This window comes from Sorghum bicolor, chromosome 5 (genome assembly GCF_000003195.3).
Source record: "Sorghum bicolor cultivar BTx623 chromosome 5, Sorghum_bicolor_NCBIv3, whole genome shotgun sequence".
Classification (NCBI taxonomy): domain Eukaryota; kingdom Viridiplantae; phylum Streptophyta; class Magnoliopsida; order Poales; family Poaceae; genus Sorghum; species Sorghum bicolor.
In genome coordinates, this window is record NC_012874.2 from 11,019,176 (window position 1) to 11,091,264 (window position 72,089).

At 44.5% G+C, this 72,089-nt stretch overlaps 4 protein-coding genes, 1 long non-coding RNA gene and 1 pseudogene across 6 annotated transcripts; 4 read left to right on the forward strand and 2 right to left on the reverse strand.

Moving 5' to 3' along the window:
* LOC8076803 lies at positions 19,614-20,814 on the forward strand. Its single transcript, XR_002452845.1, has 3 exons — positions 19,614-19,731; positions 19,880-20,083; positions 20,593-20,814. It is a non-coding gene; the product is annotated as an uncharacterized LOC8076803 (long non-coding RNA).
* LOC110435874 (homeobox-leucine zipper protein ROC6-like) lies at positions 21,973-22,715 on the forward strand. Its single transcript, XM_021461960.1, has 3 exons — positions 21,973-22,221; positions 22,337-22,517; positions 22,666-22,715. The coding sequence occupies exons 1-3, from the start codon at positions 21,973-21,975 to the stop codon at positions 22,707-22,709; spliced, it is 474 nt and encodes a 157-aa protein (XP_021317635.1). The 3' UTR covers positions 22,710-22,715.
* LOC110436046 (homeobox-leucine zipper protein ROC6-like) lies at positions 23,736-25,648 on the forward strand. The gene is made up of 5 exons (XM_021462214.1): positions 23,736-23,896; positions 24,045-24,248; positions 24,758-25,006; positions 25,122-25,302; positions 25,451-25,648. Exons 3-5 carry the CDS (start codon positions 24,758-24,760, stop codon positions 25,492-25,494), a joined length of 474 nt encoding a protein of 157 aa, XP_021317889.1. The 5' UTR covers positions 23,736-23,896; positions 24,045-24,248; the 3' UTR covers positions 25,495-25,648.
* Positions 25,811-29,047, forward strand: LOC8076804 (homeobox-leucine zipper protein ROC6). 2 transcript variants are annotated; one of them, XM_021461885.1, is made up of 6 exons: positions 25,811-26,411; positions 26,527-26,693; positions 26,842-27,045; positions 27,555-27,803; positions 27,919-28,099; positions 28,248-29,047. In XM_021461885.1, exons 4-6 carry the CDS (start codon positions 27,555-27,557, stop codon positions 28,289-28,291), a joined length of 474 nt encoding a protein of 157 aa, XP_021317560.1. In that variant the 5' UTR covers positions 25,811-26,411; positions 26,527-26,693; positions 26,842-27,045; the 3' UTR covers positions 28,292-29,047. The 2 variants fall into 2 exon arrangements, with proteins under 2 accessions (XP_021317560.1, XP_021317561.1); XM_021461886.1 differs by lacking the exons at positions 26,842-27,045; positions 27,555-27,803; positions 27,919-28,099 and having other exon boundaries at positions 28,248-28,320.
* LOC8076805 (probable histone H2A variant 1) lies at positions 41,244-42,609 on the reverse strand. The gene is made up of 2 exons (XM_002450487.2): positions 42,589-42,609; positions 41,244-41,579 (listed from the first exon to the last, which is right to left on the reverse strand). The coding sequence occupies exons 1-2, from the start codon at positions 42,607-42,609 to the stop codon at positions 41,244-41,246; spliced, it is 357 nt and encodes a 118-aa protein (XP_002450532.2).
* On the reverse strand, positions 43,341-44,339 carry LOC8057123 (annotated as a pseudogene).

A 72,089-nucleotide genomic window follows, 5' to 3' on the forward strand; every position in this document is an offset into this window, starting at 1 on the left:
TCACATGACTCCATGTCATGTCTCATATGCAATGAGCTCCTCGATCATCACATCATGACCTGTGGACTAATCTCCTGTGTATCTCACATAAACACTATTAGTCCACCTAAGTTGTCACTCAATTATCAAAACCAAACAAAGACCTTTCACTCCCTCTTCGTTCCAGGCCTCCAGCAGGACGTGCTCCATGGTGATCTTGACGTGGTACACCAGGTGTGCTCCTAAAGGACAGAAGATGGCGACCAGAGAAGATGAATAGGAGCCTTAAATTTGTTGTGAAATATTTGACCGCTGTCCTAAAATTACCGACAGCTACAAAAGAGTTCCTAAAACTAAAATACCCAACCCAAATTGGTGACAAGAAATCCAACAAAAAAAAGACAAAGATTGGGAGTTCAAACGATCAAACTGTGTGAAAAACAAAAAATCAGAGTTGAGAAAAAATAGACCGGAAATTGCACCAGAAAATCTGGACTGCACAAACACAGAACCGCTCTCTCCCGACAATGGGCCTGGGCCGAGCGACTGCTCTCTGCAGCCCACAACCGGTGGCCCGGCAGGGTGCCACAACGATCTTCTGGAAGCCACGAACAACAGAGCAGGAAGCTACCAAGGGTGGAGCCCTGTTCGGCGACGGAATACTCAACGCCGTCGTGCTGAGCGCCGTGATATGCCTGCAGCCCTGCACACGCAGAGGAAGACGGAATTGGGAACTGGAGGGCGGGGCGGCCGCTGGGAACAGAGAGAGCCTGGTGGGCTAAGGACACAAAAAAAAAAAAAATCACCCGTTCTCGTTCTGATATGTTATTATGGTTTCTAAACTCGCAAAACGATTGTTTAAGTACTTTAACTTGTTCGACTTGCCATTTTAGTCTCTAAACTTGGAAATCTACTATATAGGTCCTTAAACTTGTTTAATTGTATTTTCTAGTCCCTAAACTTGGTTTTATGTCTTATGTGAATTAAAACAGGAACAATCTATAAACTCTATAATGAAAAATAACTCATATCTTTTTTATAAGAACTCAAATAAAGATAAATTTTATATCAAAATTGTAGTCAACAACATGATCCATAACTTTGTAGTTGAAAATTTTTTAAATTAAAACCATTTAGGGTCCCAAAATTTTTTTTTGTAAGTTTATAGATTTTGAAATTTGAAATTTAAAATTAATTTTTTGTGACACTAAAACTTTAAATAAAAAACTTTTCAACTACAAAGTCGTTGCGTCGAGGGCTATAACTTTGATAAAAAGTTTGTCTTAATTCGAGTTCATATGGAAAAAGTTATAATTTTTTTTTATATAGAGTTTTAAGATCGCTCTGTTTTAACCTAGATGAGATTCAAAACCAAGTTTATAAACTGGGATGACACAACTGAATAAATTTGAGGACCTAAACAGGTGATTTATAAGTTTAGGGATGTTGATGCAAAACTGATCTGCAAACACAAAGGGCTAATACCCGATTCAAACGTTAAGGCGTGCCAGCCGATTTGACCTTGCTATCGGCAAAGGTGATAACTCGAATACTTTAGTCCTGACAACAGCGATGCGCCCGGATGTCACGGCTAAGAGGTACTCACGCGGAACTCGAGAACACGCCGAGCTTAAGTCGACGAATTCCTAAGAACTCGTAATAAAAAGAAAAAAGTATGACGAAGTCGTCGAAAAGTAGATGCTGGAATATGAGTAAAAACGTGTGTTTGATTGATTTCTTGATTTTTTATTACAAGGTCCTAGGGTTTATATTTATACCCTGCTCAAAGAGCTATAACCAGACACGATTAGAATTCGAATTCCAATTTACACGGAATCCGTATACAAAACGATGCAAATAATTAAGGAAATAATAAAACTATCCTTCGTGACAAACCGAAACTCCTCCACATGACAACTGGCAGCTTCCGGACTCCTCCTTCGCATCATCGGCAATCCCCTTGCCATAGTCATCGGCAGACCTTTTTATCCAGCCATCGGCACCATATTACTGCCTGTGGACTTAGTCACATTCAACCTCTCCCTCATCGGCAACCATCCTCATCAGCAACCCGCATCGTACTGCCACCCTATCCTGCCATCCTAGACACGTGCCCAAAAATGGTGTCAACACATGCCCCCCAGTTTCGGAGTATAAAACTATTAATGCTCCGAAATTCTCTGCAGTAATGATGCCTTCTCCGCAATTAATGCTCCTAATCTGGTAACCGACAACCTCAATCTGGACAACTCTGATCCTAATCCTCCGCAGATTTCTCGAAATCCCCAACTTCCTAAACGGGCATCTTTCTTGGTCGTACATCGGCAACAATACCGTTACAAAGATCTGCCGATGCTCTGACCAGGATATTCGCAAAAACGGTTACCTCCCCTCTATCCGCCCATCGGCAAGATGACCGTTATAGAATATCGCCGATGGACCGACCAGGAGATCTCGCACAGTAAAATATCTTTAGATAATGACCGCTTCCCGTCAAATCACCTGCACAATCCCTGGATTACCGTGCGAACAGTTACCATATCCACCTGAGTACCCTCGGGCTTCTCGGATGCGGCAAAGAGATAAGTCGGATTTGCCCTTGCCCATCTTGTCCTATAAATAGTTCCTTCTTGGGTACTCCTCCCCCATTACACCATTCTACTATCCAACTTTGCTTTTCCAGCGGCGGCGCCATTTACAACCCTCAAGATCTCCGACAAGCACTCCTCTTCATCAACTCCGGTGCCCTCCAACGTCCTCTTCACGACAAGATGGCCATTGGCTTCGTCGTCCCTGAGGTCAGACTTCCATCTCATCTCCTGTACCTTTTCTCGCATTCCTGTTCATCTGCGATTCATCTTACTGAATATCTTCCTTTTCCTTTTCCTTTGTATTTTTATTCCCCAAAACACTAGGAGTTGTCCAACAAAATTGTCATCCCTACCGATCAACCACACCTTCAGTGCCTCGGCCCTCTAGGGAATCCAGATCCAACCGACCTTATAAATGCAGAAACCAACAGGATTCCCTTTAGAGCCGAAAACTTTTCTTTAGATCTGTGGAAAGACACCTTTCGCTCTTGGCCCAGCCCTACTGTAGGGTGGAAAGATTGGTTCTTGAGGGTCAGCAATTCTTATGAAGTCCAGTGGGGTGAAAGGAAGCTAGCTCAATGCATTAGGCTATCCATTGCCGATATGCACAGGAACGAGTCACTGCTGATAGCTGCATCCTACTTTTGGTCAGACACTCTCAATGCTTTTGTTTTTGGCCACGGCCCTGCTTCTCCTACCCTTGCCGATGTAGCCATGCTCACTGGGCTAGATATATCTTCTGCCGATAGCACCCACTTTTTTGATACTGCCCCCAGTGCCAAAGTGGAGACTCGCGCTATCGGCGGTTGGTCAGGGTACATCCAGAAGTACCGCGGGAGAGGGCCTGTCACCATAAAGGAGCAAACCACCTTTCTGAACATGTGGCTGGACAAATTTGTATTATGTGGTCGATCGGCAGGACCGACTTCTGTCTATCTATCGGCAGCAGAAAGACTGGCTAGCGGTGGCCAATTTCCTCTCGGCCGATATTTGCTCAGCGCTGTTTACCACCTTCTTCATCAGGTAGCCCAGAAACTCCTGCTTGGCCAATCCATCGGCAACTTGGGAGGCCCCTGGTGGTTTATTAATATGTGGCTCAATCTGCACCTGCATAAGCGCCTTGATTTCAACTTGTTCTCACAGCACTTCCCAAGAGATATAGCCGAAAATCATGTGTTGGGTGAAGAGGAATCGGCAACGCGTGCCCCCTTGAACTTTGGCGAAGCCGTTATAGTCTTACCCGGTTCAGGGAACAATCCGGATCAGATCGGCCGATTCTTCGAGACTCTGTATGAGGGATTGGCCAGAGATGAACGACCATGGTTGGCCTATGATGACCCAGACAGCATGCTCCCTCTAACCTTCAATCCATTTGATGAAGCTCTTGACAGGGATAATGAGGTGATGATGGCAATTGTGACTCCTAGAGTCATACCAGTGAATTTCTTTGGTAGCACGAAAACCTCTCCCCAAACCTATGAATTTTACAATCCATCGGCATTAGCTCGCCAGCTAGCTTTCGGCCAGTTGCCGATTGCACTTCCTTATGCCGATGTGATAAAGCCCAGAGAACCCATCACCAACCTTCTCGAGTGGACTCGAGTAGCCCAGCTACCACCAAATGCCGATACAGATGTAGATCTGTCAGAATGGGTTCCAGCTGCCTTTATCACTCAGGCATACAAGCTATGGTGGGCAGAATGGAAAGAGAATCTATTCTGCAGATCGGCCCTCTCATACCGCGGCATGATCGACCCTGAATACGAAGTCCCTGATGACACTGTAAGTATTTTAAACCGATGTCTCATTTTCCAATACTATTTCCATCGGTAACTTACCCCTGTATTCCTTTTGCAGGTTGACAACACCCCCCCCCATCGGTTAGCAGGAGTGGCAAGCCGATCGACTTGTTCCCCTCAGGCCCGATCTCCTCAATCGGCCACAATGCTCCCACTCTGGCTTTCATCATGCATCGGGGTGCGTGCCTCAAGAAAGTTACCACTAGGAAAACTCAGACATCGCCAATGGTAACTGCTTCCACTCTGGCGCAAGCTTTCAAGGCAATTTGTCAAACCCTTTTCATTTATGCTGACTATCTTTGTATCGGCTATCTGTGCTCATAAACTCCTTTTTGTTGTTGCAGCAAACTGGTGCATCGGCAAAAGCCAAACGCCAAGGTACCGATGCCCCCCAGTCTAGCCAGCCAAAGAGGAAGGGCACCCAAGGTGCTAAGGCTGGAACAAAGCGCCAGAAAGTGGCAACTCCCCCTCCTCCTCCGGTGTCTCCAATCCCGGTGGAATCTTCCCCCTCTTCTCCAGAAGTCCAGACACAGCAAGCACCATCTCCCCAAACAATGCAGGAAGCACCACAGATGGAAGAACCCTAGCAGGAAGAACTTCAAACAGAAGGTACATCAGCTGACGTGGGTGAACAAACGACTGGCCCGGCAGGTCCAGTTATATCATCGGCGGTTTCCCCAATTCAGACAACTGTTGTTCCTCCTCCGGGTAACATATCTCAACAATACTTCCGCCGATAAACTTATTCTCATTTAGTCTCATAACCCTTCCTGTCTTCTTTCAGGCGATATCGTTCCATCGGCAACATTTGCCGATCAACCTGTAGCTCCATCGGTATCTTTGAGTCAAAGGCAAGAAATTGCCTTGAAACAAGTAAGTCATCCAATTTTTCCACCAGCATCGTCTGCCGAAGCTTTGACCATAAAAATGACTTATTTCATTCTCATTTTCAGGAACAAGATTCTCCCGATAGCTTATTCTCCTTCGCCATTGATATCTTCGAAGAAGAAGGTGAGGAAGCAAGCTCCTCTCAGGCAATTGGGACTGTATCGGCAGAAACCAGGGCTAAGCTGGAGGAGCTATCGGCCATACTTCATCAAGACACAGCTTAACTGGTCAACGATTCTGACCCAGCCAAGGCCCTGTTCAAAACCCTTAGAGGCCAAATTCCTGCCGATGCTGAAGAAACCCTCTTCCATGCTGCACACCTAGAAAGCCGCCAGCTACAGTACCAGAGAGCCACTCGACGCCTTGCCGATAGAGCCGCTCAAATCCAGCTTTCTGAGGAGATGATGAAAGAAAAACTCTTAGCCGATGAGAAACATAAGAACATCGGCACCTTAAAGTCCTCAGGTGATGCACTGAAGCAGAAAGTATCTGATCTGTCGGCAAAAAGAGAAGCTCTACTGGCCGAACTCAAGCAAGTAGAGGATGCTCTGTCCCAAGCCCAGCAAGAAGAGAGTCAACTGCCGGAGACCATCAAGCACCTTGAACAAGAACGAAACGTCCACGGTCGCAAAGCGCTGCAGCTGAAGAGGAAGCTGAAGCCGATAGAAGGTTCTACCGATGATGATATCAAAGAGATAGAGACAGCCAATCAGATCCGGCTGCGCGCCATATCGGCAATCCAAGCACTGCTGAACATCTGAAGCTTTCATCGGCAACACACCTTTGTTTTCTCGCTTTTAGCTCTTAGTCTAGCCGATAAGACTGTTATCGGCATCTTTTGAAACATTAAGTCTGCCCCCAAACATTTAAATCCAGCCGATAGGAGTGTTATCGGCACTTAAACTTTTATGCATCGACCCATATGCTGGGGTAGTACTTCTTTAAATATTTGCCATTTAATGCTCTGGGAAATTCAACTCCTTCGAGAGTTTCTAGAATATAGGCATTACCAGGAGCCGAGTGTCTTATCCGATAAGGACCTTCCCAATTAGGAGACCACTTCCCAAACTTCGAACTTTTAGTCCCGACTGGCAAAATCAACTTCCATACTAAATCCCCATCGGCAAACTCCTTAGCCTTTACTTTCTTATCATACCATCTAGGAACTCTCTTCTTATTTTCTTCTATACTCATTAAAGCCTTTAACCGATGCCCTGCTAAATCATCTAACTCATCGTCATCAAAGTGGCATAATCATCGGCGGCCAATTGATCTTGAAAAGATAATCGCCTAGATTCAGCCTTAATCTCCCATGGCAACACTGCATCATGTCCATACACCAATTGATAGGGTGACACCTTGGTTGATCCATGACAAGCCATCCGATAAGACCATAGTGCTTCATTTAACAATGTATGCCACCGCCTAGGATTTTCTTCAATCTTTCGTTTAATAAGCTTGATAATTCCTTTGTTAGACGCTTCGGCCTGCCCATTGGCTTGAGCATAGTAAGGAGAAGAATTCAACACTTTAATTCCCATACCGATTGCGAATTCATCGAACTCCCCCGACGTGAACATGGTGCCCTGATCGGTAGTAATCGTTTGGGGAATCCCAAATCGGTAAATAATATGCTCCTTCACAAAATCAATCATATTGGCCGATGTGACTTTCTTCAAAGGAATAGCTTCGACCCACTTAGTGAAATAGTCAGTGGCAACTAGAATGAACTTATGCCCTTTGCTAGATGGTGGATAAATCTGGCCAATCAGATCGATGGCCCATCCCCGGAACGGCCAAGGTTTTATTATAGGATTCATAGCCGATGCGGGTGCTCTCTGGATATTACCGAACTTTTGACAACCTTGACATCCCTTGAAATATTTAAAACAATCTTCAAGTATGGTTGGCCAAAAATATCCATTCCTTCGAATCATCCACTTCATCTTAAAAGCTGACTGATGCGCTCCACACACTCCTTCATGGATTTCCCCCATCAAACTTCTGGCTTCATCATCACCCAAGCATCGGAGAAGAATTCCGTCGACAGTTCGATAATACAATTCATTTTCAAGGAGCACATACTTGGTTGCCTGAAATCGAACCCGTCTTTCAACTTTTTTGGATGGATCTTTTAGATAATCAATAATTTCTTTCCTCCAATCACCGGCACTGACTGCCGATGTCGCATTAATCATTGGCTGATATCCCGAGGCATGCTGGGCTAACCGATTAGCGTCTTCATTATGCAATCGGGGAACATGCTCCAATCGGAAGTCCTTGAATTCCTTTAACAGTTGCATACTTCTCTCGAAATAGGTTATGAGAACTTCACTTCGGCATTCATAGCTTCCGGCCAATTGATTTATAACCAACATAGAATCCCCGAATATTTCAACAGCATCAGCCCGAACTTCTCTTAACAACTCCAATCCCTTGATCAGAGCTTGATACTCAGCCTGATTATTTGTTGATGTAGCAACAATCGGCAAGGAAAACTCATACTTCCTCCCCTTAGGAGAAACTAATACAATGCCGATTCCTGCCCCCCGGTCACAGGTAGATCCATCAAAGAAGAGCGTCCAGGGTGCAATTTCCAAGGTTTCCACTAGACCGCAATGCTGAGTCACAAAATCGGCCATAATCTGCCCTTTGACTGCCTTAGCCGATTCGTAACGCAAATCGAACTCCGACAGCGCTAAAATCCATTTACCGATCCTACCACTCATAATCGGCATAGATAGTATGTATCGGACCACGTCATCTTTGCAAACAACAGCACATTCGGCCGATAACAGGTAATGTCTCAGCTTGATACATGAAAAATATAAGCATAAGCACAGTTTCTCAATGGCCGAATACCTGGTTTCAGCATCAATCAACCTCCTACTCAAATAATAAATTACCCTCTCTTTCCCTTCAAATTCTTGAACTAAAGCTGAACCGATAACCGATCCATCGGTAGATAAATACAATTTGAAGGGCTTCCCTTGTTGAGGTGGAACTGAGATGATACGACAATAATAATTTAGGGACCGGTGCTGGACTTTATAAAAAACCGATGAAACTCGACCAAATCAAAGGGTTCACTCTTAAATTTTGCATAAGCCAACAAGTGGGTTCTAGAGTTATCCCGAAAGAATCATGAGGCAAGAACACCAAAAAGTTCGCCAAAATAAAAATCATCGATCTTTGCGTGTTCGAGTTGATTCAATCGAATTCACGTTAGGAGTAGCTTCAACTCATGTCATAGCACGAATCAACGGAAAAAATGAACCGGTTCTGACTCAAATCGATGAAATGCAAAATCTCCAAAATTGCTCTTAAAACACAGGAAAAAGGGAAAAAAAAGATATGTAGAGGGGAACAAGTGGTGCACCAAATTGATTCCTAGATAAAGCCACTCCTAGCCTAAACAAGCTAAGATGACAAAAAGCTTATGAACAAGAGCCACACCTCTCTCTAATCTTAGCCTCTTCTCAAAATCACACAAATGAGAATGACCCCTCCAAGGATTGGTTCCCAACCAGCCCCTTCACATATATATAGGCATCCGTCAAAAGATAAAAACACCCTCAGATAAGGTACTCATCCCAAATACCCGCTAGGGGTAAATCTGTCCAAGGTTTCTTCGTCGATCCAATGCACCTGGCGCCTTCTTGACTTCGCTGTGCCTTGATGCAAGCTTCGAGATACCACCACGTGTGTGTCAATCCCCCACTCTCTAGTTTTAAGGCCAAAATCGGTCAAAACCGTTACCAATGGTTTTGAGGCCCAAACTATCAAACCGTTCATGTCTGGTTTTGAGGCCTATACCAGCAAACCATCAATCCCCGATTTTAAGGACCAAACCAGAAAACCTTCCGAGGGTTTTGAGAACGAAACCATCAAACCCCTGTGCACGCCTTGCTAGGCTTGACTAACCGATGTTGTTGCATGTCCGACCTCCACCAAGCTTCATGTCCTTGCCTTCCTTCTTAACTCGACCGACATCATCTACATCACCCATGTACTCTTGGGGTTATTGATGTTCCCAAGTGTTCACTACCATGGCTGGTCACCAAGCCTTATGGTCCCTCGATCCATGCCTCATGTCTATCCTTCACCACCCTCAGTCCATTGACATGGCACATACATACTGGACATTCACCTCATAGTCGACCACCGCACACCACAAACCAGGAGACATGTTGCACATCTCAACTCACGCCATGGTTAGTTCACCAACTCGACCCAAGATGCAAGTCACATTGACAATCGTTCTTCACAAATGAACCATAAGGGCATATATTAACCTTGTGTTTGTGGTTGTGGACCATCCCTAGCCGAGAGCCATGTCCGGATACGGAAGATGGAGCCTCCAATCGTAATGTACCCCATGCATAGGGCACGATCCTTCTCCACGTGGCTCCCCAAACTCCGCCATGAAGTCTCTAGGGCCATACTTGGTGACACAGATGTTTTGCTAAGCCATGTGCAGCTGTCTGCCAGAGCATAAGCCACCACAATGCATTGGAGCGTAGCCCACCGGTGATGAGGTGAGTATGGTTGCCTCTCGATGCATTGCATTCTCGCAAAATGATGCTAATGCGGTGGCGCACAGGGCGTTGTTGGGCGAGGGTAGGCACGTGCACCGTGTCGGGCTTGGCAGTGATGATGGAGTGGGTAGGATCTAGGAGCAGGGGTAATACAGTACGGCTGTGGATGCTTTCCAGGGGAACATGAGGCGGGCATAGAAGTAGGCAGAGATGATGCGGTTGACAAGATGGGTAGGAGTGAGCAAAATGGCTGGTCCCCTGGTAGAGGATGCAGCTAACAGGGTCTCGGCACTTAGTGACGTAGTTGTCGGAAGCGAGGCAGCAAAAACAATGCTCGGCGAAGCACCTGTTTAAGGTGTCCAGAGCCGAGTTGGACACACCTTTGACTGGCGGTGTCCAGAGCACTATGTTTTTGGTGTCCTATCTTCGCCTTTTTCCGTTCGGGTGAAAGCAGATCCTCCTGCTCCTTACCCATCTCCCAGTGCGTGGCAGAGATATAGTTAATGCCCTTCGCTTGCGGGGTCTCCGGCGGCCGGCGCCATAGAGCCACAGGAGAGCCATGGACTTGGAAGTGCCGTATCACCGTATGAGGAAAGAGCACTTAGATCCACACATTGCCCGGTCGTCTTCCAAGGTTGGTGCAAAGCTTCAGGCGACACAGGCACATGGGTAGGCTGGACAAGCACGACCTTGTTTAGTTCTCACCAAAATCTAAAAAGTTTTCAAGATTCTCCGTCACATCGAATCTTGCGGCATATGCATGAAGCACTAAATATAGACGAAAACAAAAACTAATTATACAGTTTGCCTGTAAATCGCTAGACGAATCTTTTGATCCTAGCTAGTCTATGATTAGATAATATTTGCCACAAATAAACGAAAGTGCTACAGTGGTAAAATCCAAAAAAATTTCATATCTAAACAAGGCCCAATTTGAGCTTGGCCAATGCAGCACCTCCAGTTTGCGTTGGGTCTTTAGGCTTGTGACTACCCAGTTTAAAGTTTTAGGCGTGATCGGCTTCCCTATTGTTGTTGGGAAGCATGGTGAAGTCTGTCTCTTTGGAGAAGAGTAAAGCAGCAACGATCTTCGGACTGCGTAACGCAAAGCTGTTTTCCCACTTTTATCTGTCATGTTAATGAGTTTGTGAAGCTCTTGTGATTCGAGGATGAATTCTACAAACTCCACCTGACCTTGGCATACTGCTTCGTGAAGACATGTCCAACCATTTGCATTGTTAATATGGAGTATCTGGACAATGCCTAACAAGCTACTTCCCCTACTTAGACTTGATTCACCGCGTATGATGCTAAGAGTTTTGACGGCTAGCACAGCTCACTGCCGGCATGGCATCAGCCGGCTATTTCCCCTCGTTCCTTGTCACATAATCCCGATTGACCGGGGTCCTCTGTTTTGACCAGTGAACGGCCATCCAACCCCGCATCGAGCCACAAGGAAAAAGGATCTAGTTATGGCATTTCTTGCCAGGAGACTTACAAAATGCATTTTGCCACGTACACGAATGATAGAAAATAAGGAAACATCCAAACCAGGAAGAAGTCCGTTTTTAGCCATGTAAGTATCACTCAAGTTTGATTTGAGACACCGAACATGAAAACTTCTTTGGCAACTTTTTATCGAAAATGATATATATATATATATATTTCTGCTGAGTTTTAACTTGCGGTGTAGAATAATATTCTATATATATATATATATATATATATATATATATATATATATATATATATATATATATATATATATATATATATATAATACAAAGATTAGGAATACAAATTCTCTGAAAACAGACTCACAATAGTATTAAAATCCTTAACTGCTTCTAAGGAGAGTATCGAGGCAGAAGAGCGCTTCAATGTCAAATCCCATGAAAGCCTCTTGTTGACATTCAAAAATGTCCAATCATAGATTATTGGCATCTTCAATATGTTCTAACTATCATGAACATGTTGAAAGTTGATTAGCGTGACAAATAGTCAAAGAAACAAGCCAAGAAGAAGGCAAGTCACGTGAGCATGTCCAAGTCGGCTTACCTGACACCCCAAGTCGGCTAACCCATCTTCCAACTTCCACAAATGAAGGAATGGACTTCTCCATTCTGTTCCTCTCATCGAGCTGATTGTAAAACATATATGGATCGCAATGTTTGGAGTACAAATGAATTAATCACTACTACAAATAATATTTTTCGAGGCGTTTTGAAATGGGCCACCGAGGTAGGCATTTTCAACTGCCTCAGTTAATGATAGGCATTAACCGAGGCGGTCGTAAAATCGATTAACCAAGCTAGGCAAGTTAAAATACCTGCCTCGGTTAATAAGGGTTAACTGACATGGTCATCCTATGACAACCGCCTCGATAAATTATTAACCGAGGCAGACATTCTAAAGCAGCCGCCTCGATAAATTAGACCCAGCCCGCTAGGCCCACTAGAGCCCACTATCATGTCAAATATATAAACGAGAAGAGAAACCCTAGAATCACTCCCTCCCCTCCCCACACTCAGCGACACTCTAGCCCCATGCCATCACCACCTTCCCTCCCCTCTACTACGCCGGCGCCCCTCCCCGCTCCCATCCCTGGCCCCCTCGCCTCCCTCCCTTCCCCTTCAATTTCCATGCCTGCGACCCCTCCCTCCCATCTCTCTTGGCGGCCGTCAATCTCCCTCCTCTCAGGCACAAGCGGCGCCTCCTCTCCTCCCCTCTCCACCATGGTGGCAGTGGCGGCGTGGGCGAGCTCTCTATGGTGGCGTGGGCAAGCTCTGGGTGGTGGTGTGTACTATATCCAGTGGGGTGGAGGGCACAATGACACTAGCCTCTCCTATCACTAGCTGGTGGCGGCGTGGACCAAATTCGGTGGCGCTGGCTGGTGGAAGGTATGCCCACACAAATTCTCTCTCCACTCACATACATCCCTCACCATCTCCATCCCTACCTTGCAGATACGATGATGTCTTTGGCCCTACAATGGCTCCCAGGAGGCAGATCCGCCTTTCCCCTCCCTCTCCCACGAACAAGGTGGATCCATCAAGCGGGGACCCGGAACTACCGATGGTGCCTAGATCTAGCAAGCGGCTGCGATGGTGTAGCGATCCGGCGAGCTACGATCATGGCGGTGCGTGGATGTGCTCGTCAGGCTTATGCATAGGTTTTTACCTTTTTTATTCTTTTATTCGCTTTACCAAGGCGGGTAGAAAAATGGCTCAAAAAGTGCCATGATTAACTATGACCTTTGATCCGAGGCGGTTGGCTTGCCCACCTCGGTTAATATCTTTTGCCTGGAATTTCCATTGCCAAGTTTGCTTAGCTGACTCCCATAGCTGGCTAAGCTAGCTCCCTCTATTCAGCCCTGAAACAACGCTCCAGCCAACTATCTTGTAGTCACTATCTTAGCTAGGATTAGTAACAAATTAATACATCAACTAGTGTTGTTAGTCAAAAATAAATGGTAAACCATGGCAGCATGGGAAAGCGATAATATGTCCTACTGGTGGTGGGTGTAGGGGTGGCCTCACATCTCTAAAAGAATAAACAATGAAGTCCACACAACACCCCTAGATGTGATGACTTTCCCATCTTCCTCATTTCTTTTGTGTCCATCATGTTCCACTCCATCTCCAAAGAAACCCTAAATGTCACGCCTTCCACTCATCATCGCAAAAAGTCAAATCATAGCCACCACCATGTTAGACGCAAAGACAACTCTAGTGTCCTCACCTCGGCACAATCTAGGACTTGTCCCCCACTCCCTATATGCCTTTCCCCTCCCTCACCCCAAATTCTAGCCTAGTCACCACTAAGCATGTCCCCAAAAGTTGCTTCCACCATCCCAGCCTAGTCATGATTTGAGATTCATCCTCCACAACATGAAACCCTAATGGTCACCATTTTCCTCTACTCCATCCTGAAAGTTTGATTGGTCATAGCCGCCACCATAGGAAGCCCTAAAGACTACATCTTTCCCTGACCCACCACTAAATTCTAATTAGAGCCGCCATGCATCGCTCGCCCCTACCGCTTCACCATGATCTGGGACTTGATGGTCATGACACCTCTTGTTGTGCATCTTTAGGTACATCATGCCATGATTGTTGTCCTTTTTCTTCTCTTGCTGTCCTTTCGCCCACCCCCTTACTATATTCATCATCCGATTTGACCCATCTCTGGATCCCCACATGATTATCTTTTCTCGCTTCTTCACTATGTTCGGAGCTTTGGGGCCTATTTGGGGCCACTCCCTAGATCCCTTGTGCTGAAAAGAAGCCATCCAACTGCCACAAACGTGCATGTGATTCCCCTCCCCATGCTCTTTCAACATAGAAGGAAAAATGGTTCTGAGACCCTATGGGAGAAATCACGCTATTTTCTCATGTGCACCTTTTTGGCATTGGCATGGTCACCACAAGGCCATGTCATGTTGTGCATGGATCAGGCCAAAAACTCAAGCTTCATGTTTTGCTATGGGCCCGTGGGCTGTGTGGCCATCTATAGTCATTGCCCCTTATGCCCTTTTCAAACTGTGCCTCCCTCTTTCCCACTATTCCTAGCCACCACACCCTTCCCCGTAGGTGCTGACACACCCCCCTCATCATCACGGTGAATGCACGACCTCTTCCTCATCCTCACTGATGCTGGTACCACCTCTTCTTTCTCGCCACCACCTGTGTGGACTCTTCCTTCTCATCAGGGCCCATGTCACTTATTCCTCCTCTTCCCTGGCATCATATCGCCCATCGATCTCCCTTTCCATAGTGCATTGCCTTATTCCCCTCTCAATCTAGTGTTGTGGTAGCCTGATCTGGTGCTCCTCCTTGTGACTAGGTCACCATGTGAGGTAATGGTGGTGGCAGCATCCCTAGGAGCCTCTTTGGAGATGACAGGAAGGTGCATAGCCTCTCTTGTAAGTTCACTCCCAAGCGCCATATTTTTACATACTTTGCTTCTAATGCAAGCTAGCCATGGTAGAAAGTCAGTTTTGAAAGTTAGATTTGATTCAAAGCATGGTTTCACAAAAACTGTTAGAAACATTGCGGGTTTGGTGGGGATGTTTTTTCTTCAGGGCAGACTACCGGAGATCTGTAGTTTCCTCGCGTAATCCATAAATCTGTCACATTCGAAGGGGAAAAAGATAGGAGAGTTTGTGACTTTCCTTTCCATGTGGTCCGGTTGGCACTAATTCTTAGGCTCTGCCAGCTGTGCCTGCATGTGGGCCAATTCAGGACCCAAGCCATACCTAGCGTGTGGGCTAACATTCGGGACCCGAGCCATACCTTAGGTCAGGGGTAGGTCTAATATATCCACTCTAGTGCACTGCAGCAAGATCAGTTAGGACTATTGTGTCTGGCTCACACCAACATAGGCAGGAGACAATAGATTCCACTGCCCTAGTGGGTGCTTATAGTGCCACCATAAACAAAAAATGTTTTTTGCTCACATTGTATTCTTCCTATTGCTTCATCTATTTATCCCATCCTCTTGTGACCTGACAGAACTGACCCCCCTGTCCTCTTCTCCCACACTCTAACCCTCACTAACCTATCTCCCAAAAAATTAATCCTATTGTGGATCCATAGATCGAGCAAGATGAGTAGATTGGGTAGGCTGGTGAAGGATTCGTGCACCGGTGGAGAATCCTAGGCATGAATGAGAGGGCCCGACTGAAAGGTCCTTGTTTGGTTTTAGTAATTGAGTGACAACTTAGATGGACTAATAGTGTTTATATGAGATACACAGGCGATTAGTCCACAGGCGATGATATGATGATGGAGGAGCTCATTGCATATGAGACATGACATGGAGTCATGTGACCAAGGTGGAGAAGATCAAGATGAGGCTTGGCTCGATGGACCGGTTGCAAGAGTGAAGGGTAACTCAGAGGCTTTTAAGCGAGGGACCGCGTGTGACGGTGAAGCTAGAGCAAGACTTGGCGCTGATGGGCCGAGGCAACGGTGAAGAGCAAGTGAGGTCAAGATCGATGAACTAATACGGTCACATGATGATATGAAGTGGATCATATCATTTGGTGATTGGTTGGTGCATGTGTTGCATCAACATTGGAGGAGATGGAATGGAAAGCGCAAGGCAAAGGTATAACCTAGGGCTTTTCCATTTCACCAGTCATAGGTGTGTAGAGTAGTTTATGACCGGATTTAGGATAGATGGCCGTACTATCAAGTGGGGCAAACTTGTTTGCATATCGGTCATCTAGTGCCACTTGAGTGACCTAACTTTGCATATGTGTTAGGATCGAGTAGCATGGCAGGTTTGAGAGGCTAAATCCTTTGGGAAAATGCTTGTGAAAATGCTAACACACTTGCACATGGTGGTGTACACTTGGTGGTGTCGGCGCTTTTGAGAAAATTAAGTGTATATTTTCTATTGCGCCGGTGGGAAATTTGGAGAAGTTACAAGAGTGTCACCGGACGCAGGTGTTGGCAGCACCGGACGCTAGTCCAGAGCGTCCAGTGTGGTGTCTGTGGCGCAGGTGTGCACCGGACGCACCGGAGTGAGTCCGGTGCTCAGCGTCCGGTGTGCGGACGTTTTGGCGACCCTCTCAGCGCATGAGTCCGGTGAGCACCGGACGCTCAGGGTGCGTCCGGTGGCTCGCGTCCGGTGATCCTGCGAGTTTGCGGAACTCTCTGCGCACGGGTCCGGTGTGCACCGGACGCGTCCGATGTGACGCAGTAGAGCGTCCGGTGGTGCTCTGAAGGCGCGCGTGCGCAGTAGCCGTTGGCGGCAACGGTCGAGTTCAAATGGCTAGTGACATGTGGCTGACGCCTAAGCACCGGACGCTGGGTTTAGCGTCCGATGGCTCCCAGTGAGTGTCCGGTGCCCACGTGTTTTGCCCAGTGAAGGGGCAACAGCTAGTTTAGCCATTGGGGCTATAAATAGGAGTGGTGGCTGGCCTTGGCTGGTGCTGAGCACCCTTGGGACTTAGTGTCCATGCTTGGGTAGTGCTAGGAAAGCCTCTAACTCACTTGTGCTTGCAAGAGTGCGAATCAATAGCGAGTGAGTGATTCTAGTGCGTTGCATTGAGAGATTGCATCGAGTGGCACTAGGCGTTCGTGTTGCAAGCCGGTGGTGCTTGTTACTCTTGGAGGTTGCCACCTCCTAGATGGCTTGCTGGCTTGTGACTCCATCGAAGCACGCAAGGAGATTGTGCGGTGCTCCGGAGAAGAGATTGTGAGGGGTACGGTGCTCACCCCATGGGGATCGCGAAGAGCAACTCTAGTTGAGCGAGATGTGAAGAGCGACAAGTGGTCCGGCCGGGTCAAGTGCTAGAGCTTGTGGTAAGCACTCCACGTGGGAGAGTGTGACTTGTGGGTCACCACTAGCAAGAGGACCGGCGGCAACCTTGGAGCTTGTCTCAACGGGGACGTAGCTTGGTGGCAACCAAGTGAACCTCGGGAGAAAATCATTGCGTCAACATTTGTTCTTCCCGTTGGTTTGCAAGTCCCTAACACAAGCTTGTTCTTACTTTCATATACTTGTGCTTGTGTAGTTGCTCTTGTAATTAGTTAGCTTGTGTAGCTTTCTAGTTACCTTCTTGCTTGTGTAGCTAGAAGTAGTTCCCTTGCGTGACTAATTTGGTTTGTGTAACCTTGTTAGTCACATTACTTAGTTTGTGTAGCTAAGTAAGTTGCGCTCTCTAATTTGGCGTTAGTTGCCTTGTTTTTGAGCTTGCTAGTGAGCTTAGTCCTTGTGAACTTTGCCTCACTAGTTTGTGTAGGAGCTACCCCGGTTTGCAAAGTACTAGTTGCATAGATTTGTGTGACCTTGCTTCTAGATTTGGTTAGGTGAGCTCTTGCTAAGGTAGCACCTTGCTTGCTTGTTTAGGATCTTTTCAAGGTGCTAGAGAACTTAGATAGAGGGGTGTAGTCTTGGCTAGACCGATAGTTTTAGTTCCGCACTTGTTTCGGTTAGCCGGCGTGTTAAAGTTTTAGAAAGGACTATTCACGCCTCCTCTAGTCCGCCATCTCGACCCTTCACCGACCCACCATGGGGACAGGAAGGCACTCCTCTATCGATGTGCCTGTGAGCTACCGCTGGCAGGGACAGGAAGTGCTCCTCGGTGCTGTGGTGCCAGCGGTAGCCAGTGAGCCAAGCAGCGCGTCAGATACTAGTTGGCGCAAGCGGCTATCAGCTTCGACCCCGCTGACTGACAACATCATGGTCTAACTAGGAGCTCATTAGCGGGATGTGGCTGGCTCTAACAGTGCAGACTGCTTGCTCATCTAGGAGCTCCATGAGGATGATGCGGAAGATGTCGGCACTGTGCACCGGGATAGCATTGGACATGGAGTGCCATGTTGAGTCCGAGATAGGTTTTTTATCCTACACGGTGGAACTCATATGTAGGCTGGTTTTTGCCTCTGACAACCATGGTATGGATGCTCCATTGTTGATGGTTTGATTATAGTGATTCATGGTTGAATTCTGATCCACAACAAAATTTATCGCCCCCTATATTTCATGTTGTGAAAAATTTGAGCTTTGCATGGATTCTTGCAGATACTACGAGTGTCAGCACTAATGCATAGCATCATTTGCTAGCATGGACATGCATTGAAGTAATCATCTTTGCTCATCTCATCTCCACCTTATATGGTAGCTAACAATGCATACTTTCTTGGTTTTACTGTACGTGTAGGAATTCATTAATGAGGTCTACATTGTAGTCATCTCTCTTCCTTTGTTTGGATCGTTATGTTGCCAAAATATTCAATATAAACCATACTATGAGTTTTCAAAAATTTGAAACTATGCACCCTAATAGGGTATTTGTATTTGTGCATTGTCACAAAATTTAAGATTCAAACTCGTTTTAAAAAAGTCATATAAAAATAACAAATTTCATTTGCATATGCACTAGAGGACCAATTTTGTCCACTAGTGCATATGCAAATAAAATTTGTTTGTCCTCTAGTGTATATGCAAATGAAATTTGTTATTTCCATACATAAATTTGGAAAAGGGGTTTGAATCTCAAATTTTGTGACAATGCACATCTACATATGCACTATTGGTGTGCATAGTTTCAATTCTTTTGAAGACTCATAAGTATAGTTTTAATGGGGTTTTCATGGATTGCTCTTAATATTTTTCCTGTTATGTTAGTGTTTTATATTGTATGAATAAATATGTACGACGCAGGATGTGTATTATTTTCTTTTTGATAAGATGCTTTGTGTTATGTTCGTAATACCGTTGGGCCTAGCTCCTAGTTTCTTTTTCCTTGTACCTTCTTTGTTTTAGTGTTCTCTATATATCTGGTGTGTGTTCGGTTCACATCCATGAATATTCCATGCATTTCGAACATCTATGTTTTCTTGGTCGTTCAACTGACATTGTGGATCGGAGCACCGATTGATCGAGCACTTGCAGATGAACGCAGAGCTGTGGGTGCAGTCACCACGTCTGCTCAAACGCAAAATCAACTTTCTGAGGTATAACAAGCGGGTGGCGGAGGGGCAATGGGCTGTGATGGACGTGTCTGTCGATGGCATCCTTGGACCGCCAGCAGGTAGCCGCACCACTGATGCCGCCGTCGTTGCAAACAACACAACAGGCTGCAGGCTGCTGCCGTCCGGCTGCCTCATTGAAGACATGGGCAAGGGCAATGGCTATTGCAAGGTATACGTACATTCCAACAACTGCTTAGGAGTATTATTACTACAATCCCTCCATAAACAGTAAATATATTTTAGAATTCAGACCTTCAAACTTGAAATTCTCTCTTGCATTGCAGATCACATGGGTTGTCCACGCGGAGTATGACGAGACCATGGTGCCAACATTGTCCAACTCCAGCTTTCGGCGTGCACCGCTGGCTCGCGACGCTGCAGAGGCAGTACGAGTACCTCGCTGTTCTGCACTCCAGCTAGGTCCCAAGAGGCGACAACGACAACAACACAGGTGAGTCATGTCATGGACAACAAGGAAACTGTCCATATTTAACCTTTGATTTCATTTTTCATGTTAGTGTTTTATATTGTATGAATCAATATTTCGACGAACCAAGATGGATGTGTATGACAAGTCATGCAGTCCTTTGTTTTTTCAGGGAGGCGTGAGGTGTTTCGTTTGGGTCCAAGATCACAAGACTAATGTGACAAACTTGTGTGTGTTGCACACTCTACTTCTAGCAAATGGAAACAGCTGTTCTTGCTTGTAGAACTAGAGAAGGGGAGGAACTGCAGCGTCAATATACAGTTGCTGGAACTAATGACAGACTAGCAGAGCTGGAGTGTGACCATTTCTCCCTAAGGTAATCTTTTTCAATACTAGGCAGATTTCTGCATTTCCTCATTGATTGCCATGTAGTATGCATCTCTACCTAGTAGTGTACCATTTTTTAGTGGGCGAAAGCAAAGAGCATGGTTTATCATACATATCTATTCATACACAGTACATAGTTCTTCAATTCTACCTTTATTATAAACTATGAAAGATAGCTGAGCTAAGGTACTCTCCTTTATCCAGGCTTCATAGTACGAATCAATATGTTAGTGTTTTATATTGTATGAATAAATATGTATGACGCAGGATGTGTATTATTTTCTTTTTGATAAGAGGCTTTGTGTTATGTTCGTAATACCGTTGGGCCTAGCTCCTAGTTTCTTTTTCCTTGTACCTTCTTTGTTTTAGTGTTCTCTATATATCTGGTGTGTGTTCGGTTCACATCCATGAATATTCTGTGAATTTCGAACATCTATGTTTTCTTGGTCGTTCAACTGACATTGTGGATCGGAGCACCGATTGATCGAGCACTTGCAGATGAACGCAGAGCTGTGGGTGCAGTCACCACGTCTGCTCAAACGCAAAATCAACTTTCTGAGGTATAACAAGCGGGTGGCGGAGGGGCAATGGGCTGTGATGGACGTGTCTGTCGATGGCATCCTTGGACGCCGCACCACTGATGCCGCCGTCGTTGCAAACAACACAACAGGCTGCAGGCTGCTGCCGTCCGACTGTCTCATTGAAGACATGGGCAAGGGCAATGGCTACTACAAGGTATACATACATTCCAACTCCTGCTTAGGAGTATTATTACTACAATCCCTCCATAAACATTAAATATATTTTAGAATTCAGACCTTCAAACTTGAAATTCTCTCTTGCATTGCAGATCACATGGGTTGTCCACGCGGAGTATGACGAGACCATGGTGCCAACATTGTCCAACTCCAGCTTTCGGCGCGCACCGCTGGCTCGCGACGCTGCAGAGGCAGTATGAGTACCTCGCTGTTCTGCACTCCAGCCAGGTCCCAAGAGGCGACAACGACAACAACACAGGTCAGTCATGTCATGGACAACAAGGAAACTATCCATATTTAACCTTTGATTTCATTTTTCATGTTAGTGTTTTATATTGTATGAATCAATACTTTGACGAACCAAGATGGATGTGTATGACAAGTCATGCAGTCCTTTGTTTTTTCAGGGAGGCGTGAGGTGTTTCGTTTGGGTCCAAGATCACAAGACTAATGTGACAAACTTGTGTGTGTTGCACACTCTACTTCTAGCAAATGGAAACAGCTGTTCTTGCTTGTAGAACTAGAGAAGGGGAGGAACTGCAGCGTCAATATACAGTTGCTGGAACTAATGACAGACTAGCAGAGCTGGAGTGTGACCATTTCTCCCTAAGGTAATCTTTTTCAATACTAGGCAGATTTCTGCATTTCCTCATTGATTGCCATGTAGTATGCATCTCTACCTAGTAGTGTACCATTTTTTAGTGGGCGAAAGCAAAGAGCATGGTTTATCATACATATCTATTCATACACAGTACATAGTTCTTCAATTCTACCTTTATTATAAACTATGATAGGTAGCTGAGCTAAGGTACTCTCCTTTATCCAGGCTTCATAGTACGAATCAATATGTTAGTGTTTTATATTGTATGAATCAATATGTACGACGCAGGATGTGTATTATTTTCTTTTTGATAAGATGTTGTGTGTTATGTTTGTAATACTATTGGGCCTAGCTCCTAGTTTCTTTTTCCTTGTACCTTCTTTGTTTTAGTGTTCTCTATATATCTGGTGTGTGTTCGGTTCGCATCCATGAATATTATGTGCATTTCGAACATCTATGTTTTCTTGGTCGTTCAACTGACATTGTAGATCGGAGCACCGATTGATCGAGCACTTGCAGATGAACGGAGAGCTGTGGGTGCAGTCGCCACGTCTTCTCAACCGCAAAATCAACTTTCTGAGGTATAACAAGCGGGTGGCGGAGGGGCAGTGGGCTGTGATGGACGTGTCTGTCGACGGCATCCTTGGACTGCCAGCAGGTAGCCGCACCACTGATGACGCCGCCATTGCAAACAACACAACAGGCTGCAGGCTGCTGCTGTCCGGCTGCCTCATTGAGGACATGGGCAAGGGCAATGGCTACTGCAAGGTATACGTACCGTCCAACTCCAGCTTAGGAGTATTATTACTACAATCCCTCCATAAATAGTAAATATGTTTTAGAATTCAGACCTTCAAACTTGAAATTCTCTCTTGCATTGCAGATCACATGGGTTGTCCACGCGGAGTATGACGAGACCATGGTGCCAACATTCAGGCCACTGCTCCGCTCCGGTAAGGCTTTCGGCGTGCGCCGCTGGCTCGCGACGCTGCAGAGGCAGTACGAGTACCTCGCTGTTCTGCACTCCAGCCAGGTCCCAAGAGGCGACAACGACAACAACACAGGTCAGTCATGTCATGGACAACAAGGAAACTATCCATATTTAACCTTTGATTTCATTTTTCATGTTAGTGTTTTATATTGTATGAATCAATACTTTGACGAACCAAGATGGATGTGTATGACAAGTCATGCAGTCCTTTGTTTTTTCAGGGAGGCGTGAGGTGTTTCGTTTGGGTCCAAGATCACAAGACTAATGTGACAAAGTTGTGTGTGTTGCACACTCTACTTCTAGCAAATGGAAACAGCTGTTCTTGCTTGTAGAACTAGAGAAGGGGAGGAACTGCAGCGTCTATATACAGTTGGTGGAACTAATGACAGACTAGCAGAGCTGGAGTGTGACCATTTCACCCTAAGGTAATCCTTTTCAATACTAGGCAGATTTCTGCATTTCCTCATTGATTGCCATGTAGTATGCATCTCTACCTAGTGGTGTACAATTTTTTAATGGGCGAAAGCAAAGAGCATGGTTTATCATACATATCTATTCATACACAGTACATAGTTCTTCAATTCTACCTTTATTATAAACTATGAAAGGTAGCTAAGCTAAGGTACTCTCCTTTAGCCAGGCTTCATAGTACGAATCAATATGTTAGTGTTTTATATAGTATGAATAAATATGTACGACGCAGGATGTGTATTATTTTCTTTTTGATAAGATGCTTTGTGTTATGTTCGTAATACCGTTGGGCCTAGCTCCTAGTTTTTTTTCCTTGTACCTTCTTTGTTTTATATCTGGTGTGTGTTCGGTTCACATCCATGAATATTCTGTGCATTTCGAACATCTATGTTTTCTTGGTCGTTCAACTGACATTGTGGATCGGAGCACCGATTGATCGAGCACTTGCAGATGAACGCAGAGCTGTGGGTGCAGTCACCACGTCTGCTCAAACGCAAAATCAACTTTCTGAGGTATAATAAGCGGGTGGCGGAGGGGCAATGGGCTGTGATGGACGTGTCTGTCGATGGCATCCTTGGACCGCCAGCAGGTAGCCGCACCACTGATGCCGCCGTCGTTGCAAACAACACAACAGGCTGCAGGCTGCTGCCGTCCGGCTGCCTCATTGAAGACATGGGCAAGGGCAATGGCTACTGCAAGGTATATGTACATTCCAACTCCTGCTTTGGAGTATTATTACTACAATCCCTCCATAAACAATAAATATATTTTAGAATTCAGACCTTCAAACTTGAAATTCTCTCTTGCATTGCATATCACATGTGTTGTCCACGCGGAGTATGACGAGACCATGGTGCCAACATTGTCCAACTCCAGCTTTCGGCGCGCACCGCTGGCTCGCGACGCTGCAGAGGCAGTACGAGTACCTCGCTGTTCTGCACTCCAGCCAGGTCCCAAGAGGCGACAACGACAACAACACAGGTGAGTCATGTCATGGACAACAAGGAAACTGTCCATATTTAACCTTTGATTTCATTTTTCATGTTAGTGTTTTATATTGTATGAATCAATACTTCGACGAACCAAGATGGATGTGTATGACAAGTCATGCAGTCCTTTGTTTTTTCAGGGAGGCGTGAGGTGTTTCGTTTGGGTCCAAGATCACAAGACTAATGTGACAAAATTGTGTGTGTTGCACACTCTACTTCTAGCAAATGGAAACAGCTGTTCTTGCTTGTAGAACTAGAGAAGGGGAGGAACTGCAGCGTCAATATACAGTTGCTGGAACTAATGACAGACTAGCAGAGCTGGAGTGTGACCATTTCTCCCTAAGGTAATCTTTTTCAATACTAGGCAGATTTCTGCATTTCCTCATTGATTGCCATGTAGTATGCATCTCTACCTAGTAGTGTACCATTTTTTAGTGGGCGAAAGCAAAGAGCATGGTTTATCATACATATCTATTCATACACAGTACATAGTTCTTCAATTCTACCTTTATTATAAACTATGACAGGTAGCTGAGCTAAGGTACTCTCCTTTATCCAGGCTTCATAGTACGAATCAATATGTTAGTGTTTTATATTGTATGAATCAATATGTACGACGCAGGATGTGTATTATTTTCTTTTTCATAAGATGATGTGTGTTATGTTTGTAATACTATTGGGCCTAGCTCCTAGTTTCTTTTTCCTTGTACCTTCTTTGTTTTAGTGTTCTCTATATATCTGGTGTGTGTTCGGTTCGCATCCATGAATATTATGTGCATTTCGAACATCTATGTTTTCTTGGTCGTTCAACTGACATTGTAGATCGGAGCACCGATTGATCGAGCACTTGCAGATGAACGCAGAGCTGTGGGTGCAGTCGCCACGTCTGCTCAACCGCAAAATCAACTTTCTGAGGTATAACAAGCGGGTGGCGGAGGGGCAGTGGGCTGTGATGGACGTGTCTGTCGACGGCATCCTTGGACTGCCAGCAGGTAGCCGCACCACTGATGACGCCGCCGTTGCAAACAACACAACAGGCTGCAGGCTGCTGCTGTCCGGCTGCCTCATTGAGGACATGGGCAAGGGCAATGGCTACTGCAAGGTATACGTACCGTCCAACTCCAGCTTAGGAGTATTATTACTACAATCCCTCCATAAATAGTAAATATGTTTTAGAATTCAGACCTTCAAACTTGAAATTCTCTCTTGCATTGCAGATCACATGGGTTGTCCACGCGGAGTATGACGAGACCATGGTGCCAACATTCAGGCCACTGCTCCGCTCCGGTAAGGCTTTCGGCGCGCACCGCTGGCTCGCGACGCTGCAGAGGCAGTACGAGTACCTCGCTGTTCTGCACTCCAGCCAGGTCCCAAGAGGCGACAACGACAACAACACAGGTGAGTCATGTCATGGACAACAAGGAAACTGTCCATATTTAACCTTTGATTTCATTTTTCATGTTAGTGTTTTATATTGTATGAATCAATACTTCGACGAACCAAGATGGATGTGTATGACAAGTCATGCAGTCCTTTGTTTTTTCAGGGAGGCGTGAGGTGTTTCGTTTGGGTCCAAGATCACAAGACTAATGTGACAAACTTGTGTGTGTTGCACACTCTACTTCTAGCAAATGGAAACAGCTGTTCTTGCTTGTAGAACTAGAGAAGGGGAGGAACTGCAGCGTCTATATACAGTTGGTGGAACTAATGACAGACTAGCAGAGCTGGAGTGTGACCATTTCACCCTAAGGTAATCCTTTTCAATACTAGGCAGATTTCTGCATTTCCTCATTGATTGCCATGTAGTATGCATCTCTACCTAGTGGTGTACAATTTTTTAATGGGCGAAAGCAAAGAGCATGGTTTATCATACATATCTATTCATACACAGTACATAGTTCTTCAATTCTACCTTTATTATAAACTATGAAAGGTAGCTGAGCTAAGGTACTCTCCTTTAGCCAGGCTTCATAGTACGAATCAATATGTTAGTGTTTTATATTGTATGAATAAATATGTACGACGCAGGATGTGTATTATTTTCTTTTTGATAAGATGCTTTGTGTTATGTTCGTAATACCGTTGGGCCTAGCTCCTAGTTTTTTTTCCTTGTACCTTCTTTGTTTTAGTGTTCTCTATATATCTGGTGTGTGTTCGGTTCACATCCATGAATATTCTGTGCATTTCGAACATCTATGTTTTCTTGGTCGTTCAACTGACATTGTGGATCGGAGCACCGATTGATCGAGCACTTGCAGATGAACGCAGAGCTGTGGGTGCAGTCACCACGTCTGCTCAAACGCAAAATCAACTTTCTGAGGTATAATAAGCGGGTGGCGGAGGGGCAATGGGCTGTGATGGACGTGTCTGTCGATGGCATCCTTGGACCGCCAGCAGGTAGCCGCACCACTGATGCCGCCGTCGTTGCAAACAACACAACAGGCTGCAGGCTGCTGCCGTCCGGCTGCCTCATTGAAGACATGGGCAAGGGCAATGGCTACTGCAAGGTATATGTACATTCCAACTCCTGCTTTGGAGTATTATTACTACAATCCCTCCATAAACAGTAAATATATTTTAGAATTCAGACCTTCAAACTTGAAATTCTCTCTTGCATTGCAGATCACATGTGTTGTCCACGCGGAGTATGACGAGACCATGGTGCCAACATTGTCCAACTCTAGCTTTCGGCGCGCACCGCTGGCTCGCGACGCTGCAGAGGCAGTACGAGTACCTCGCTGTTCTGCACTCCAGCCAGGTCCCAAGAGGCGACAACGACAACAACACAGGTGAGTCATGTCATGGACAACAAGGAAACTGTCCATATTTAACCTTTGATTTCATTTTTCATGTTAGTGTTTTATATTGTATGAATCAATACTTCGACGAACCAAGATGGATGTGTATGACAAGTCATGCAGTCCTTTGTTTTTTCAGGGAGGCGTGAGGTGTTTCGTTTGGGTCCAAGATCACAAGACTAATGTGACAAAATTGTGTGTGTTGCACACTCTACTTCTAGCAAATGGAAACAGCTGTTCTTGCTTGTAGAACTAGAGAAGGGGAGGAACTGCAGCGTATATATACAGTTGCTAAAACTAATGACAGACTAGCAGAGCTGGAGTGTGACCATTTCTCCCTAAGGTAATCTTTTTCAATACTAGGCAGATTTCTACATTTCCTCATTGATTGCCATGTAGTATGCATCTCTACCTAGTAGTGTACCATTTTTTAGTGGGCGAAAGCAAAGAGCATGGTTTATCATACATATCTATTCATACACAGTACATAGTTCTTCAATTCTACCTTTATTATAAACTATGAAAGGTAGCTGAGCTAAGGTACTCTCCTTTATCCAGGCTTCATAGTACGAATCAATATGTTAGTGTTTTATATTGTATGAATCAATATGTACGACGCATGATGTGTATTATTTTCTTTTTGATAAGATGTTGTGTGTTATGTTCGTAATACTGTTGGGCCTAGCTCCTAGTTTCTTTTTCCTTGTACCTTCTTTGTTTTAGTGTTCTCTATATATCTGGTGTGTGTTCGGTTCGCATCCATGAATATTATGTGCATTTCGAACATCTATGTTTTCTTGGTCGTTCAACTGACATTGTAGATCGGAGCACCGATTGATCGAGCACTTGCAGATGAACGCAGAGCTGTGGGTGCAGTCGCCACGTCTGCTCAACCGCAAAATCAACTTTCTGAGGTATAACAAGCGGGTGGCGGAGGGGCAGTGGGCTGTGATGGACGTGTCTGTCGACGGCATCCTTGGACTGCCAGCAGGTAGCCGCACCACTGATGACGCCGCCGTTGCAAACAACACAACAGGCTGCAGGCTGCTGCTGTCCGGCTGCCTCATTGAGGACATGGGCAAGGGCAATGGCTACTGCAAGGTATACGTACCGTCCAACTCCAGCTTAGGAGTATTATTACTACAATCCCTCCATAAATAGTAAATATGTTTTAGAATTCAGACCTTCAAACTTGAAATTCTCTCTTGCATTGCAGATCACATGGGTTGTCCACGCGGAGTATGACGAGACCATGGTGCCAACATTCAGGCCACTGCTCCGCTCCGGTAAGGCTTTCGGCGCGCACCGCTGGCTCGCATCGCTGCAGAGGCAGTACGAGTACCTCGCTGTTCTGCACTCCAGCCAGGTCCCTAGAGGCGACAACGACAACAACACAGGTGAGTCATGTCATGGACAACAAGAAAACTGTCCATATTTAACGTTTGATTTCATTTTTCACGTTAGTGTTTTATATTGTATGAATCAATACTTTGACGAACCAAGATGGATGTATATGACAAGTCATGCAGTCCTTTGTTTTTTCAGGGACGCGTGAGGTGTTTCGTTTGGGTCCAAGATCACAAGACTAATGTGACAAACTTGTGTGTGCTGCACACTCTACTTCTAGCAAATGGAAACAGCTGTTCTTGCTTGTAGAACTAGAGAAGTGGAGGAACTGCAGCGTCTATATACAGTTGGTGGAACTAATGACAGACCAGCAGAGCTGGAGTGTGACCATTTCACCCTAAGGTAATCCTTTTCAATACTAGGCAGATTTCTGCTTTTCCTCATTGATTGACATGTAGTATGCATCTCTACCTAGTGGTGTACAATTTTTTAATGGGTGTGAGCAAAGAGCATGGTTTATCATACATATCTATTCATACACAGTACATAGTTCTTCAATTCTACCATTATTATAAACTATGAAAGGTAGCTGAGCTAATTAAGGCTACTCTCCTTTAGCCAGGCTTCATACTGTTAGCTTTGTTGTTTGTTTTTCGTTCTACACCTAGCATTGCTCATAATTTTACTACCTCATTTAATTGTTTTGTTGATGTGTAATCGATGTTTTTCGTTGATAAATGGAAAAGGGGTCAACCCAATTCAAAAACAAAATACTTTTGACTTTATATTATACATGCGATCTTTTGTTGTCTGCAAGCACAAACAATGCATGGGCATTATTGCATGTTGGTTATAGCAACATCACACATATCTGTGTTACTCACCTCTCTCTCTCTCTCTCACACACACACACACACACACACCACACACATACACACACACATGAGGTGGAGGTTGAAGAAAAGGACAATAGAGAACACACAAGCAGATGAGCTTCTGAACTTGTTTGGCTATAGCATGCCGATGCCTCACAGGCCATGCTGCGGTGTTGTTCACTACTTGGACCATGCTGCCTACTACAAGTAATATTGTACCTACTACACCATACTTCCACCACTTCTATCCTATAGACAGGAAAATGGAGGGAACAATCTCTGTACAGATGTTCCTATGATGTGATGATGCAAGGGAGATGGAGTAGTAGATTATCTAATAATTCTTTCCCTACTCAAGCTGCTACTCCTTGATATGATCATGCTCATTCTAGCCTGAAGCTCGCGGAATCAAATGAGTCTAAGTGGCATGGTGAAGATGTCCGCGAGCTACTACCTAGAGTCGATGAACTTGAGGACAATTTGTCATCCATCGGTGCAATCATGGATAAAGTTGTAACGTGTGTGGATGTGCAGCTGCCATGGAGAACTGTTTTTTTGGTCAATGGCTCATGGAGATGGCAGGCTTGTTCTCCACCATTAGTGCCGGTTCAGCAACCTCTTGCTCCTTGAGCTCAAAAAGAAGCTGACACAGCTGGCAGATTGTCGTTGCTGCAACAATATACTCTATTTCACAAGTAGAGTGCGACCACACTATGCTTCTATGATTGTTGGGAGACGGGACTTGATCCGAGCATGAAGAGCATAACTGAGGTGCTCTGCCTCAGGTGAATGTCTCCTGCCATGTCGGTAAACTCGATCAGCTCTAGCGGACTACAACACTTGTAAAAATGATGCTGTAGCATAGCTGGTGCTTGATTACAGCTAGATGATATTCCCCTGGCTCTTCCATGAAATGACTCATGTGTAGTCTATAGCGATCAGCGAACCCAAGGTCTGGCTATGTGTGAGTCAGATAGCATAACTTGCTAACAATTCTCCAATAGCGTGTCACATTGACCTTTGGTATGGTGGTTACCATTGACAACTTGATCCTCTCCTCTACCATGCCTTGCACTTTGCTATCCTGCACTGCTAGCTTCTATGGGTACATGCTCTGGCTAAGGGTGATGGAACTCTTCCCCTACTTCACCTCTATGTGGAAGTTGTAGGTGAGCAAACCATGATCGATTATGCAATAAAACTATTAGCTCATGCTTGAAGTTCTCGATGTCGCTCGGTCTAGACCCAGTGATCAATAGATCATCTACATACACACTAACAACCATATCTACCTTCGATACCATATTGAGTTGCATGCACTAACTAGGTCAACTCAAGGTCAACTCAATCTTAAGCTATTGGGAGAGAGAAGGGAAATTCACTTATACTTCAACAATCTCAAACCCATCACAAGAAGTACTTCCTCCAGCACTAGCAATTGTTCCCGAACCCCATCACAAGTCAAAATGGACATATGTTGTAGATATTTGTTTCATTATGTATCACACATTTACAAAACTAGTATAATGCCCATGCTAATAAAACAACAATATTCAAGTATATGCAAACCAGAACTAAGATATATTTAAAGTAAAACAATCAAAATATGTCCATGTGTAAGACTTGCCATTACAGGTCAACACATCACAATGTAGACCAATGGTATGATTTGAGAAATCCTTTTAGTGACTTTGACTAAAATATCTTCAAAAACAAAAAAATAACAATGTTAAGCCTTGCTATAGAAAAAAGTATTTCACAAAACTAGTACTTTCTCAAATTACATTTTGATGTTTTCCTTTTTGAACAATTACATTGCAACACCACTCATTACCATAGAACCAAACATAAACAAAACAAAACAAAACATCATGACACATGGAAGAAAGGATTATAGTGGGAGCTAGAAGAACTCTAGCCTAAACTAAAGTAGGATGATAGTCATCCTCCAAGCAAAATTCACTTCCACACTTGGTTCTATTGTAGTTATTTTGCTCATCAACCTAAGAAAAAGGGATTTAGAGAACTTTAAGTTTGTTTGTTTCTTTATGGTATAAATGTTTCTTTCTTTATGTATCAGACACTTAAAAAATGAGATCCATGAGTGAAACTGTCTATGCCCAAACACGTGTTTGATCTCTCTCAACCTAAACTTCCTATTCATGAGGGTGGAACTAATGATGGTCGATCTATTTCAATAGTTCAAACTTTGCCTAATTATTTTGATTCCCAAAGACCATTGTCTTTGTCAAGACAATCATCTCAAGGGAATGATAAATCAACCTTTTCAAATTGTGCCAAAAAATGTTGTTCAAAATGTAGTTCTCGTTATGGCAACAATGCAGTTACTACAGTGAATGTTCCGACCACATTGGCTGAAGAAATTGTTCGAGACACATTCATTGAAATAAGTGTTCTAGTGAGAAAATAGGTATGGCCAAGCTTAATGAATTACTAATTAGTATAAGCTAATATGACAGTATATCCTTAGATTTGTGGAGCTCTCCCAATAACATTGATGTATTGATAAATATCCTGAATGATGTCTCCATTGATGTCAGTTATTTACCTGTTGATGTTCCTCGAATGATTGTTGAAATAAATCATAGACTAATAGGATCCTAACTTAGACTAACATGACCACTACATAATTTTGTGCAGAAATAAGATCTTCGTGAATAACATGAGTTTGCAGATGACATCTTAGTGCCTCCGTAGATTCAAGAGTTGACGTAGACGAAGTACATCTTAGCCTTCACAAGATTAGGGCTTGATTCTCTAAGTTGGTGAGTCAATGTAGATCTTGCAATACCAGGAAGGATGTGGGTAGATAGCCTTCTAAAAGACCTCTAGTGCCTAATTGATGGGCTCGAGTGTTCCTTTGGAAAAACATCAGGGTGAAACACTTGGGGCATGACACCATTATTTATATGAACTGCGGGTCTAGCGGTTTAACTCTAGAAAGCTTTGGGATGACATGGATGACGACAAAGGCTTATACAACAAAATTGGCATTATTTGGTGGATCTAAAATTATTTCTAATATGTTGGCTGAGATCACATTCTAACAATGATATCAAGCATAGAAGAAAATAGCACACAAAATCTTGACAGTCCAAAACATTAGTGGTGCCAAATGAACATAATAATAGAACAAATCAAGATTTTCCCGAATGATGACTGCAATGAGCCTAATGTTTGTAACTCAACAAGCAACCAAGTTCCATGTCGAGCATCTTTGAAAAGAAATATTGGATCTATTTGTAGAAGAAAAGTAACAATTCCACTAATTTGGGTGATATTTAGGATTTTAGATTTTGTCAGAGAAAGCCAAAAAAGATGAGACAGTTATTGGAACTCATAGGCTTTGACGAGGTAGGTGTTTCTATAGATGCTGTTGGAGTTGACCGTGCAAACATTATTGATCTCAGCAAGGCTGATAAAAGCAAATTACTATTTGAGGTAAGAAATGATAATGACAGTCTCGTTAGTGATTAGAAAGTGGGTGAAACACAATCAAGAATTGTCAAGAAAATTGTGAATCACACAGGAGTTTGGTTGATGGTTGATCTTCTCTAATGAACTAGATGAAAAAGACTCATAATAAGAAAATTAGAGCATAAAAAAGAACCCATGAAAGAAGAATCTTGATTCTTATGTCATTTTAAACTATAATACAGATACAGTTGCTTGTTGATAATACAGTTGCTTGTCGTGCCCACCTTGTTGTAATACAGACCCAGGCTAGGAAAAGGTGATATCTACTACAAATGCCAAGCATCGGAATGAAAACCATTGGAATCACAACTTGGAACAAAATATGCAGACTATGGATGAACTGTTCCAAAATGAATCAAGAAACTTGAAACAGGGGTTCTGAAATGGAAAATCAATGATTTTGCTAAAGAGAAAGGTACTGTCAACTTTAATTTCCCATGATGAGAACACTGCAAGCAATCCAAATTAGGGACCTTTGTGCAGCTTGGCATAGAAATTCCAGTATCATACACACAAATAGCTAGTTTGGGATAGCAAGTGAGCAAGGCTATGAATCCCAAATGACATACACTTTCTTTATAATACATTATGATATATTATTTTACATTGGTGCAAACAATGGAAAAATACATTAAACTTTTTCTTGTTGCTCTAGATAACTGGATATTATGAATTTTTCACTTTTATTCATCATCATAGGCTTTTCTTGATAAACAGAAGATCTAGAATGGGGTGGCCTGTATAGCAGTATAAACTTCTTGTGTTCACATTACCCTAAACGCGCAATCATCAAAATTTATGAATGGTTTGAGCAGAAGGTCCCTAGTCCAGTCATGGTGCTCGTGCTACCTGCTCTGTATTTTGTTCATAGTAGGGGTTACAAAATGGGCGAGAGGGAGACGACTCCCAAGTCTCTATGGTGTGTGCAGGTGTGGGTGTGTGTTTGCTGTCGAACTATGGAGTTTAGTGAGCGTGTCCTATAAGGGTCCCAAGGCCCCCCTTTTATAACTCAAGGGGACAACTTTAGAGTACATGTGGAAGGAAGAAGAAGGGCAGAGAAAAGAAGAAAGACAAAAACTAGGGCATTTAGTGGAAGGAGCCCCTTACACCACTCCTTCTCTAGAACTGGGACCCAATGGCTCGGTAGTCAAGGATGGGGGTGGCCCCTCATGTCACCGTGCTATTGTCGTGGTGGCAAAAGTGGTATGTTGTCTACCTATATTTATTGCAACCATGCCACCGCAATTCATGGCATGACCTGCGTTATGTCTAGCGGCTCTCGGATTAACGTCGTACGCGATTGTAATGGCATAGTGCTAGCCTGTCGTGCACTATTGTGGGGCGGGCGCCCCATGAAGTGAACTGACACAGCCTCAGTTGACGTTAGGACATGCTAACCCCATATGAGAACGACATCATGGTACAGGCCCTCCACAAGGAGGATGGTGGTGGACGATCTGGGTCCCACACACCGAGGCGTTTATTGTTTGACCCCAGCTCTCATCCCTAGCCATCGGGTGAAGCAGGAAATTCATTTGGAGGGTCAGGCGAGGCAGAGTGGGAGCTCACAGGAGTAGTGAGATAGGTCCCACACCCTTTTTACTAAGGGATATGTGGGACTCGTCGTCCCTTCTTCTGAACTAGGCCAGTTCAGCGCCCTCAGGGGCCAGGCGAAGCGGAACTAATTGTCGAGCCATCAGACGGGCTGGGGCTCTCTTAGAGCCTTACAAGATATTGGGCCTCTCTTTTGATGGCCCAATATCTCATACTAGCCATATTCCCTTATCGCTCCAACAGCCCTATTGGCCTGCTAAGGCCTTTTCTTCCCGGGTCTCCCAAATATTGATACCCGACATTGCTATTGTGTCCGATTAGAGCTGGCTTGAGCAATAAGGGGGAAATAGGGTAATGTGGGATTCTTTCAAGGAAACTTCAAGGAACTCACCAGCATCAACATATGGTTTTCAGTTTGGAAACCGACATCAAGAAGTTGGTCCAACCCCTATTCATGTTTATGAAGCTTCTAGTAACTATGTAGCTCACATCTAGTAATTGTGACCTTAGACCACTACATGAAGGAAAAAGTTAGCCACATTCAGCCAAAAAATGTTCCAAGCATAGCATTAACTATGGACGTTGGTAGAATTGTTGCAAGCATATCATTAATGTTGGAGGCTGGTACAAGTGTTGTAAACACATCATTAACTACGGAGGATGGTAGAAGTGTTACAAGCACACCCTTAACTATGGAGGCTGGTAGAAGTGTTGCAAACAAATCATTTGGTATTGGTCGACTACATGATCGAGGGATCGCTGGACGGTCTAGTGTTTTCCAAAGAAAACATATGGCTGCAACACATCTTTCACGACTGGTGGATCCATCAACAGTGTGAGGCTTCACAAAACTATCAAAGTGCTAACATGCGCTAGATGCAACTTCAAAATAAACTCTTGGTTCACATTACGTACAGCACAAACAATACAATATGTCACCCAACACATCATATCGATGCCACCAAATTGAAAAGGTTCCAATGTCACTATAAGACATGTTTTGGCGTCAGGTCCAGCGAAACTTGCACAGACCTTTGTGCTCTCATCCTAGAGTAGGTGCTCGGTTCAATGCTGCAGCAGGACATTGCCAATTGGTCTGAGAACTATGGGACACAGTCTGGATACATCCCAGGTGTGCCTAAAGGTATAACATCTGTTGATATGGATAAAAGAGGAAACTATGAGACCTTGAACTCAGGAATGTTCTCAATAGGATGGAATGCCCGGTTCTGTTAGCTCTGTCCCCAACCCAAAACATCGATTGCAAAGGCATGGTACTAGTCAGCCATGGACCAGTGGCAAAGGGGAAAATGTTCCATCGTTTGGATAAGCTTATGAGAAAGGATATCTGGGTTACTAATTAAAACTGAGCAGATTTTACTGTAATTAGTGATATGAGGAAGTATACGAGAAATCTTTAAGGTAGAGAGGAGTGTTGTAGTTGGAAAACAGTTCGATTGCATAAATTTCACTTTGTTAAGCGATTATTATCTGTATAGGATAGAGGAAGGGCTTCACTGAATCTTGTGCAAGATAAAATATCAAGTCACTTTTTCCCTTTCACCGAACCACTTCAATGAAAAATCAAGGTTACTTCATTTTATCGTGTATGCAGAATGTGTGCCATACACTAGTGGATGGACTATTTCCTGGATAGAGGATGAACAGTTACCATACTCAGGCACAGCCTCTAGTATATTGTCCACAATTGTATATAGGCATAGAGAATTAATGCACGGTGGCAATGGAAATCCCCAGTAAACATTATTTATTCTGTACAAGCACAAAAAAAGTACATGTGAGGCTATACTATGGCCATAGAATAGAAATGTGTAAGTACCAAATTGGGGTTGTGTGGTTGTGCTAACTGTATAGGTCAACTAGTTTTGTCTCTCGGTGTTATAAAGCTTCAAGTTGTCCTGATGGAGCCTACGACATTGCAGCAGTATGAGCCATGCCCTAGGCAAATCAAAGGACCAGCTCCGACAGCAAGTGGTGAGCCACCGGCATCTGAATCAATCATCGACCAAACCCAAAAGATATGTGGAAAAATTGATGGATCCAAACCAAAACACTTGAGGCTAAACAAGAAATGGGGGTATCAATGGTGACAACATTGTAGCAATATGAATTAAACCCTAAGAAAATCAAAGGATTAGCTGCATCGACAAGTGGTGCGCCACCAAGATCTATGTCCATCATCAACCAAACCCTAAAGCTCAGAGGAAAAATCAATGGATCTGAACCAAAACAGTTTTGAAAGTGTATAAGAAGAAACAACAAAGAAGAGAAGATGAAGGAAATGACAATGAGGCTGCATACCAGTGGCCTTCCTAGATTACTAGTAACGCCAGTGCAGCTCATCGCCACCAGCGGGAGGACAATGATGGGATAGGGGGGATAGCGAGAGTGAAAGAGGGCAGCCGCATAGAGGGAACTGAGTGAAAAGTAGCCAGGGAAACCCTATTAGGTGGTGACACTGCACTTAGTTTGGTGGCCAGCCTAAGGCATCAGGCCCACCAGATGGCAGTGCGGCTGGGCCAAGCCCGGCTCTAGAAAAATGGCTGCCAGCCTAACATTTTTCATAGCCAGGTCAGGTGCATACGGGTGGCCTCCCGAATACCGGCACCAGCACATCCACCTATAACCAAACAAACAAACCCAACTTGGCTCCATGGAACCAGACCTGGGGTTGGGCACCAAACCAAACAGACCCTATACTAACATAGTGGGGATGGGAAAATAACAAAAAAGATTAATTCTTTTGGCGTCCAGCGGAGGAGGGAAGAATGAAGGTGAAACTGAAAGAAACTAGGGAGAAGACACTAGTAGGTAAGGATGTAGTGATGTGGTGTGTACACACATGGAGCATGGCCGGTGCGAAGTAGGATATGTCATAGTGCACGAAAAGTTCAATGATGCCGTCGACGGACATGATGGCCATGGAGCACACGTGGTCCACCGCTGCCAAGTTGGAGCCCATGTCCGAAATCCCTTCGTGTCCTGACCAATGATCAGAGCCAAGCCAAGTCAAAACCTTGTCACGCGAGAGGCAGGCTTGGCCTGGGCTTCAAGGAAGGAACTAGGAGAAGGGAGAAATGAGGGAGAGTGGGAGAGTCCCACACTATGATGTGGGGTGGCTTGCCAAGTGAGTACAACATGCAACCATGCTCAGTGAGGGATACGTTCACGGCTGAAAGCGGCAGCACCGTTGAAGGCCCGGTCTAGGAGTCCTTCGCCATAGTTTCGCCATTCTCTAGCCCACATGGTGGCGACCATCCACGCTAGAGGCTATTGCCATGCCCCCATCCATGCCGTGTTGCACTGTGGTGTCGATTGTGGTGGGCTTGAGCTGCGATAGGACGATGATGCTGCTACCTAATTTGTTTGACTGGGCTGGTGGATGGGGAGGTTTGTAGAGTGCAGAGTGCATAGTGCCATTTGCCTCGCCCATCACCACATGCTCCCTTCCATCCTTTTAAAGGAATCCACCACCGGACACTAGGCTTCTCATCGCGTGGGTGGCTAGGCTTCTCACAAGTCATTCTGAGATGACTTTATGAATTCCTGCCTACTGTGTTTCCTTTCTACTAGTAACTATAGATTATATGCCATCGTTGTTGTAGGGTTTTAGGCCTTGTTCAGTTGGCAAAATTTTTGGATTTTGGGTATTGTAGCACTTTCGTTGTATTTGGTAACTATTGTGCAATCATGGACTAACTAGACTTAAAATATTCGTCTCGCAAATTACAGGTAAACTGTGTAATTAGTTTTTATTTTCGTCTATATTTAATACTCCATGCATGTACCGTAAGATTCGATGTGATGGAGAATCTTAAAACGTTTTGGCAACTAAACAAGGCCTTATACTGTAAGAAAAGGAGTTGTAGAGTGAGAAATAATTAAACTCTTTTATTTGGAAGTTTGATAGATATCAATTTAGTGGGAGTTGAATGGAATAGAAGCAATGCTATAGGATATTGAATTTCATGAGAGAAATCCGAAGAGGAGTATCACCATAAAAGAAAAGGAGTCCATATAGACCTCCATACATGACTAAATATAGTCACATCAGAAATTTCATTAGTGAAATATTCCTCAAAAAATAGTGTACATATATGGGACTAAAATACTGCCTATAATAAAATTTGCTTATACCTGTATCCAAGGTGACATGGACGGTGGCGCTAGCTACTCGACATTTTTTGTGTGTCTATGGTAGCTACTCGACCTAGGAAGCACTATTCATACATGGCCATAGTGGTGATCGATCACAACATTAAGGTGGGCCCGGTGCTCAGTAAATAAGGTGAAACAGATAAAGGTTTGCAACCGGTCATTAGTGGACGCTGCCGGCTCTAATCTTCGGAGGTGCTCTCATAGAGGTAGGATTTGTGTACGTTTGTTTATAGGGGTGAGTGTGCATGCATTGTGAGTGTCTGCGTTGTACTGTGCAATTCTAAAAAAAATAGCCTTACTTTCGAAAGAAGGCATCCCATGTCGTTGCTGAATGTTGTGACCTCTCCAACGCCATGGATCCCAGACCTATACATGACCCTAGAGTGGCGTCTCTTCATGTATCTGCTAGGAGCAGGGAGGAACTCAAGCGGCTCCATCTCCCTCTTTGATGACCTCTCCGACGCCACCGTGGATCTCATTGACTTGTACATCACCTTGAAGCGGGACTACTTCCTGATTCGTCCCATTTGCCAGGAGCGCACAGGAACTGAACCCAGCTCACATGTGAAGTTGTGAACTCAAGCCGGTGTTCGTGGCCACCCCCTCACCACCCGGCATGGCCCCTAGATCGAGTTTGCCGCCTGGTCCATAACTCAAGCCGGCGTTCAGGATGTGTGTGATGGTTAGTGCTGGAGCGTGCATGATCGATGGAGTCAAAGTGCAAGAGTCATGTACGACGTACGTAGTGGAGATACGAGATTCAGATTCACACATCTGCAGAACTAGAGGAAGCAGCCTGCAGGGATACCAGCAACACCTCTGCCACTAGGTTCCCTTCCCATTGCTGGCACAGATCTTCTCTCTGTCACTCACCATCCATGCATCACAAGCTGCTGCTCTAGTCAACCATCTGACAATGTCACAGCTGCAGGCCCCACTATCCGAGAACAGATTACAATCATGACGCGCCTCTATGGAGCGCTACCACTCATCTACAAATATTCAAGGATTAAGTCCACTTTTAGCCCCTCAACTATTGGCCGAGTTTAATTTTAGCCCGCAACTACAAAACTGTCTGTTTTTCACCATCAACTATCAAAACCGGTCTCTTTTAGCACCCGGAGAGATGACAGGGCGGTTTTGAGCCACTTTGAGCGGGTTTTCCTTTTTCTTTTCTATGGTTAAACCTGTGAATTTCATAGTGAATTGTTTAAGCATGGTAAATTCTTCAAATATTTTGGGTTGCCTTGTCATGATGTTTTCTATGAAGGAAAAATATGAAACTATAAAAATAAGTAGTGTTTTTATGCTAAAAAATTAGCTCTTTTAATTAATAAATGTATGTTCTGATTTTTGTAAGATAATATATATATCCTATGATCATGAAACTTTTTGCATAACTGCTTTATACTAAGATAGACCTCCACAAAAAGTTTGAGATTAATTTGATGATGTTTGCTTATATCCCTAATTTATATGCTTTATTAATTACATATAAATTAGGGACATAACCAAACATCATTAAATTAATCTTAAACTTTTTTGAAGGTCTATCTTAAAAACTGTTACACAAAAAGTTCATGATCATAGGATATATATATTATCCTACAAAAATCATAGAACATGTATTTGTTAATTAAAGGAGCTAATTTTTTAGCATCCAAAAAATACTTACTTTCATAGTTTTACATTTTTTTTCTGCATAGAGATCATCATGACAAGGATACCCAAAAAATTTAATGAATTTACCATGCTCAAACAATTCACTATGATATTCACAGGTTTAACTATAGAAAAGAAAAAGGAAAAACCGCTCAAAGTGGCTCAAAACCGCTCTGTCCTCTCTCCGGGTGCTAAAAGTGACCGGTTTTGATAGTTGAGGGTGAAGAACAGACGGTTTGGTAGTTGAGGGCTAAAATTAAACTCGGCCAATAGTTGAGGGGCTAAAAGTGGACTTAATCCAATATTCAACTATTCTTTCAAGGTTCATTAGGGCAGCCTGAAGCTTTACAACATTCGGAGACAAAATCAGTGGACCTATATGTTATTACCTTACACATAGCACAACCACACAACCCCACTTTCGCACATACACATTTCTATTTTATGGCCACAGTACAACCTCACATGCCCCTCTTTTGTGATTGTTCAGAACAAAGAAACTTTACTGGTTTTTTCCATGGCCACCATGCATTAGTTCTTCACCTATACACATTTGCAGATGGTATACTCGAGGCTGTGCTTAAGTACGATAACTGTTGCTCCTCCATCTAGGAAACAGCCCATCTATCAGTGTCTGACACACATAAAGCATGCACCATCCATCTAAAGTAAGAAAACCTCTATCTTTAATCCAAGTGGTTCAACAAAACAGGGAAACGGAGAGACTTGATATTTTACCTTGCACAAGTTCCAGCAAAGAAGAAGCAGACAAACAAATGCTTAAATTTTTTTGAGGAAATAGGAGGGATCCGCCTCTATTGGAAATATATTAACAGAAAAACATAGCACAAGTCACAACAAGATGGATTGTAGTAAGGCAGAAGCAGCAGCACAGGGGGTTGCCCACCTTCACTCCTTGGCACTCTTGTTGATGAGCGACTTGTGGATGTGTGGGATGATGCCCCCACCAACAATGGTGCCCTTGATGACAGTTTCGAGCTCCACGTTCCCGTGGATGGTGAGCTACAAGTGGCTGCCTCACATGTCCCTATTTGTTGTTGTTTAGAACAAATAAGCTTTGCTAGATCATGGCCACCATATGCATTATTTCTTCGCCTATACACATTTGCAGACTATATACTAGAGGATGCAATTGGCGATAACTGTATCTTTTCCAACCAGGAGAGAGTCTGTCCATCAGTGTCTGATACACATTCTGCATGCACCATCCAACTATAGTAAGAAAACCTCTATCTTTCATTGAAGTGTTTTAGTAAAATAGGAAAAAAGAGAGACATGATATTTTACCTTACACAATATCCAACGAAGAAGAAGCAGACAACAGACACTTAAATTAAATAGCACAAGCATAGAACTATATCGGTTTTAGTCAGGCAGAAGCAGCAACATGGGGGGTTGCCCTCCTTCACTCCTTGGCAGTCTTGTTGCTGAATGCCTTGTGGATGTGCGGGATGACGTCGCCACTAGCGATGGTGCCCTTGATGAGGGTGTCGAGCTCCTCGTTCTTGCGGTTGGCAAGATGCAGGTGCCACGGGGTGAAACTCTTCGCCTTGAGGTCCTTTCTAGCATTGCTGGCCATCTCGAGGACCTTGGCAGTGAGGTACTCGAGGATGGCGGCGGTGTAGATGATGGCACTAGCGCTGACATAAGCATGCATGGAGGCACGTGACTTGAGCTGGTGGTGGATGCGGCCCATCGAGAACTGCAAACACAAAGTACCAGTTAGAATCCAAGACACATCCTAAAAGCCCACATCAACATCGGCCCAACATGGCTCCATGGCCACCCTGACGCTCACTAATCACTACCTCACCGCATGCCCCTATCTACACATCCTCCTCCCTCTCATACACACACTCTAATACATGTGCTCCAAAACCTAACCCTACCGCGATCGTGACGCGGGGTCACAGCGGTAGCAGCGTGAGCATGAGGTGGGGTCGCTGTGGCCGAGGCGCGCTTGTTAGGTGGGCTCGCGGCAGTAGTGTTTGAGACACACTGGATACACCATCCAACTAACGTAAGAAAAAAACTCGAGCTGCAGAGGGTAAGACAGCCCCTGGGCATTGCATTAAGAAGAAGTCCTTCACACGTAGGTTGAGAAAACCCTCGAACCACTGCCCCACGCATACACAATGGCACCGTAACCCATGTGAGAACGACCAACGATTGGGACCGGGCCTTAGACCTGTGCTTTGGCATGGGACAGACGAGGGGATTTTTTTAACCTTAGCCTGAAAATTCGCTCCCACGAGGAGTCGAACCTAGGACCTAAGGAGTGCCACCGGGTTCCTTTAACCAACTGGACTAGAGGCCCTTTGGCGCCATGATCTTTCATCAAAGTGGTTTAGTAAAATGGGGGAAAAGAGATACATGATATTTTACCTTGCACAAGATCCAATGAAGAACAAGTAGACACTTAAATTAACATAACACAAGTACAGAACTAGATGGATTGTAGTCAGGCAGAAGCAGTAGCAAGGCGGGTTTCCCTCCCACACTCCTTGGTGGTCTTGTTGATGAGCGACTTGTGGATGTGCAGGATGACGCCGCCACCAACAATGGTGCCTTTGATGAGGGTGTCGAGCTCCTTGTCCCCACGGATAGCGAGCTGCTAGTGGCGGCCTGACATCCTCTTTAGAGCTTGTATAGAACAAATAAACTTTATTGGGTTTTTTCATCGCCACCTTGTATCAATTCTTCTCCTATACACATTTGTAGAATATATACTAAAGGCTATGCTTAAGTACGATAATTGGTTCCTCCTCCATCTAGGAAACAGACCATCCATCAGTGCCTAAGACACATTCTGCATGCACCATCCAACTAAAGTAAGAAAACCTCTATGTTTCATCGAAGTGATTTAGTAAAATTGGGAAAATAAGAGACGTGATATTTTTACCTATCACAAGTTGCAGTGAAGAAGAAGTAGACAAACAAGCACTTATATTAACATAGCACATGTACACAACTAGATGGATTGTAGTAAGGCAGAAGAAGCAGCACAGGGGGTTTCCCTCCTTCAGTGCTACGTGCTCTTGTTGATGAGCGGTTGTGGATGTGGGATGACGCCGCCACCAGTGATGGTGCCCTTGATAAGGGTGTCGAGTTCCATGTCCTTGTGTATGGCGAGCTGCAAGTGGCGGGCTCACATGTCCCTCTTTTGTGCTTGTTTAGAACAAATAAACTTTGCTGGCCCATGGCCACCATACGCATTTGTTCTTTGCCTATAGACATTTGTCACGATGAAGTACGTTAACTGTTTCTTCTCTATCCAGGAAATAGTCTGTCCATCAATGTCTGATACACATTTTGCATGCACCATGCAACTTTAGTAAGAAAACCTCTATCTTTCATCAAAGAGAGACATGTTATTTTACATTGCACAAGATCCAACGAAGAAGAAGCATACAACAGACACTAAAATTAAAATAGCACAAGTACAGAACTATATCAATTTTAGTCAGGCAGAAGCAGCAGCATGGGAGGGTTGCCATCCTCTTCACTCCTTGGCAGTCTTGTCACTGAGCGACTTGTGGATGTGCGGAATGACGCCCCCATTGGCTGTGGTGCCCTTGATGAGGGGGGCGTGGATCTCGTCCCTATGGATGGCAAGCTGTAGGTGCAATGGGGTCATACTCTTCACATGAGGTCCTTTCTAGCATTGCCGGCCAGCTCGAGTACCTCGGTGGTGAGGTACTCGAGGATGGCGGTGGTGTAGATGATGGCGGTAGCGCTGACATAGCCATGCATGGAGGCACGTGACAAGAGCTGGCGGTGGATGCAGCCCATAGGGAACTACAAACATAAAGTGCCAGTTAGAATCTAGGACACATCCCCAATCCTATGCACATCGACATCGGCCCAACATGGCTCCATGTCCACCCAGACGCTCACTCATCACTACCGCACCACATCCCCTATCTGCACGTTCTCCTCGCTCTCATACACACACTCTCATACATGTGCTACAAAACCTAACCCTAGCATGAACGTGATGCGGAGTCACAGCGGCAGCAGCGCGAGCATGAGGTGGGGTCGCTGTTGCCGAGGCACGCCCATGAGGTGGGCTCATGGCTCTAGCTGCGATGCAGCGTGGCACGACAGTGAGGCAGGCTGCCAGGCCCACGGGTAGGCAAGGGGCTGAGGATCTAGAGTTTCCTAGAATAGCGCAAGACAATGAAGCGATGAACCCTCTATGACTGAACAGCTACAGCACCACAAACTACTACTCCACTCAACCATTCGGTAACATTTGTCAACACAACAATGGCACAACTATTGACCCCACTATCCAAGAATAGTTTACTTCCATGACTTGCCTTTGCGGGGAACCAGAACTCATCTATTAATATTCAGCTACCGTTTCAATGCTTTGTCAGGGCAGCCTAAAGCTTTCAACATTCAAAGAGCAATCCAGTTGAGCTATAGGTTATTACCTTACATATAGCACAACCACACAACCCCCTTTGGTACTTACCCATTTCTTTTCTATGGCCATGGGTATAGCCTCACATGTCCCTTTTTTGTGCTTGTATAGAACAAAAAAACTTTACTGGGTTTTCCACGGCCACATTCATCAGTTCTTTGCCTATATACATTTGTAGACAATATACTAGACCCTACGCCTGAGTAAATTAACTGTTCCACCTCCATCCTATAAATAGCCCATCTGTAGTGTCTGACACACATACTGGATACACCGTCCATCTACAGTAAGAAAACCTTCATCTTTCATCGAAGTAGTTTAGTAAAATGGGGGAAATAGATACATGATATTTTACCTTGCACAAGATCCAACGAAGAAGAAGCGGACACTTAAATTAACATAGTACACGTACACAACTAGATGGATGGTAGTCAGGCAAAAGCAGGAACTCGAGGGGTTGCCCTCCTTCACTCCTTGGTGGTCTTGTTGATAAGCGACTTGTGGGTGTGCAGGATGACGCCACCACCAACAATGGTGCCCTTGATGAGGGTGTCGAGTTCCTCGTCCCCATGAATGGCGAGCTGCAAGTGGCGGCCTCGCATCCTCTTTATTGCTTGTTTAGAACAAATATACTTTACTGGCTTTTTCCATGGCCACCATGCATTAGTTCTTCTCCTATACACATTTGCAGACTATATACTGGAGGCTGCGCTTAAGGACGATAATTGTTCCTCTTCCATCTAGGAAACAGCCCATCCATCAGTGTCTAACACACATTCTGCATGCACCATCCAACTAAAGTAAGAAAACCACTATCTTTCATCGAAGTGAGTCAACAAAACAGGGAAAATAAGAGACATGATATTTTTACCTTGCACAAGTTCCAGTGAAGAAGAAGACAAACAAACACTTAAATTGACATTAAATTGACCTTGCACATTTACACAACTAGATGGTTTGTAGTAGGGCAGAAGGAGCAGCACCGGGGGTTGCCCTGCTTCACATCTTGGCGGTATTGTTGATTGGCGACTTGTGGATGTGTGGGATGATGTTGCCACTAACGATGGTGCCCTTGCTCACAGGTTGTCAACCTCCTCATCCCCGCGAATGGCAAGCTGCAAGAGGCGGCCTCACATCTCCCTATTTTGTGCTTGTTCAGAACAAATAAACATTACTAGGTTTTTCCATGGCCACCAAGCATCAGTTCTTCACTTGCAAACTATATACTGGAGGCTGTGCTTAAGTACGTTAATTGTTCCTCGTCCAACCAGGAAACAGCCCATCCATCACTGTCTGACACACATTCTGCATGCACCATCCAACTGAAGTAAGAAAACCTCTATCTTTCATCGGAGTGGTTCAGCAAAACATGGAAAAAGAGAGACATGATATTTTACCATGCACAAGTTCCAGCGAAGAAGAAATAGACAAATAGACACTTAAATTGTCATAGCACAAGTACACAACTAGATGGATTGTACTCAGGCAGAAGCAGCAACAAAGGGGTATGCCCTCCTTCACTCATTGGCGGTCTTGTTGACGAGCGACTTGTGGATGTGTGGGATGACACCGCCACCGGCGATGGTGCCCTTGATGAGGGAGTCAAGCTCCTCATCCCCACATATGGCAAGCTGCAGGTCGCTGCCTCACTTCTCCCACTTTTGTGCTTGTTCAAAACAAATAAACATTACTGGGTTTTTCCACGACCAGCATGCATCAGTGCTTCACCTATACACATTTGTAGACTATATATTTGAGGCTACACTTGAGTATGATAACTATTTCTCCTCCACCTAGGAAATAGTCCATCCATCAGTGTCTAACACACATTCTACATGCATCAAATAAAACTAAAGTAGGAACCTTTATCTATCATCAAAGTGGTTCAGTAAAATTGGGAAAAAGACAGACATGATATTTTACCTTACCCAAGTTCCAGCAAAGAAGAAGCAAACAAGAGATAGTGAAATTAACATGTACACAACTAGATGGACTATAGTCAGGCAAAGTAGTAGCATGGGGGTTTGCTCTCCTTTACTCCTTGGTGGTCCTGTTGATTAGGGAGTTGTTGTTGTGCGGGATAATGCTGCCACCGGCGATGGTGCCCTTGATGAGGTGTCGAGCTCCTCTTCCCCACAGATGGCGTTCTGCAGGTGGTGTGGGGTGATACGCTTCCCCTTGAGGTCCATTCTGATGTTGCCAGCCAGGCCGAGGACGTTGATGGTGTGATACTTGGGGATGGCGGCAGAGTAGACGATGGTGGTGGCAATGATGTGGCCATGCATGGCAGCACATGACTTGTGCTTGCAGTGGATGCAGCCCAACAAGCTACAAACACAAAGTGCTAGTTAGAATCCAGGACACATCCACATCAACATCAGCCCAACATGCCTCCACCGCCACCTAGACACACATTCATCACTCCCGCACCGCACGACCCTATCTACACATCCTTCTCCCTCTCAGAGACACACTCCTGTACATGTGCTCCGAAACCTAACCTTAGCACAAGCGTGAGCGCGGGGTCACAGTGGCAGCAGTGCGAGCACAAGGCGAGGTCGCCACAGTAGGGGCACACCCATGAGATGGGCTCGCGGCATCAGCAGCGGCATGTCATGGCATGACCATGAGGTAGACTACTAGGCCTGCAGCGAGTAGGTGAGGGGCTAAAGATCTAGAATTTCCTAGAGTAGTGCAAGAAAAGTAAGCAATGAACCCTCTGCGACTCAATAGTCATGCATCACAAACTACTGCTCCACTCAACCATTCAGGAAGATTTGTTTACTCAACAATGGCATAGTGATTGACCCTACTATCAGAGAACACCTTACTACCATGGCGTGCCTCTTCGGAGAACCTGAACTCACCTACTAATATTCAGCTTTCAAGGCTTTCTCAGGGCAGCCTAAAGCTTTAGAGCACCCAAAGAGCAAACAAGTTAACCTATACGGTTATTACCTTACACGTAGCACAACGACACAACCATGTTTGATACTTACATGTTTCTATTGCATGGCAATTTATTGGGGTTTTCCACAGCCACCATTCATTAGTTCTTTGCCAATATACATTTGCAGACAATATACTGGAGGTTGCACCTGAGTAAGGTAATTGTTCCTCCTCCAACCAGGAAATAGCCCAACCATAGTGTCTGACACACATTCTAGATACACCATCCAACGACAGCAAGAAAATCACTATCTTTCATCCATGTGGTTCAGAAAAATAGGAAAAAATAGAGACATGATATTTCGCCTTGCACAAGATCTAGCGAAGATGTAGACAGCGAACACTTAAATTAACATAACATAAATACACAACTAGATGGATTGTAGTCAGGCGAGCCATTGTCGCGTGGGAGGACCATTGGTCGTTCCACGTACGTCTGGGCGTTTGGACATATCATCCTGGCGAGCGATGCTGCGGCGTTGTCCAGTCCGAACGGCAGCGCCCTTCTTGGGGCGAAGAGCCCATGTGGAAGTAGCGTAGCGGTGGGGGAGAGCGCGCGAGGCGCGTCGCCTCCTGTCGTCATGCGATCCTCGTGGCGTTGAGCCGTCATGCCTACGGTTTCGGCGCGCGGGGCTGTCGGCTCCTGTGCCACCTCCCGCCTGGCACGAACTGTCGGTCGTGACGAGGCAGAGGGGCGATGGTGACGCTATCCACGCCTCTTCTTGGGTGGGGAGGCATGGTGGCGAGGACGTCTCGGGGCCCTCAACCGTGTTGGCGCAACGCGGGCTCCTCCCGGTCCTTTGATCGAGAGCAGGATCATGTCATAGCCGGAGCCAGTAGACATGAACTCGAGACTCCCAAACCAAATCACCGTGGAGCGCGGAATCGGTGAAGTGAGAGTGGCCATCTGGAAAGGAATGGGAAATCGGTGAAAAACATGCAGGACCCCAACCTGGCGCGCCAACTGTCGGTGTTTTCCCCCCGGGGGGTCACACCAACTAGTAAATTTGTATGCGTGCTCCCTTTTCCAGATGGTGATGCAAAAAGACACAAAGATTTATCCTGGTTCGGGCAAGAGAAGGCCCTACGTCCAGCGGGGGAGGGGGAGTTTCTATTATTCTGCACCTAAGTGCTTGTACAGGGGTGAATACAAGCGTGTATGAGCTGGAATGGAGATGGAGTGTGGAAGCTCTACTATGTGTGTGGTCTCTTTGTATCGCTCCTGGGCCTCCCCTTTTATAGTTCCAAGGAGAGACCTAGGGTACATGTATAGGCGTCAGAGTAGGGGTCGATAGAGGTATGGCGCGCTGACCTACTCGAGGCCTTCGTACCGGCGTGGTTTCGAGCCATCTTGTCCTGGTAGCTCGGTGATGATTACGCGTGCCCCGGTATCCCGCTCCGCGCACTGTCCTGGGCTGGCTCATCTGTTACATGCCTGTACGTCTTGGTGACAAATGTGTCGGAATGGTTGTAGTGCTGTCATTCGACGCCCGACTCTTCTACATTAAGGAAATGTTCCTACTCGAGGGTCTGGTGCCGTATAATGTCTTGCCAACCAGAGCGCTGACCTTAGACGTCTCGAGGGCGGTCTTGACAAGACGTTCCGACCCACTCCCTGCGTCCTGCCACGTTCTGGCTGGTTTGGTGGGGAAGGCTGCAAAAAGAATGACGGGACGGGTGCCTATTCCCTATCACGCTTCCTGTGTCCTGCGGGTTAGGTGAGAACGTGGCAGGCGCATTAAATGCCCTGGTTCCCGTGCCTGTGTCAGGCGGCGGGCGGCGTCCTTGCGCTCGACGCCTTCCGATTCGCTCGAGCCCGTTTCCGTATTCAACGGTAGCCTGTGCTCGAGCTCTGGTCGATTCGCAGGGCGCCCTTTCCGTCTTCGAGGCTATTGGCCGTCGAGGACCGTACGTATGACTGAGTAGAGCGTCGAGTTGGAGGCCTCGACTTGTGTACGGATATTCTTGATAAGGATATCGGTCGGGGTACCCCTTACTGATATCCTCGACAGGCAGAAGCAGTACCACAGGGGTTTCCTCCTTCACTACTTGCTGGTCTTCTTGATGAGGGACTTGTGTGGATGTGCGGGAGGACACCGCCACCGGCGATGGTGCCCATGATTAGCGTGTTGGGCTCCTCATCCCCATGGATCGTGATCTGTAGGTGGTGCGCGGTGATAAGCTTCACCTTGAGGTCCTTTCGAGCATTGCCAGCCAGGTCGAGGACCTCAGTGTTGAGGTACTTGAGGATGACAGTAGACTAGACAACGGTGGTGGCAGTATTGGGGCCATGCGTGGTGGCATGTGACTTGAGCTGGCGATGGATGTGGCCCATTGAGAATTGCAAACACAAAGTCCCCGCTAGAATCCAGGACACATCCACAATCTAGCCCACATCAACATCAGCCCAACATGACTCCACACCCACCCAGATGCTCAATCATGACTCTTGCACTGCAGGACCCTCCTCCTCCCTCTCAGACACACACTCCCATACCTGTAACCCTAGAACAAGCAGTGGTAGCATGAACACAAGGCGGGGTCTCCATGGTAGGGGCACGACCACGAGGTGCTAGACTCACAGCGAGTAGGACAGAGGCTGAGATGTGGAGTTTCCTAGAATAACGCGAGACAAGGAAGCAATGAACCCTCTGTGACTCAGCAGCCATGCATCACAAACTACTGCTCCACTCAACCATTCAATATGATTTCTCTACTCAACAATGGCACAGCTATTGGCCCAACTGTGCCTCTTCGGAGAACCAGAATTCATCTACTAATATTTATCTATTGTTTCAAGGCCTTTCCAGGGCAGCCTAAAGCTTTACAGTGCCTAGAGAACAAACCAGATGACCTATACGGTTATTACCTAACACATAGCACAACCACACAGCCCCTTTTGGTACTTACACATTTCTATTCTATGGCCACGGTACAGCCTCACATGTCCCTCTTTTGTGCTTGTATAGAACAAATAAACTTTACTGGGGTTTTCCATGACCACCATTCATTAGTTCTTTGCCTATATACATTTGTAGACAATATATTTGAGGCTGCACCTGAGTAAGGTAACTATTCCTCCTCCATATAGGAAATAGCCCATCCATAGTGTCTGACACACATTCTGGATTGTCCATCCAAGGGAAGCCCTTCCTCTAACCTCTACAAATAATTTTCGCTTGATAAAGTGAAATGTATCAATCTAACTGTTTTCTAACTACAAAACTCCTCTCTACTTCAAAGTTCTCATATACTTGTTCTTGTCCCTAATTACACTGAAATCTGATGGGTTTATGTTAGTAAAACAGATATCCTTTCTCACAAGCTTATCAAAGGATGCATTGTTTTCCCTTTGCCACTTGTCCATGGTTGACAGGTACCATGCCTTGGCTATCGATGTTTTGGATAGGTATTAGAGCTAACAAGCCCACCTATAGCATATTCCATCTTGCTGACAACATTCCTAAGTTTGAGATCCCATAGTTTACTCTTCTATACATATCAACAAGCAATGTTGTCCCTTTACACACACGTAGTCTATATCCAAACACTGCACAATAGTTCTTAGACCAAATTGCAATGTCCTACTGCAATAATGAACTAATCACTGCTAGTCGAGGATGAGGGTGTAAAGGTCCATGCATGTTTTGCTGGACCTGACACCAAGACAAGTCTCACAGTGTTAATGGAACCTTTTCAATTTGGTGGCATCCATATGATGTGTTGCGTGACACATTTTACTATTCATGCTACGCATACAATGAACTGAGAGTTTGTGTTTTAAGTTCCATCTGGCGCATGTTAGCTCTTTGAGTTTCTGAAGCCTTGCATTGTTGTTAGATCCACCGTGGCCAGTCTCAAAATTTGTGTTGTAGATGTTCTTTTAACAACTTCATTTGGCCCCACACAATTTTGTGTGCTATTTTCTTCTATGCTTGATATCATTTGAGGAACATAATAAGGTAAACCACTAACATCCATGGAGACAACATTCAGGATATTTGCTGATACATCAAAATTAATGGGAGAGCTCCATAAATCTGAGGTTATACTGTCATATTAACTTACTTTATACAAAGAACCATGATCACCAAGCTCAGCCATACCTTCTGTCACTGGAATACTTCTTTCAATGAATGTGTCTAGCTAGAACATATCTTTTCTTCAGCTAATGTGGCTGGAACGTTCACGACAGTAACTGCTCTATTGCCAAAATTGCTGATTTATCATTCCCTTGAGATGATTGTCATGACCAAGAATACAGTCTTCTGGAATCAAAATTATTAAACTTGAAACTAATGAAATAGAGCAACCATCATTAGTGACATCCTGTTGTATTGAAACAATATCAGATGCAATTGCGGGGCCCAAAATTTTCACTCTATCTAGACATTTACATCAAATGTCCATTTCAACTTGTGATGGGTTTATGAAGAAATTGCTAATGCTAGTGGAGGAAGTACTGCTTGTGATGGGTTTGAGATTGCTATCGGTGGTGACAATGGAGAGGAGTGGGAGGGATGAACATGACCCTAGGATCAAGAAGTCCTTGCTGACTGGGATCAAAGATGAGTTGCGTCTAATGAAACTAATGAAGGGACAGTGAAGATGCGCTGGCGGGCTGGTTCAGGAAGGCAAGCTAGCAAAGAGGGACATGCAAAAAATAAATAAAGAGCAAATAAAAATAGAACCAGCCAGGAACAAGTAATACAACATGCAGGGCAAAAGAAGTGAGTAAAAACATTCAATAGGGGTAAGATGGTCTTTTATACGTGGATGGGAAGGAGCACAAGGTGATGCGCGTTGCGCAAGAGCGGCCCTCTATGGGCTGAGGCAGGCACCATGGACCTCGACATAAAGCTCAACAATGCCATTGTATCCTCCCCTAGCTTCACCAAGTTGCATCATGTAGCATTATCTGTACACACATCGATCAGAGAAAGAGGGTCTTCTCATCAGTGTGTACGTAGATGATCTTTTGATCACCGGGTATGGAACGAGTGACATTGGCAACTTGAAGCACGAGATGATGGTTTTATTGCATGAGCGATCTCGGCTAGCTCACCTACTACTTCCACATAGAGGTGAAGTTGGGGAAGAGTTCCGTCACCCTCTGCCAGAGCGCATACACGCAGAACCTAGTGCAGTGGGAGGCAAAGTGCAATGAATGCCGGGGGAAAGGCTCAAGTTGTTGAAGGTAAGCACCATGCCAAAGGTCAATGTGACACGCTATCGGAGCATCGTAAGCACTGTGCCAAAGCCGGACCTTCTTGGTCCGCTGATCCCTATGGGCTACGTGAGTAGTTTCATGGATCACCTAGCTGCAGCCAAGCACCTGCTACGCTACGGTGTCATCTTCCCATGTGTGGTAGTCCGCTAAAGCTAATTGAGTTTAGTGACATGGCAGAGGACGTTGATGGGAGATGGAGCACCTCAGGTACGATCTTCATGCTCGGATCAAGTCCCATCTTAAGACAGTCATAGAAGCAGAGAGTGGTCACACTCTCCTCTTGTGAAGCAGTATATATTGTCACGGCAATGACAACCTGCCAGAGTGTCTGCTTAAGTCAGCTTCTTCGCGAGCTCAAAGAGCAAGAGCTCACTGAACTGACGCTGATGGTGGAGAACAAGCCCGCCATCGCCTTGAGCCCATGACCTAAGACCCAGTTGTCCACAGCCGCTGCACATCCATGCACGTTATCACTTTATCTATGATTGCATCGATGGAGGATAGATTGTCCTCAAGTTCGTCAGCTCTGGGCGGCAGCTTGCAGACATCTTCACCAAGCCACTCAGACACATTCGATTCCTAGAGCTTTGGGCTAGAATCACCATAATCAAGATCATATTAAGCAGTAGGAGCAGGATTAGGGAAAGAATTATTAGATAATCTGCTGCACCATTATTTGTGCTTGCAGACAACAAATGATCACATATATAACAGGGAAATTATTACTCCCATGTGTATATTTAAATATTTAGGGCATATATGGCCTATTAAAGTATACACTGATGTAGTATATGATCATACTAAACCATCTAGGATAGTATGTATATATCAAGTATGCAAGTATACATAGAGTATAAGGTTATACTTATTTTATATAATACTGCAGTGGTATTTTAGTAATATATTAAAAATATGGGCGCTTTTGAAAAAGTTCACATTCCAGTATATTAAAAATTTTCTTTTGGAATCAGGTTGACCATTTTTCTATTTATCAATGAAAATCATCAGTTATACATCAACAAAAAACTAAACAAGGTAGGGAAAGTACGAGCAACGCTCAATACTACAATTTTTTTTTGGAGTCGGGCGTTTTTTTCGGATGCGGGAAAAAGCAACCGCCATGAATGTAAGGTCACGCCTCCATTAATTAATAAATAGAGATGGTTATTTTAGAGCGGCCATTGCGGTTAATGAAAATTAAAAAAAGGAAAAAAGGCAGAGCAAAGCCTAATCGAGCCGGCCGCTGCGCTCTGCGTCCGCGCTACCGCCGCATGCATTGTTGTCGCTGGGCCAGATCTGCAGCTCCGGTGCATGGAGCCGTAGCTCTGGTGGCCAGATCCGTGGCTGGTACACTGCTACAGAAAACATTTTTACAGGCGGTGCTAAAAGCATCTTCACAGGTGGCCAAGTCCACCGCGTGTACCAAAGGTCAGTACAAAATGGACCACAGTACAGGCGGGATACTGTGAGCCGCATGTGAAAATTCGGTTTTCACAGGCGGTTCACCTAGTCAGCTGCCTGTGTAAATATATTTTTACACAAGCGGCTCACAAGGTGAGCCGCCTGTGTAAATGTATTTTTACACAGGCGGCTCACACTACACCGCCTGTGTAAATAATTTTTTATATATATTTCAAATTTTAATTTTTTCCAACAAACACAGTGCTAAACATCATATATATATATGCATCATACATACACCACATATATATATTATAGAATTGTAAACATGAAATCAAACATCAACCATAAATTTACATATATACACGTCAATGTATGTTATCCGCACAACCGTACAGTGTTTACATGTCATTTCGCTTCAGATTTAGACCTGCTATATCTATCAGCACTCTAAATTTATCACTTGCTAAATCGCCCTCATGATCAAAATATGCACCATCACTTGGAATTATTTCTCTCATAATAAAACCGCACAAGTCTGCTACTATATCTTCCAGAGTCTCTGGTGTAAAGGGCACGCCCTTTCCTTACATTATTTTTGGCTGGAAACAAAGTTTTAAAGCATGATTGACACATGTTCAATATATACTTTTGCAACTTTAATGAGAAAACTTCATACATAGATATTATTTACCATATTTTTATCCCTGACGTAACATCCCCATTGTCTTATAAACTCAGACATAGTACCCACAATAGACCGATCCAGGTTGTTGCTTGTGGCACTATATAATGAGCAACGGATTATTCTAAACTTGTCATGCCTTATGTATTATTTATATGATGAAATGTGTTCGGACAACTTACCGGATAGTGGCGTTGTATCAATGGCATCGTAGGATCTAAGCGTGCGGCATCGGCCGGTCCCTTTTGTTTCTTATAAAACCGCCATGCCCCATAGATATCGAATATAAATCACTTAAGTTATTTCGAAACTCTAATTCATATAAGTACGCATGAGGTTTCATGTTGGCTCACCTTTGTAATTGAACCAAGAATGGTTGAAACTTCTCGGGAGGAACATGTAAAGAGTCTAGGACAAGCACATTCCCTTCGAAGGGATAAATATAAAAAACAATCTAATGGTCACTGCATGAATAAATGAGTGAGCGACACATGTATATTGTTTACACGATAATTTGAAGTATGTATATGAAGTCAAGCTTACCTAAACTTGTAAGGTGCCAATATAAAATCTCTGTACTTATACCTCAGCATTGATCTACCAAGATAGAGGGCATAATTATCCTCGTATTTTCTTTGCAACTCTTTTATAGCTTGTGCAACTTCTTCTAGTGTTTTGTCCTTCTCTATCTTTGCTCTATCTTCCTTTGATAACACAAATTTGTGCATATTTTCTTGTAACTTCATATGACTCAGATAACCGACCATCGATCCGGTAGATAATAATGACCTCTGCTCGTGATCTTGCAAACTACAGACAACATCTACATATTACAGTTTCACACTACATATTAATAATAATTGTATGTGCATGAGTGATACTTACAGGCACCAGATTGTTATGAATTGGACGTCGAGCCGCCTATAGTTCAACAACAAGTGCATGTCCTCAAAGGTAACAAATGCCTTGCTTTTTTCATTACCAGTAGCAAACACGTCTGCTGGTATATCAACTCTGATTGCATGGAGGCTAGCATGCACTGCTCTCATATATCAGTCATGAAACCTTTTTATCGTCCATTGAATCTTACCGAGCAGCGTCCATTTGAGCATAGGCCTTCCAGGCACATAGTCACTGGGGACATTGACATAATCATCAATCATTGGCTTTCTGATATCCTTTAGGGTCAATGGTTGACTTGATGGCTGTTCGACATGTACATCGCCACTTGGGGCTTCCTTTGATGGGGGCATGGCTTCTGTTGACTGGGTGGCGGCTTCCTTTTTTTGTGACGGTTCTAGCTCAATGAGTCGTGCCGTCTGCTGCTTTCCAAGTCCTTTCAGAAAGAGAGCTATGCCTGCTGCTTTCCCCTTTTTTGGCTTATAGGGAGATATCAATTTTGGAATTGGAAATTTCTTCACCTTCTTAGAGGCCGGTGCTGATGGGGGAGTTTGCTCATCTTCCTTCTGCTTTGGAGGTGGTGGGGGAGTTTGCTCATCCTCCTTCTCCTTTGGAGGTGGTGGGGGAGTTTGCTTATTCTCCTTCTCCCGTGTTGTGTTCTCCTTGGATGGCGGAGTCTGCTGCTTAGGCATGTTCTCCTTGGCAGACCCCTCGGGCTCATTCTGCAAGAATGCCATCTCATGTATTGGGGAGGATGGGTGGCTCCTAAATGTATGAGGATGCTGGACCATGCATTGGTGATGGTGGCTATTGATATGTTTCGGCCTCTTGGGATGGTTGAGGCACTATGCTTGGAGAGGGTGGCGCTGGTGGATCAATCAACCTTACATACCGTCTCGGCCATTGCATGAAGTTATTGATTGCTTGTCCAAGCTTCTTTATACCCTCAGAGGTCGGATGTCTATGAAGTCGTCTTCATATCTGAAACGACCTAGATTTTTCCACAGATTCGAATTATAATGTGATAATTCAAAAATTGAGCCATCACATTATCATATATCAGCTGTTATCATAGTCATACATTGTGGAAAAACAAGATTACAACACATTTACTTTACAACACTTGGTCAACAACCTAATTACATCGTTTTCTAGCAGAAACACACGCGGGTCTTTATCAGAGTCGATGTAGCGCATCAGCGGTGAAGGCTCCTCATTCACGGGCAATCATCAGAGTCGGCGTAGTTTATCAGCGGGCGTAGCCTTCATCTCCGAACCAAACTTGAGCGTAGGAACGAGACCACCTAATCCTTCTATTCTCCGTAGTTATCGTCATAGACCATGTTCAAACCTGCTAAACAATTTTCAGTACGATTTGTACTGGCCACTGGCTCCCACCCTATGCTTTTGCGTAAGCTTTGTGGTAAGTGGAATGCAAGGGTAGATCAAGGGGCCTATATATATGGCTGTAATTTTTCCTATGCAAGTTCATCAATATTTTATAATAATAATTCATCAAGTTTTATTCCATCTCATCCACACATCCATCCATCCATCCCATCACACACATCTCACCACACTCTCACTCTCTAGGCGGCAAGTACGACTCCCGCTCGTGCCTTGCCTCAACGGCCAACGTCGGATCCAACACAAACCTAGGGGAAGGTAGAAGGGACTCCTCTCACTAGTCAAGTGAAGCGGAAACATAGGAAAGGTCCATAGCCGGAAAGATGGCATATGTATCGATCGATCAACCAGAAACTCTGCAGAGGTTTGCACTAACCGCAAGATCACCAGCATCGGTGGTGCGCCCCACCTAGGCTGATGCCGGGCTGCCTTCTAACTAAGCACGATGCCACCCTACCACTCAGAACTGGGACCATACCGGAGTACCACCGGTACGCTGAGACTGTGAGGCGTAGTACCGGGCCCCCAAAGGTCACTACGCTGTCTTAGGAGGGTGTGGGTCCTCATGCCCCTACCTCCCTACACTATCTACCAATAACCTAGTAGTAGTGGCACCGCCCTAACTGGTCGTACATCTGTCTCCTCCCCATAAGAGCAAGTGGGGTGCAAGGCTTCCGATGAACCGGTTCTCAGAACATCTCAGTCCTTAGGGTGACCGAACAGGACATCTTCACGAGGGGGCCAACCGATGCTCCGCTCGACGAGACATCCGGCTACCCCATGCTAAACAACACCTCCCATCCCGGTGCTTCGTCCCACGAAGACACTCCACTCCGAGACCTCTCCCTATCACATGTACCCGCCACAGGTATCTCTCGTGGAGAAAGCCCAGGTAGCGCGTGATGGCTTCCCATTATCATTTCATTATCCACTTATTGGCACCGCGTGCCTTATCCACTCACATCCAATCCTCCACAATGCATCACATCACAGATATAATGCGTAGAAGAAACAGTAGCAAGTAGTGTGTAAACCTCTAACCTAACAGCAGGTGTGCGAGGGTTATAGGTTGCAATAAGGCAATGGCTCACAAGCATTTCTACCATGCAACCTATCTCAGTTCAATTGCATAAAAGTAAAGCACTAGCATCTACATTATTGCATGTCTAATAGGATTCTACGAGGTTGGGTGGGACGTGGCACCTGTTGAATGTCATCTCCAAGATCCTCAGTGCACTTGTAGTTGTTCTCATCCAAAGTTCTTCCATCTATATGTCCTCCCTCCAATGGGTCCTGATCCGATCAAAGCTAACCCAAAAGCGACTACCTCGTAAGCGACAAACAAGGCGAAGCAATCAGACCGCTAGACCTAGAAGGACTGCGAAAAGAGGCGACAAAACACTGAAGAACGACTGCACTAAAAGAGCAATGAAATGATAACGACTTAGCCCTCTCGGCGGATGTCCGATCCCTGGGCTAAAAGAAACAGAAATGGTTGTTCACTAAGTACAAGTCAGAGTCTTAGCCTAGCCGGTACCTCCTGGGTTGACTGAGTCAACCTGTACGGCTTTAATAAATGGCTTAGACTCTAACTCATTCCAAGCAAACACCACCGCTTTCGGCCTTTCGATCCAAGTGTCATAGAGATCGATAGGAATCGAAAAGACTATGAGCACGAGAAGTTCCAGTCTCTCTCAATCCATACGCCATTGTAGTTGGCGAGAGCCAAGAGAGGGTGGAACAAAGAGAGAAGAAAAGGGGAGTGGTCTACTTCTTCCAATCCACTCGCCATGGTAAGAGACGGGGAATTAGAAAGAGTGGCACACAAGAACACAAGTGCTCAAACTACTTGTAGGGTACCACAACCTAGGTGCACTAAATGCACTAAGACATCACTAAGGTTCTTAGCGGTGTGATTGTCACCACGAGAACCAAAGAAATGCTAAAGTGGATATAGGTACAAGCATACAAGAGTTTAAACACGAAGAACCAAAAAGGCAAGAAAAGACATGGGATTCACCTTCCTTTGATCCACTCGCCATAGCAGCGGCGCAAATCGTAGAAATGGAATCAAAACACCAAACAATCCAAAAGGGCTCGATCCACATCTTACTGGATCGACGGGGATTGAGAACAAGAAAGAAGAGGAAGAACGGAGTCCACTTTCTTTCAACCAACTCGCCATGGAATGAACGACGGTTGGATAAAAGAGATACGACCCCACGATCTACACCAACTCATAACACTTCACGACCTAGGTGCTTCTGAATCGGCATAAGGTCATTCCTATAGTTCCAGGCGATGTTGTCGTCTCCGCAGGAACTAAGGGAAATGCCCAGATCTAGGTGGCATAAGCATATGAGACGGATAAGATAAACGTGCGAGAAAATGGGGTAAAGCCCGATGGTCATGGCAAGGTGGACTCGCGGCCATGAGCTTCACCTAACAAGTTGGCTTCCGACTGTTCCACAAGGGTTGCTCCTAATCTGTATCCCACTGGACTAGACCACCTAGGTCTCAAGTGTGTGGGTAAGAACCGCGTCGATAACGACATCGAGTCCGTGTCGGCCACGTCCGAGGGACGAGAATAGGGCTAACGAGCGTAGTACAACGAAGACAACTAATGCACGAGAGAGGGGTCATGTTTGGCGTCACAGCCATGGCAAGACGAGCTCGCGATCGTAACATTCAAACACATCGCTCTCTCAACCGGCTCGAAGGCACGGTCCACAGACGACGACAATCACAAAAAGAACCACGTCTCGACCACTAGCAACACAAAGACACAACGACAACTCGGAGTAGCACATTTCCAATAACACAAGATAGAGATAGATAAATAAATAGATCGGCACGAAGGCACGACACAGGCATAGATATAGATAAATCATATAACAAGTTTATACAAAGATACAGAAAGGACAAGGGTTTTGCCGACGTCGGAGACGATGTCGGCTAGGTTCAAGGTTCGACCTTGCTGAACACAAGGAAGGGCACAGATCAGCTGCAAGCCTGCCGCTGTCCGGGATGTGCAGCAGGCATCGGGAAGGCGTCACATCTTCGGCAAGGGCGCAACGAGGCCACTGCTTCCCTGCGATAGTGGAAGAACAAGGCACGAAGGCCGGTCTCAGCGAGGTGAACGCAAGAAGGGGAAAACTTCAGTCTTGGCGAGGCTGACCGGTGCTGACAGCGCCACGGGCTCGGCGAGGTCGATGCGGCAAGGTCATGGTTGTCACTGCCGGTGCGGCGTCCGCGCGCGATGTCGGGGTTCGGGGCAGAGGTGCTTGACGCGGTGGCGAACGCGCGTTCCCGGCCACGGCAGAGTCCGTGCATGTCGAGACGGGCGCTCGGGCTTGGCGCAGTCGACTTCGCGACGAGGTGGTGACCGCGGACAGCACGGCAAGGACATGGACGTGGACGCCAGACGGGGTCGCAGGGCTTGGTCACCGCACCGACGTCGTGGACGGAGCTCGGTGCAGAGCGTCGCCATGGGAAGCACGGCGTCGTGGACGAGGAGCTCGCGGTGCAGGGGCTCGGAATGCCACATCGATGGAGACCGGGCATGTCTCGAAGGCGAGGACGGGGCCATGGACGCCGCGTGTAGCTCGGCGTGACTGCTGTGACGTGGTGGCGAGGGTGCAGACGTCGCGGGCTCCTGGTGACCGTGGCGAGGACGCGGACGAAGCTCGACGTGGAGAGCAGCTCTAGCGCACGAGTAGGAAGGGGCTCGGGGGAGAACTCACGGTGCTGGCTCAGCTCGACGTCACGGACAACGGCGGGGTCCATGCGTGTCGCTGCGGTGGATGGGGGCCGGGTCGATGTCGCAGCCTCGCGCGCGACGTCGCGGCACGGGTCAAGGACGCACGGCGGTGGTGGAGCACGACAGCGCCGGTCGTGGAAGGGCTCGACGAAGGGGCGAGGACGGCATCGCGGCTGACCCCCGCGTGGTGACGAGGCTAGATGCAGAGGAAGGGGCGCGGGGGCGTGGGCGAGGCCGACACGGCACGGTCGCGGCTCGGCGAGGGCGAGGGCGACACGGCGTGCCCATGGCTCGTGGAGTCGACACAGCCAGGATGAGCTTGGAGCAGAGGTGGTCGGAGTCCGCCGCGATCGGCCTTAGGGCGTTGTGCTCGCGGTTCGCTGGGACGACGGTCGGCGTTGGGGCTCTCCGTGGCCGGCTCGTCGGTGGTCGTCGTGGTCTCGAGGGTGCCAAGCGGTGGCGCTCGGGCTCTGGCACGCCGTGGGCGTGGCTGTGACAGGCTCACCGCGGGTGTGGCCTCGGTCGATGGCGACGACAAAGGTCCTTGGCGTCGTGGCGAGGACGGCGCGGGGGCGACGGGGCACGAGCACTTCATCGTGGTAGCTGGCTGCGGCCTGCGGGAGTGCTGGGAGTCGGAGGCGCTGCTCACGGTTTTATAGGGGTGGCGCCTAGGGTTAGGGATGCTGTGGCCCTCCTCAGCGTCCGTGTCGAGGACGGGACACGCGACGTGAATCTAGGAGGGGCACGGGCAGGCGCGGGCGCAGGCACTGCTTGCCATCGGGCATATGTGCCCTGGCTGGCGGCGGCGGCTCTCCAGGTGCTGGGGCGTGTGCGGCTTAGGGCAGGGGAGGGGCACGGTGTTGGGCCTTGGGCCGGGGCAAGGCAGGGGAGGGGAGCGGGCCGCAGGCAGGTAGCTGGGCCGCGTCTGCGCTGTGCAGGGAAGGAAAGGAGGGAGGTGGGCCGACGTTGCGGGTTGGGCCAGCAGGAAGAGAAAGAATGGAGAGAAGAAGAGGGATTCGGTCCAAGAGAATAGAAAAGGGTTTCCCATTTTCGATTAAGCACAATGGAATGAAAACAAAGGAGTTTGGAGAAGGATTCAAAAAGAGATCGGATAAAATCCAATGGAGTTTTGAGAATCACTCCAACGGAGAAGTTGAGAAGGGATTCGCTTCGCCCTTGAGATAGGCTCAACGAAGATTCGGGAAAACTTTACTATGGATTTGTGCACTCCAAAAGCATCTCAAAACCCTCAACAAGACCCAACTCAAGACGACTCACAATCAAAGGCACTTGCCTACAAACAATTCTATATGAATGCAACGGTTTGTTAGCAGGTTAGGATCGAGTTAGATATAGAAACTATATGCTTCACACAATTACAGGAAAAATTTTAAAAAGCTCGTATTTTTGGTTTTCGTAAAAATCTAGGATGTTACAATATCCGCTCTCGACCGTCAATACTTCCACCCTACAGTATGCATCTTGCATGTCAACAGTATGGAATCTACGTCCTGGGATAGCATTGCCTGTGACCACTTGCTTTGTATGCTGATTCTTAAGGCCATAGGATATGACCAAGGAGCAAGGCCAAGGTCATCATATCCCTAAACTTTTTTGCAGCCTGCTCCTCCTTATGTCGGTCTCTTTTCTTATACATTCCTTTCCACTCATCACCGAATCCTTTTTTCGAACTAATCCTGGAGGAAAATCCCCGTACACGTCCTGAATGCTCGGGGTTACCTAGAGCATGGGTAAGGATGTCCCTCTCCCTCTGTGACTTGAAGGCACCTTTCTTTTCTATCTTTGATGCTTCCAAAACCTTGTCGGCAACTTCTCTAATCTCATCGGGACATGACATCCCATCGCTCTCAGTGTTTGCCTCCCGGGCGCGAAGCCAATTCGCACTCCTTTCAGGCACTATATCGGTCAATGCCAAATGGCCCTCTCTCCTCTTTGCATCGTCTTCTGCCCTCCATTTAGGAATCTTGGTCTTATAACCACCAGTGCCAAGGTGGTGGTGATACTTGTTCCTCTTCGCGAGTTTAGAGGCGGCTTTGCTCTTAGCCTTGGCATCGTCCGATTCTCTCATCAAATGAAAACGTGCCCACTAAGCCTCTGTGATAGGGTACCGCTTCGTCGGGTCCCGTCCCTTCTGCAACAACTTTTTATTCATATCGTGTCTATAGCCCCGAAATGATATTGCCAACTTCTTCATGACATAACCCTTGGCCAAATCATCTGTACCCTCTAGAAAATAAACCGAGTGTACAAGCGATTCCAGCAAGTGGTCCTCTTCACTTGTGGCACCATACTCCAATCACTCCAAGTGATATCAAATTCCTCTTCTACTAAAAATCCAATTGCGGCTCTAAATTTGGTAGCGCCTCTAGAGGTGCTAAGGGCTCTCCGCTCTGACTTAACTCTATAATCCGATAAACTTCTTCAGGAAATCTATTCCTTCCTCTGTCTCTTTGTGCCCGATCACACTTTTTTGTTTTACTTCTTGGCTCAGAGGATGTCCCAGTCGTTTCAGGCTTCGTGTCCTTCTGAACATCTTGTTCTTCTGCCTCCATTTCGGCAACAACTTGAGAGAACACCTCCTGTCCATTCATTTGTTAGGTACATCCATATATACACATGTATTACCTCGTATAGACAGTCTACTACAATATATACCTCATCATCATCCGGATCAGCTTGAGGCTCGTATGTCGGGTCATATTCCAACTCTAGATGAGCCTTCTTAGCTCTGGGGAATTCACGTGGTGATACGCTCGGGCTCCTATAAGTGTCGGATCCAGAGGTGTCGGATCCCGGTGTTTCTATCTAGGCTTCAGCATTCGATGGAGTACTCATCTATTTAAACAAATAATTAATAAACAATTAACTAACAAACTCTAATTAACAAACCCTAATTGAGAAATAATTATCAAACCCTAATTAACACAGGTGGATGTCCTAGAAACCAAATAATTAATTAATAATTAACTAATAAACTGTAATTAAGAAACCGTACGTAACAAATAAGTAACTAATAAATAATTAACAAAACTCTAATTAACAAAACTCTAATTAACAAACCCTAAGTAAACAAATAATTAATAAATAAATAAATAATTAACTAACAAACCCTAATTAAAAAACACTACTTAACAAATAATTATTTAATAAATAATTAACAAAACTCTAATTAACAAACCCTAATTAAACAATTAATTAATTAATTAATTAACAAATAAATAACTAACAAACCCTAATTAAAAAACCCTACTTAACAAATAATCAATTAATAAATAATTAACAAAACTCTAATTAACAAACCCTAATTAAACAAATAATTAATTAATTATGTAATTAACAAATAAATAACTAACAAACCATAATTTAAAAACCCAACTTACCAAATAATTAATTAATCAATAATTAATTAATTAATAATTAATTAACAAATAAATAATTTACAAATAATTACTAATTAATTAACAAAAACTAAAAAAAGACAGTCAGGGCGGCCTGCTAGGCCCAACAGGGCCCAACAAGCCTGCCTAGCTGCCGCCGGCGCTAGGAGTGGCGCCGGTGCGCACGACTGCCGCTGCCGCACCTAGGCGGTGGCGGCGCGCACGGCTGCTCGCGGCGCGGCGGAGCTCCGGTGAGCTCACCTCGCCGGCGGTGCGGAGCTGCGCTGAGATGGTGGCGGCGGCGCGGCGGTGGCGGAGGAGCTCCGGTTGTAGCGGCGGTGGCAGAGCTCCGGTCGTCGCGGCGGTGGCAGAGCTCCGGTCGTCGCGGCGTTGGCGGATCTCCGCTTGGCGGCTCGCGGCTCGTGGGGGAGGCTGGCCAGCGGCGTCGGCACGGAGGCGGCGGTGACGCATGGCGGCGGATTTCGGCAGCCTGACTTCGCGACCCTCGTGCGGGATTTATATTTTAGTCGCCTATATAAAGGACATACATAGGCGGACGTCCTTGACAGCCGCCTGTATAAATATTTTAACACAGGTGGCCTACGTTCAGAGCCGCCTGTATAAACATTTTTTTAGTACAGGCGGCTGTCTTAGAGGGCCGTCTGTACTAATCCTGCAGGTTTTCACTATGTTTCTTTCAAAAATTAAATAATCCGTAATAAATTATACAAATATTATAAAATAGAAAAGGAGTGCTTTGTTAATTAATTTACTTAGTGATTAATGGTTTGTTATTGTACAAATATTATAAAGAAAAGGAGTGCTTTGTTACTTAATTTACTTAGTGATTAATGGTTTGTTATTTATGTTTGTTTCAGAAATTAAATAATCCGTAATAAATTGTACAAATATTATAAAATAGAAAAAGGAGTGCTTTGTTAATTAATTTACTTAGTAATTAATGGTTTGTTAATTATGTTTGTTTTAATAATTAAATAATTCGTAATAAATTGTACAAATATTATAAAATAGAAAAGGAGTTCTTTGTTAATTAATTTACTTAGTTTTTAATGGTTTGTTCATTATGTTTGTTTCAAAAATTAAATAATCCATAATAAATTGTACAAATATTATAAAATAGAAAAGGAGTGCTTTGTTAATTAATTTACTTAGTGATTAGTGGTTTGCTCATTATGTTTGTTTCAAAAATTAAATAATCTATAATAAATTATACAAATATTATAAAATAGAAAAGGATTGCTTTGTTAATTAATTTACTTAGTGATTAATGGTTTGTTAATTATGTTTGTTTCAAAAATTAAATAATTCGTAATAATTTGTACAAATATTGTAAAATAGAAAAGGAGTGCTTTGTTAATTAATTTACTTTGTGATTAATGGTTTGTTAATTATGTTTGTTTCAAAAATTAAATAATCTATACAAATATTATAAAAAAAGAAAAGGAGTGCTTTGTTAATTAATTTACTTAGTGATTAATGGTTTGTTCATTATGTTTGTTTCAAAAATTAAATAATCCGTAATTAATAGCATAAGGTATAAAACAATGCTTAATAAGAAATAATAGCATAAGGTACAAATGAGAAGTGAAACATGAGTTACATGAGTAATGACAACTTATAGAATCTAGCGTGCTGCAGTCCTTTCTTTTCCGTCGTGGCGCACCCATGGCAATGAGGATTGTGGGATACTTTTCTCAATATTTTTTATGTTTTCTTGAAAGTTTATAAAAAGAGACATCTCGCTGAACTGGTTAACATCCCCCAAATCCATTACACCATCAACTCCTATAATTTGTTGCTTTCTACGAATAGCTTTATGCTTTGGCTTTTGGGTACTTTTTTTCATTCTTAGAAAGGATTTGTTCCACATAGAAGACTTGTGCGGCACGGTTAGCAAGGATCCACGGATCATCTTTATAACCTACTTTACTTACGTCAAGAACTCTCTAGTTATCCACAGTGACATGTTTATCTTGAACCGACATCGGAACACTAGAATCTGCAACCGTGGACCCATAATCTACCTCCCATATGTCATCAATGAACCCAAACTATGTAGTTGTTTCACCAGTTGCATCATCTATAGCCTCACATCGAACGCTAGTATTCTATGCCATGCTCTTGGTGTCCCTATAGCTGGTGGAAAATGAAAAGCCACTAATGTCATAGCCCTGCCATGATGTCACCTGGCTTGATGGTCCAGATGCTAAAATCTTAATGGTTTCTGATTCCTCTGTCATGTCCAAATCCTTTAACCATGTGGTGAACTGACGCTTGTGTTCCTTGTGTACCCAATCATTTATGCATCCTGGATTCTCCTCACGAAGCTCTTTCATGTGCTGCTCAATGAATGGGTCCATTATTATGAGTTGGTGTATGCTATAATGTGCCTCTAGGACTATGTTGTAATCTGGTGGGATGAACGATTTCCGTCCCATCCTCCCGCATCCATCAAGCCTTCCCTCATGTCACAATAGAGGCAAACCAATTGATACCTAGTCTTTTAGGAGATTATTACATAATGGTCCTCCAGACTCAATGACCTCTTCTGTAGTGTACGCCTCTATCATGGAACCCTCCAGATGAGCATGATTTGACATATATCCATTCAATATTGACATGAAACACTCATACGTCCACATTTCATGGAAATAAATGGGACCCAATGCCTCTATTTGAGGCACCAAATGAACAACAAGGTGTACCATGATATCAAAGAACGATGGGGGAAAGCACATCTCCAACTGGCTCAACGACTCTGCAGCAAATTTTTGTAGGGACCCTAACTCACACGGACAATTACCTTCTCAGATATCTTATTAAATAAGTAGCACAACCGTGTGATTGCCATCTTTAAAAACACTGGATTTATAGCCCTGATGGCGATAGGAAGAAAAGTGGTCAGCATGACATGACAATCATGTGAGTTGTAGTTGGTGAATGTAAGGTCTTTCATCGACACAAGACTCCTTATGTTGGAGCAGAAACCAGATGGTACTTTTAAATTCTTCAACCACACACACATTGCATGTTTCTCCTCTCTGTTTAGGTTGTAGCTTGCAGCCGGTAGCTGGTACTTCCCATTCTGTAGGAGTACAGGGTGAAATTCTTTTCTGATATTTAAATGTTGCATGTCCAAACATGAATTCAGACCTTCCTTTGTCTTGCTCTTTATGTCAAGCAAGGTTCCAATTACGCTTTCAAACACATTCTTCTGAACATGCATACCGTCAATCGCATGTCGTACGTCCAAGTCTTTTCAGTACGATAAGTACTTGAAGAAAATGGACTTCTTGAATGTGTCCCCTTCATTTTCCTTCACAACCTTTCCTGGTTTCCCATCTTTGGTCTTCTTTCCAAAAACAAACTTCACATTCTCAACTATCTTGTACACTCTATGCCCTTTACTACAACCTGATGGAGCAGTAGATTTTGATTCATCAATATTGTCGAAGTACTTATTCATCTTTTGTAAGCGGTACTTATGGCGTGCCGGTAGCCATCCTCTGTGCCTCATGTACACTACCTTGTTAGATGCAGGAAGAGACACATGCCATATTCCATCTATGCACTCTACACAACCAACCTTTCCCTTGAACAGGCCTGATAATGAGAAGAGAGCAGGGTAATCATTAATTATGACAATAATAATTGCTCTCAGTGTGAATGTCTCTTTGCGGAACGCATCGATCATGTCCACACCTACTTCCCATAGTGTTTGCATGTCTTGCATTAAGGGCTCTTGGAATACATCCATATCAACTCCAGGTTGTGTAGGTCAAGAAATAAGCATGGTTAGCAAAAGATATTTTCTCTTTTGACACAACCATGAAGGAAGGATGTATATTGTCAGGATCACCGGCCATGTGCTATGCGTGCTGCTCCTTTCGCCAAATGGATTCATTCCATCGGTACTCAGTGCAAACCTTACATTCCGTGGATCGTCAGCAAAGTCCAGATATTTCTTATCGAAATCTTTCCATTGCTTTGCATCGGCTGGATGTCGTAACTTTCCATCATCTTTTCTTTCAACCGTAGCATGTCAGGTCATAAGTTCAGCGTCTTCAGGGTTTGCAAACAAACACCTCAAACGATCAACCACGGGGAGATACCATATCACCAAAGTAGGAATTCTTCTCAATGCATAACAGTCCACTTCTTCATTGCTACTAGGCTTTAAGCGTTTGTCTTGTTGAGTCTTTGTTTGGGTCTTCTTTTGCTTCCTCCATGTAGAAACAGAGGCTAGATTCTCTTCCTCCCGATAATCTTTGTTCGTCTTGTACCTACTGGCACCACAGTTTGGACAACTGTCTAAGTCTTTATACTGATCACTCTGATATAGAATACAATGATTTCTACATGCGTGGATCTTTCAACACCTATCGTAAGTGGACTGACTAGGTTCCTTGCATAGTACGTGTTAGCAGGCACTTTGTTCTCCTTAGGAAGAAGGTCTCCAAGTACACGCAAGAAATCATTGAAGCTAGCATCGGACCAACCAAGTCTAGCCTTCATCGTCAAAAACTAAAGAATAGTACGTAATGTCAACCACTATTTGGTACAACCTTTCGACTCGTCGTACGAAGTGTCCTTTGCTGCCTTCTTCAATGCTTCCATTCCATTCATGAAGAATATTGATGGATCCGCACAACGGTTCATTATTGCCTATAAGAAATCTGCATCTTCAACAACATCTGTATTAGCATGTTGAGTTTCATTGACATCAGACGTATGAGTTTGATTGACATCTGGCACAACATGATGAGTTTCATTGACATCTGGCATAGCATGAAATTCATTGAGAGGAGGCATTGGACCCTCCACATTGATGTTAGTTGCAGTGTTGTCAGTTGTTCGCATATAAGGTGCAGTACTACCCTCGCCATGTTTTGTCCAAATCAAGTAGTCTTCCTCCATAAATCCTCTGCAAACCAGATGGGAAGTAATTGCTTCTACATTGTCAAATACCACAATATTTTTGCAGTCTGTGCATGGACAACATATGTGCTCCGCCTTTGTTCTGCGAGAATGTATCTTTGCGACATCAATAAATTTTTAGATTTCCACTACATATGATGGGTCCAATCTTGATAAGTTGTACATCCATAATGACCTCTCCATATTTAGGTGTAATTAGTTAAGAACAATGTAGGTCAATCTAAAAACAAAACCAATATAACCCCCGAAAACAGTCTTAACTAAGATACTGACCTCCTTCTATTAAACGGAGATGAAAACCTACCCCTTACAGAGTTTACAATTTATGGAATTTAAATAATTGTTTAAACTCATTTTCATAATTATAAGAAACAATTGTATAAAATATAGGAATAATTCAAGGATTTCTATAAAGTATTTACGCACAAAGATTTGAAAAAGTATTTATTTGCCATTTTATGATTTTCAACATTTTAATGTAAGAATTTATAAAGTCTAATTCATCTCAAAAAAGAAAAGCTAAAACCGAATCAAAATTATAAACTTCAAAATGTCCTCATCATTATTCTATTGCATAGATCTACTTACAAGAATTCTAAAAAGTATTTATTTTCTATTTTTTTAATTTCATACAATTTACTATGAATTTACATAAAAATTTAGCTAAAACTCTCTCTCTCTCTTGCCCTATAAACCCTAACCCTAAGCAAGAATGCATGATGAACTCTAGATCTAGAGCACCTCCAATATAAGAATTGAACCAAAGAATCACTAAAAAATAGCATCAAGGGCACTAACTAACCTTTTGGAAGTTTCTCACCAAAGAAATGAAGATCAAAACCTCCCCCTTGCAAACTGGAATCGCCTAGAGGTGGACTGTTCTTGTCTGGATGTGGACGAAGGGCATTTATAGCAAGCTTAACACAGGCGGCTCATAAAGAGGGTCGCCTATGTAAATAAATTAGCACAGGCGGTCCTCTATACAAACCGCCTGTGTAAAAAGGCACATTTACATAGGCGGTCTCATTACGACATCCGCATATGTTAATGGTATTGACACAGGCGGTTGGTATCGTAAGCCGCTGTGTAAATGGACAGTTTACACAGGCGGTTCAGTTAAGAAAGCCGCCTATGTAAACTTGTTTACACAGGCAGTTCGCTTGTTGGGCTGCTGAAATTTTTCTACTAGCGCCATGATATTGTGAACCGCCTGTGAAAAAAAACAACGTTGCAGCGAAAATGATTTTTGTACTAGTGGTACCTATGCTCCTCACTGATCTGCCACCATGGCCCCTCGTCGGGGCGGCCAGCGCTGCCATGTCCCCTCATTGGGGTGGCTCTGCGCCATTGTGGCCCCTCCTCGATGCGGCCCGTGCCACCACGTGGCCCCTCGTCAGAGCATCCCGCGCTACAGAGAGGATGGGGAGGGGATGGGAGGTGAGGGGAGGAGAGGTGAAAGCCCATGTTTGGTTTTGGTAATTAATGACACCAAGTTGCTAATGCCTTGTGTTTAAGTGATTTGAGTTAGGCATAGCAACACATGTGATGATGGTGCATGGTGGCATGGAAAGGTGGCCACATGATCACAAAAGGATGAAACATGAAGTGAAGGTCATGGTGATAGACGAGGAGCAAAGTTATCAAGGCAAAGGTATAAACATAGGGTTTTACTTTTGCTGGTCTAAGATGAGTAGAGAAGTGATTGACCGGGTTTAGGATAAATAGCCGACTATCAAGAGGGAAAATCGCGGTCATCTCTCGAATCAAGTGCTACTAGGTCCATATCTTGAGCATATGCACTAGGATCTAGTAAAGTGCTAACTTAACTCCTTTGGTGAAAATGTTTGTGAAAAGCTAACACACATGCACTTTGGTGGTGGACACTTGTTGGTGTTAGCACATTTACAAAGGAGGTGGAGTTTTTTAAAACAATCTCTGATAGAGACACATCCTATTCTAAAGTTATAGTGCTTGGCAAGATTTAAATCTTTATAGCTCAAACTTTTTCTATTTAAGTTCATTTAGGTGCTAAAATATTGAATATAATATTATGAAATATTAAAATAAAAATGTTAAATCCTATATATAGTGACAAATTAAATAAATGCATAGTAGTGGTAGAGAAATGTTGTCGTTGAGTACTACTCCCTCTATCCAAATTATAAGTCATTTCAAGAATCTTGGAGACTCAAAGCATCTCAAGTTTTACCAAATTTATATTATAAGATGATAATATTTATGATGCCAACTAAGTATCATTAGTATATTTATTTAAAGTCATCAATCTTTGTAATTCTTTGTATAATTTGGTCAAACTTATAGGATGTTTTGACTCTCTAAGATTTTTGAGTAACTTATAATTTAGGGCGGAGGGAGTGTTTATTTAAGTTATTGTTTTGCACTTTATGAAACATGATGATCGAAGAAAAGGATCGATGGCTATGAATACATGATGTGTAGAAGAAACACTACAGTCACAGCTGTAATGGAATCCCTCGCTTAACACATATGGAGGTATTAGTTGTGCTCGTTATTTATGTAAGTTATGTTTAGCACTCCATTGGACATGAAGATTGACCAAAAGGATCTTGACGTATGACTGAGTACATAGAAATATGTAGAAGAAGACACCAACTTTATAGACTTGTTTTGGAGATGGTAAGCACTTCACTCTATGTTGATTGCCTGATTATGATATAGGTTTAAATAAGGCAGTTCCGCTAACAATATACAATCAACTAGTAATGGGATAAAAATATAGTAGATACACAATAATAACTCAAAGAAATAACAGCATGACTACAAGCAATGAAACACTAGGAACATGAACAAATATGATTTAAATGAATCCAAATAGAGCACAAATAAATATGTATAAAATAGCACTAGTTTTATAATTTTTCAGGTTTAATATAAACTAGCTATGATTTTTTAGAAATTAAACTGGATTTAATTTATCATAGATTTAAAAATAGAAATACAACATTTGAAACCAGCTAGAGAATCAAATGTGTTCGGTTACAATAGTTGAAGGGTGATTGGTATCCAGTTTGATAGTTCTAGATTAAAAACCGTACTGCTATGCATATTGGAGGTCGAAAAAATGAAATTTACCCTTAAATCTACCACTACA

Bases quoted from the DNA above. Each gene is read 5' to 3' on its own strand.
- LOC110435874 (XM_021461960.1), top strand. From the start codon at position 21,973: ATGAACGGAGAGCTGTGGGTGCAGTCGCCACGTCTTCTCAACCGCAAA. The intron at 22,222-22,336 runs GTATACGTACCG...CTTGCATTGCAG, and splicing joins AGGGCAATGGCTACTGCAAG to ATCACATGGGTTGTCCACGC. The intron at 22,518-22,665 runs GTCAGTCATGTC...TTGTTTTTTCAG, and splicing joins CGACAACGACAACAACACAG to GGAGGCGTGAGGTGTTTCGT.
- LOC110436046 (XM_021462214.1), top strand. From the start codon at position 24,758: ATGAACGCAGAGCTGTGGGTGCAGTCGCCACGTCTGCTCAACCGCAAA. The intron at 25,007-25,121 runs GTATACGTACCG...CTTGCATTGCAG, and splicing joins AGGGCAATGGCTACTGCAAG to ATCACATGGGTTGTCCACGC. The intron at 25,303-25,450 runs GTGAGTCATGTC...TTGTTTTTTCAG, and splicing joins CGACAACGACAACAACACAG to GGAGGCGTGAGGTGTTTCGT.
- LOC8076804 (XM_021461885.1), top strand. From the start codon at position 27,555: ATGAACGCAGAGCTGTGGGTGCAGTCGCCACGTCTGCTCAACCGCAAA. The intron at 27,804-27,918 runs GTATACGTACCG...CTTGCATTGCAG, and splicing joins AGGGCAATGGCTACTGCAAG to ATCACATGGGTTGTCCACGC. The intron at 28,100-28,247 runs GTGAGTCATGTC...TTGTTTTTTCAG, and splicing joins CGACAACGACAACAACACAG to GGACGCGTGAGGTGTTTCGT.
- LOC8076805 (XM_002450487.2), bottom strand. From the start codon at position 42,609: ATGGAGGAGGAACCAATTATC. The intron at 41,580-42,588 runs GTACTTAAGCAT...GTGGGCTTTTAG, and splicing joins TGGAGGAGGAACCAATTATC to GATGTGTCTTGGATTCTAAC.